This window comes from Bombina bombina, chromosome 4 (assembly GCF_027579735.1).
Source record: "Bombina bombina isolate aBomBom1 chromosome 4, aBomBom1.pri, whole genome shotgun sequence".
In the NCBI taxonomy this organism is placed as follows: domain Eukaryota; kingdom Metazoa; phylum Chordata; class Amphibia; order Anura; family Bombinatoridae; genus Bombina; species Bombina bombina.
The window spans coordinates 1,002,524,362-1,002,596,450 of NC_069502.1; the positions used below are offsets into that span (position 1 = coordinate 1,002,524,362).

The 72,089-nt window shown below is 38.3% G+C and overlaps 1 protein-coding gene across 1 annotated transcript; it reads right to left on the reverse strand.

The window, feature by feature from the left end:
* Positions 1-6,776: 6,776 nt before the first annotated feature.
* Positions 6,777-30,777, reverse strand: LOC128657679 (uncharacterized). Its single transcript, XM_053712078.1, has 9 exons — positions 30,597-30,777; positions 22,506-22,577; positions 20,191-20,304; positions 18,320-18,464; positions 17,337-17,450; positions 16,852-16,996; positions 15,488-15,636; positions 8,764-8,903; positions 6,777-7,845 (listed from the first exon to the last, which is right to left on the reverse strand). Exons 3-9 carry the CDS (start codon positions 20,294-20,296, stop codon positions 7,724-7,726), a joined length of 921 nt encoding a protein of 306 aa, XP_053568053.1. The 5' UTR covers positions 20,297-20,304; positions 22,506-22,577; positions 30,597-30,777; the 3' UTR covers positions 6,777-7,723.
* Between the last annotated feature and the right edge of the window lie 41,312 nt (positions 30,778-72,089).

Below are 72,089 nucleotides of genomic sequence, written 5' to 3' on the forward strand. Positions count from 1 at the left end.
AGCATTGAATATCGCTCTTAGTTCCAGAATGTTTATCGGAAGGAGGGCTTCCGCCTGAGTCCACGAACCCTGAGCCTTCAGGGAGTTCCAGACTGCGCCCCAGCCCAGAAGGCTGGCATCTGTCGTCACTATAGTCCATTCTGGCCTGCGGAAAGTCATTCCCCTGGACAGATGGACCCGAGATAGCCACCAGAGAAGAGAATCCCTGGTCTCTTGATGCAGATTTAGGAGAGGGGACAAATCTGTGTAATCCCCATTCCACTGATCGAGCATGCAAAGTTGCAGTGGTCTGAGATGTAGGCGGGCAAACGGAACTATGTCCATTGCCGCTACCATTAAGCCGATTACTTCCATACACTGAGCCACTGATGGCTGAGAAGTGGAATAAAGAGCACGGCAGGAAGTTAGAAGCTTTGACAACCTGACCTCTGTCAGAAAAATCTTCATTACTACTGAATCTATCAGAGTTCCTAGGAAGGAAACTCTTGTGAGAGGGGAGAGAGAACTCTTTTCTTCGTTCACCTTCCACCCATGAGACCTCAGGAATGCCAGAACATTTTTTGAAAATTTGACGCCTGTATCAGAATGTCGTCTAGGTAAGGAGCCACCGCTATGCCTCGTGGCCTTAGAACCGCCAGTAGGGACCCTAGAACCTTCGTAAAGATTCTTGGTGCCGTGGCTAACCCGAAGGGAAGAGCCACAAACTGGTAATGCCTGTCTAGGAAGGCAAACCTGAGAAACCGATGATGATCTCTGTGTATCGGAATGTGGAGATAAGCATCCTTTAAGTCCACGGTAGTCATATATTGACCCTCCTGGATCATAGGTAGGATGGTTCGAATAGTCTCCATCTTGAAGGATGGGACCCTGAGAAATTTGTTTAGGATCTTGAGATCCAAGATTGGTCTGAAAGTTCCCTCTTTTTTGGGAACTATAAACAGATTTGAATAGAATCCTTGCCCATGTTCCTCCCTTGGAACTGGATCACTCCCATAACCAGAAGGTTTTGAACGCAACGTAAGAATGCCTCTCTCTCTTTATCTGGTTTGCAGATAATTGTGAGAGATGAAATCTCCCTTTTGGAGATGAGGCTTTGAAATCCAGAAGATATCCCTGGGAAACAATCTCCAGAGCCCAGGGATCCTGGACGTCTCTTGCCCAAGCCTGGGCGAAGAGAGAAAGTCTGCCCCCAACTAGATCCGGTCCCGGATCGGGGGCTACTCCTTCATGCTGTCTTAGAGGCAGCAGCAGGTTTTTTGGTCTGCTTTCCCTTGTTCCAAGCCTGGTTAGGTCTCCAGACTGGCTTGGACTGGGCAAAATGTCCTTCTTGTTTTGCAGGAGAGGAGGTTGAAGCTGCGCCACTCTTGAAGTTTCGAAAGGAACGAAAATTAGTCTGTTTGGTCCTTAATTTGTTGGACCTATCCTGGGGAAGGGCATGGCCTTTTCCTCCAGTAATATCAGAAATTATCTCCTTCAGTCCAGGCCCGAATAGGGTCTGCCCTTTGAAGGGGATGTTGAGGAGCTTAGACTTTGAAGTAACGTCAGCAAAACCTGAATTCTTAGCCGTTAGCTTTGTTAAATGAAAAACGGCATCAGAAATAAATGAATTGGCTAACTTAAGAGCTTTAAGCCTGTCTAGGATATCATCCAAAGGGGTCTCCACCTGTAGAGCCTCTTCAAGAGACTCGAACCAGAAAGCCGCTGCAGCAGTGTCTGGGGCAATGCATGCAAGAGGCTGGAGAATAAAAGATTTTCTTAAGGAAACCCTCTAATTTTTTATCCATTGGATCTAGGAAAGCACAACTGTCCTCGACGGGGATAGTTGTACGCTTAGCTAGGGTAGAGACTGCTCCCTCCACCTTAGGGACCGTCTGCCACGAGTCCTGTGTAGCGGCATCTATGGGAAACATCTTTTTAAAAGCAGGAGGGGGAGAGAACGGTACACCTGGTCTATCCCATTCCTTCGTAATAATTTCTGAAAACCTCTTAGGGGTTGGAAAAACATCAGTGTAAACAGGCACTGCAAAGTATTTGTCCATTTTACACAATTTCTCTTGGACTACAATGGTGTCACAGTCATCCAGAGTCGCTAAAACCTCCCTGAGCAACAAGCGGAGGTGTTCAAGCTTAAATTTAAATGCTGTCATTTCAGAGTCAGACTGAAGTAACGCCTTCCCCGAATCAGAAATGTCACCCACAGATAGAAGCTCTCCTGCTTCGGCTTCTGTACATTGTGAGGGTATATCAGACATAGCTACTAAAGCGTCAGAAAGCTCTGTATTTGTTTTAGCCCCAGAGCTGTCTCGCTTTCCTTGTAACCCTGGCAGTTTGGACAATACCTCTGTGAGGGTATGATTCATAACTGCCGCCATGTCTTGTAAGGTAAACGCATTGGACGCGCCAGATGTACTTGGCGTCACTTGCGCGGGAGATATAGGTTCTGACACATTGGGAGAGCTAGGTGGTTTAACCTCCCTTTTGTCAGTCTGAGAAACCTCTGGTGATAAATCTTTAAAAGCCATAATATGGTCTTTATAACTTATAGAAAGGTCAGTGCATTTGGTACACATTCTAAGAGGGGGTTCCACAATGGCTTCTAAACATAATGAACAAGGAGTTTCCTCTATGTCAGACATGTTTAACAGACTAGTAATGAGACCAGCAAGCTTGGAAAACACTTTAATAAATGTGAAAAAGCAATTAAACAAAAACGGTACTGTGCCTTTAAGAGAAAAAAACTACCACATAAACTGCAAAACAGTGTTAAAAAGTAGTAAACTCTACGAAATTTTTACAGTGTGTATAAGAGACTAAAGCAGCATTGCACCCACTTGCAAATGGATGATTAACCCCTTAGGCCCCAAACCGGATTATAAAAACGTTAACGTTATAAAATCCTCTCACTTCCTCTCTATGGGTCATAACATCAGCCAGCTCAGATTCCAAATAATTGAACAGATTGAGAGACCAAGGAGGGGGGGTAATAGAGAACATATACTAAAAACAAGAGAGATGTTTTGGATATACAAATTGGAAAGCTTAATACCTAAGGGTATGAACAAAGAATTCGATTGGAGTTTGTTTTACTAAATATTTGTTTTTCCTAAAACATCTCTATGAATATGTAAATCTTCCCTTTCTAATGGGCTGAGTATCATGATACCTGCATTTCTTTAATCTAAAATAATTTTCTAACAACCCCTTTTAATAAGCTGAGTAAAATTGAAGGGAGATTTTTTTGGAAAAAAATTTTTTTTACAAAAATTATCTTTACACATAAAAAGACTAAAGAGAAAAGTAAAAGATTATTTTCAAAATAGGCCTACAGTGTTCAAATTGACAGTAATCCATATAATCTTTAGCAGCAATTTTTTGAAATCAACTCTAAAATGAAAGAGTCCAAATTAACATTTAAATAACAAGTAAACAGCAATGGCATATCTGCATATTGTGCGTAAGATTTCTTCTATTTTAATTTTGTACATATGATTTTATTTATTAACATTGTTTGATACTTAAACCTTTTCAATGTGACTATTCAGAATGCTTTTTTTTCAATAGGAATATATATGTTAGATGGCCACAAGATGGCAGTGATACAATAATGAGTAGTCACATGACAACAGGTGAACAATTGACCAGGTGTAAAGTATTTAAATGATGAATCAGTGTATGTTCAGTATACATGACTAAGGACCTATAGCAGGTCTGAAACGTTGTATGTTTGTCAAAAGACCCTATATGAAGAAATAAAGGTTTTTTAACTATTGGTGGCTGGAACAAATCTTTTTTGCTACTTATAAAAACGTTAAAAACAGGCTCCTACCTGCCCTTAAACACGATTTTTTTGCAGGAAAAAAACCTCTACAGGGAGTGCAGAATTATTAGGCAAGTTGTATTTTTGAGGATTAATTTTATTATTGAACAACAACCATGTTCTCAATGAACCCAAAAAACTCATTAATATCAAAGCTGAATAGTTTTGGAAGTAGTTTTTAGTTTGTTTTTAGTTATAGCTATTTTAGGGGGATATCTGTGTGTGCAGGTGACTATTACTGTGCATAATTATTAGGCAACTTAACAAAAAACAAATATATACCCATTTCAATTATTTATTTTTACCAGTGAAACCAATATAACATCTCAACATTCACAAATATACATTTCTGACATTCAAAAACAAAACAAAAACAAATCAGTGACCAATATAGCCAACTTTCTTTGCAAGGACACTCAAAAGCCTGCCATCCATGGATTCTGTCAGTGTTTTGATCTGTTCACCATCAGTATTGCGTGCAGCAGCAAACACAGCCTCCCAGACACTGTTCAGAGAGGTGTACTGTTTTCCCTCCTTGTAAATCTCACATTTGATGATGGACCACAGGTTCTCAATGGGGTTCAGATCAGGTGAACAAGGAGGCCATGTCATTAGATTTTCTTCTTTTATACCCTTTCTTGCCAGCCACGCTGTGGAGTACTTGGACGCGTGTGATGGAGCATTGTCCTGCATGAAAATCATGTTTTTCTTGAAGGATGCAGACTTCTTCCTGTACCACTGCTTGAAGGTGTCTTCCAGAAACTGGCAGTAGGACTGGGAGTTGAGCTTGACTCCATCCTCAACCCGAAAAGGCCCCACAAGCTCATCTTTGATGATACCAGCCCAAACCAGTACTCCACCTCCACCTTGCTGGCGTCTGAGTCGGACTGGAGCTCTCTGCCCTTTACCAATCCAGCCACGGGCCCATCAAGACTCACTCTCATTTCATCAGTCCATAAAACCTTAGAAAAATCAGTCTTGAGATATTTCTTGGCCCAGTCTTGACGTTTCAGCTTGTGTGTCTTGTTCAGTGGTGGTCGTCTTTCAGCCTTTCTTACCTTGGCCATGTCTCTGAGTATTGCACACCTTGTGCTTTTGGGCACTCCAGTGATGTTGCAGCTCTGAAATATGGCCAAACTGGTGGCAAGTGGCATCTTGGCAGCTGCACGCTTGACTTTTCTCAGTTCATGGGCAGTTATTTTGCACCTTGGTTTTTCCACACGCTTCTTGCGACCCTGTTGACTATTTTGAATGAAACGCTTGATTGTTCGATCACGCTTCAGAAGCTTTGCAATTTTAAGAGTGCTGCATTCCTCTGCAAGATATCTCGCTATTTTTGACTTTTCTGAGCCTGTCAAGTCCTTCTTTTGACCCATTTTGCCAAAGGAAAGGAAGTTGCCTAATAATTATGCACACCTGATATAGGGTGTTGATGTCATTAGACCACACCCCTTCTCATTATAGAGATGCACATCACCTAATATGCTTAATTGGTAGTAGGCTTTCGAGCCTATACAGCTTGGAGTAAGACAACATGCATAAAGAGGATGATGTGGTCAAAATACTCATTTGCCTAATAATTCTGCACTCCCTGTATAGTGGTCCTAGATGCCAGAGGACTCCTTTAGGGAAGCTGGATGTCTCAGTCTGAATATCAACTGCGCATAAAGTGCACGAAAATAGGCCCCTCCCACCATGCACTCAATGTCAGAGGGCCTTAAAAAAGTACTCCTAGGAGTAATCTAACAAGCCATGTGGAAAACTAATAAAGATTTATCACCCTCAGAGAAAAAACGTTTTTTCTGTAAGTTATGCAAACGTTTATACACTAAGTAAAATGAGAGTTAACATGAATATTACCCTTATCTTGTAAGCATGATCCCAGTCGTTGTTAAATCACTGTATCAGGCTTACCTCAATTATAACAGGCACTGTCAGCATTTTCTAGACCTTATCATCTCTCTAGAAAAAAATATACTGAACATACCTCAAAGCAGGTGATCTGCAAACCGTCCCCCCAACTGAAGTTTTCTTACCATACTCTTCAGTTATGTGTGAGAACAGCAATGGACCTTAGTTACAAACCGCTAAGATCATCAACCTCCAGGCATATTCTTCTTCCAATTTCTGCCTGAGAGTAAAACAGTACAACGCCGGTAACGTTTAAAAATAACAAACTCTTGATTGAAGGTAAAAACTACACTAAGTCACCACATATCTCTTGATACTTCCTTTCTTGTCGAGAGTTGCAAGAGAATGACTGGGGGTGGCAGTTAGGGGAGGAGCTATATAGACAGCTCTGCTGTGGGTGTCCTCTTGCAACTTCCTGTTGGGAAGGAGAATATCCCACAAGTAATGGATGAACCCGTGGACTGGATACACCTTTACAAGAGAAATTAAACTTTAATGATTCAGATAGGGCATGCAATTTTAAACAACTTTCCAGTTTACTTTTATCAGCAAATTTGATTAATTCAAACAGATTTAGAAACCGTTGAAGGCCGCCTCTTATTGCAGTGCATTTAAACAGTTTTTCACAGTTAGACAGTGCAAGTTCATGTGTGTCATATAGATAACATTGTGCTCCCGAGTCAGCACTGATTGGCTAAAATTCATGTCTGTCAAAAAAACTGAGATAAGGGGGCAGTCTGCAGAGGCTTAGATACAAAGTAATCACAGAGGTAAAAAGAATATTAATATAACAGTGCTGGTTATGCATAACTGGGGAATGGGTTATAAAGGAATTATCTAACTTTCTAAACCAAAACATTTTCAAGTAGACTGTCCCTTTAAGGATCTGCTACATAGAATCAACTAAAGTTACATTTCGGTATGGTATATGGACCTTGGGTTTTCTGATGAATATATACAGCACTGTAAATTTTGGTTTCATAGAAAGCATTTTAGCCCTGACAGTGTGTACAGTGTCATTGTCAGAAATGGAACACTAATAAGAACGTTTATTTATAGGGATACATTTTTATTATTATTCATGTTTAATCAAATACATACAAATAGAGAACATATTTTCTTCATTTAATAAGTTTCTACAAAAATAAAAAATAGTATTGTTTAGAAATTGTACATTAGGAATGGCTAGTGCTGCAGAATATTTTAGTGCTTTACAAATAATTGATAATAAATAATAATGACATGACAAAAATACAACTTAAAAAGGGACATGAAGCCAATTGTTTTTCATGATCGAGAGTACAATTTAAACCTTCCAATTTACTTTATTCTCTGTTGAAGAGAATACCCAGGTAGGTAGCGTGCACGTATCTGGAGAATTATTCGTCAGCGGTTGTGCAAGAATGCTTTTAAGTACTAGATGGCACCAGTGTTGGCACAATGAGCAATATTGTTGAAAGCATTGTTGCCATATAGTGCACACTGCTGAGCCAAATTACTACTTTTCAACAAAGGATACTATGAGAATTAACTAAATTGGATCCTAGAAGTAAACTGTACAATGTGCAACATAGATATGAGATATTTACACACTTAAAGCAAACTGGCCAGGCCAAGATCAGTCTATTGCATGGTAAAGGTAACAGACACTTTATTAAGGCTAAACAAAGTCTAATGTCAACCCATTATGTCCCTTTAAATTTTCCATGATGTAATTCTGAGGTCAGCAAATGGAATGGATGACCCTTCACATGGATAAATTGCATTTTATCTTCTTTGCTGCAGAGTGCGTGATTTTACATTCATATGAAAAACGCTTGTTTCCTTGCAATCAATTTGCAAAAATAAAGGAAGGAAGGAAGAAAGCAGAATAAATTCAAGTTTTTTTCTGTGTAGAAGGCAAATGCTCGTCAAAATTGATTACTATTATAGTCTATGTTTGTACACATAAAAGGAAGTCTGCAACATGATGTGTAACTCTGAAGTCCGTACTTCTCAAACAATCTGAGATGTCTTTTTTGACATAGAAGATTCATAAAGTGGCCTTCTAAAGTGTCTCCAAATGACCAAACCCAGACGTGCGACAAACAATGCGCAAGCCACGGCTAACAGCACAGCTAGAAAAAGAAAAAAAGTTTAAAATTTTGACAACTCAGAATAAATGACAAAATGAATAAATGACTGTCTCTAGTGAGGAACAGCTCTTACAAATACATTCACTAGAGTAATATATCAATCATATAAAGACTTTTTACCAACAGCAACATTGGCCCTTAAAATGAATTAACATTTCAATAAAGTGTTTAATTAGACATATATTAAATGAGATTCTAAGGTGTCTCATTAGGGTGTAAAATTTAATATGGACATACAAGTGCAAAGAGAAAATGCTCTAATAAGTTAGTGCCTTTTTATTATATCAGTATGGCTTTCATAAAACGTTTAACCCTGCAGAGCGGTTATACAGATTGTCAAAGTGAGCTACAAAAGCAGCAATGTGCTAACCAGGAGCTAGCTGAACACATCTGGTTAACAAATGACAAGAGGCATATTTCTGTAACCACCAATCACAAGCTAGCTACCAGTAGCGCATTGTTTTTTGACAAATGATACTAAAAGACAAAAGGAAATTTGGTAATAGAAGTAAAATGGGAAGTTGTTTAAAATTGATTGCTCTATAAATCTATTTGAATCATGAAATTTTGACCCTTATTTTCTGTAGATCAGTGTTTTCCCAACACAAGTCCTCAGGACACACTAACAGGCCATATTTTTATGAAATCTGAACTAGAGCACACATGAAATAATCAGCTGATGAGTAACCTGTGCTCAAATACATTGAAAATATGGCCTGTTGGTGTGCCGTGAGGACCTACTAGCTTGGCCCCTGGGCAGGTGCTTCCTACTAGCTTGGCCCCTGGGCACACGCTTCCTATTATCTTGGTCTCATCTCTTGGGTGAGGAGGAGTCCTCTAGCCCTTATCTTACATGTGAAAGATGAGGTAAACAATGCAATACTCTTGCATAATCCTTACCTATATAAATATCATTATAGGAGGCAGCATGAACGTTGTAGTTCTTGTTCAGAGCACCAGAGAGAGCCACAATAACAACAGGGTACACTGTTATTGTGTAGCGCACATACTTATCAAATACAAAGTTTTCCAAACCAAACCTGGAGAGGGATAAAGAAAAGCCAGGTTAGCAAGCACAATAAGTCACAAAAAAACATTATACATCAATCATCAGCAATATCTCATTGTATAGAATGTGTATTACAAATGGTCCAGCATATGCCAAATGCGGAAGCAATGCTAGAGCTCTACAAAAGGAAAAAACTAAAACTAAAACAAAAATATATTGCATATAGGTGACATGAAAATGCTATCATTTTTAATGTTTATCAATCCTAGAGGTTTATACACAGGTTTTGGACTGAAAATTAAGTAAGGGTAATTGTTATTGTCTTAAAAGGTGACTTTTGAAAGGAAATATGAATGCCTAAAATGAATATATTCATAGCCTTCAGAGAAAGATGTCAGGACACTTTATATCAAGGAAATTGAAGGTCACAAGCCGCAACATAAAAGGTTAAACTAATAGAGATTTCCCCTTCAACAAAAGTTTACTGTGACCAGTTAAGGAGTTACCTTTACATTGCTATAGTTAAAGCCTTTATTATCGTTTGTGCTTTCACGGTCTTAAAAAAATAAAATAAAGTGTAAGAGCAGTCAAGCTGCAGAATTCAATGTCCGAGAACATCTTAAGGGACAGTTTTCTCCCCTTTAATTTGTTCCCAGTGATCCATTTTACCTGCTAGAGTATTAAATTGTTTACAAGTATTTCCTTTACCCTTATATTGGCATTTGAAACTGTTGAATTAGCCTGTGGTATCCCCACCTATTCTGAAAGTTTCTGGCCTTAGGTCCAAGCTATATATAAGCTGTGTAAACAGCCAGCAGAAGATATTACACTCCCAGTGGGGTATAGAAGAGATAAGGTAATACAATTTTAAATTTTCCATTGTTCTCTCCAAGTATTGCTCTTTGGTTTATGGACAGATATAAGAAAGAAGCCCGTTTATGTACACAATGTGATAAAATAATGAGATATGATTATACCTAACAAGCTCAACATATTTTATTAGGTTGTGGCTTCAAAAGGAAAAAAATAAATAAAAATCAGCTATTTCATATACATAAATAAACCTTAAAAAGCAAATTCTCATACATTGTATAATCTGTGCCCGGTAAAAAAAACAAAACAAATTATGCTTACCTGATAATTTTCTTTTCTTCTGACGGGAAGAGTCCACAGCTGCATTCATTACTTTTGGGAATTCATAACCTGGCCACCAGGAAGAGGCAAAGCCACCCCATCCAAAGGCTTAAATACCTCCCTCACCTCCCTCATCCCCCAGTCATTCTGTTGAGGGAACAAGGAACAGTAGGAGAAATATCAGGATGAAAAAAGGTGCCAGAACAAAAAATACAGCCGCCCCTTATGAAAAACGCGGACGGGGAGCTGTGGACCCGTCAGAAGAAAAGGAAATTATAAGGTAAGCATAATTTAAGTTTTTCTTCTTAAACGGGAAGAGTCCATAGCTGCATTCATTACTTTTGGGAAAACAATACCGAAGCTATAGAGGACACTGAATGCAAAACAGGCGGGTACCAAAGGCGGCCCCTTCTGAGGGCACCACAGCCTGAAAACACCCAAAACTCCCGACAGAAAAAACTGCTTCACTAGAAGCCAAAGGACAAAAAAGGAAAAAGGCAGAGATAACCGCCCAACAGTTAGAACCAGCAAGGCCCATGCTAGAGACCGCTCAGGTTAGTAGACTCGACCGAGCCAAAGCCTCTGATGAGACGAAGTCCCGCAGGCACGCAGCCTGCAAAATTAAACTCACCCCCGATCAGAAGAAAGGGGAAACATCCACATTCCCCCAGCGGGGAAGAAAAGGGACTCAGATAAGAGTCCAAAAGGACCCTCAGAACCCAAAAGGGACTAGGGCCAAAGAAAGGTAACTCCAAGAGAGTAAACGAGGATGAAACAGGGCTTCTATGAAAAAACCCTGCCGACCCAGCAGAGTAAAGGGAGGACTTTTAAATCCCCATCTGCATAGAAACAAGGGACCAAAGTAATGTCCTGAGAACTTGAAAGGGGGAAGGAAGAACCCATCCCCCCCTATGCAGAGCGCCAGATATTCAGATATCTAAACAGCATTAGATATCTGAATATGCTCCTCCAATGCCATAAGTGTCCTGCTGCAAAGAAGGACTTAGCGAGCACAGGTCGCCACTCTAGCTATTAAACTGCACAGGACCGTCTTCAGAAAAGAAGAACTCCGAAGAGGGCAGGACAGCACCTTCCCAAAAAAGGGGCAGGAAAGAAGGAACAGAACTCAGAAAACGTTAGAGAAAACTACCTATTAAGGAGGGATCCACCGTGAAGTCTCTCACCTAAGGAAGGCTCACAATAACTAACTATAACACGCGGCCAAGATCAACAGATCCCTGACTCTCGCTCTGGCAACGAACCCAGCACCAAAGTGACTGATAATGTCCGAAAGACTTAGGAAATTAAAATTACCCCGAATCATCAAGACCTACAGGAAGGAAAAAAGGGAGGGAGCCAGCCCCCCCCAAAGGGCTTGGGTTCCATAACCCAGACACAGCTCCCTTCCCGAAGGATACTCCCAAAAGGAGACCCTCTACTGAAACTACAGTAAAGACATGGCACAAGAAATCCATTCCTTCACACTGACATCCAGCACGCAAGGCAGGGAGAACAACCCCACTAAACAGAGGAATAAAAAGTACCTCCAAGCACCAGGCGGATACTATGGAATGCCAAATTCACCCCAAAGGGAGGGAATGCAAAGCCAGAACTTAACAGCTAGCCAGCAAACGATCAAGATGCAAATAGCTGCAGCTGTTTTCAAACTGCAAACCCTCCGCTCACTAGACAGCGAAGCTAACCATCAGGCTACTTACAGTGGGCTGGAGTGTAAAGCTGTAGACTGACTCAAAAGGTCAAATAAAGAATGAAAAAAAAACATCCGGCCACTAAGGCTGGCCCAGTAAGAAGTCTAATGCTCCCGGAAAGAGAAAAATATGCCCTTAGGAACAGAAGATGTCCCCGAATCTGGGAAACTGGGCCGTCCCGAATCAGTTCTAAGGGATATGATACAGACCCCCAAAAATCCAATCAAAGACAGGACAAAAAACAAACAAAAAAAAACGGCAACCGGCACTCAGAGGCGGCTTTAATATTTAAAAACCCTGAGGGACCACTAGGTTACCCCATCCGGAGTAGACTTTGCACCACAGGCGATGCAATCACAGTCATATCCAAGACACCTTGGACACTGAACTCTCACATAAATGTCCCAGACACAGAGTGCTTAGGACACCCACAGCGGGATACAACTCCCAACATAAAGGGTGATGGGCAATGATGGGAGCCACACAACCACTCTGGAAGACCCTAAGGCTCTAGTGACAACTCCCACTAAGTCCAAAGAATGTATGAGGAAACAGAAAACTCAAACCTTAGAAACTGGATTAAGAAAATAACAAAGTCTGCAAGATCCTCAGGATCCTCTTCCCTGATACCCCTACAGCTCGAAGATTAAAGGAGGAATGTGTATCCTAACCCCTGGCGGGTGACAACCTAATCTGTAAATCTCCCAAAAATATGGGAGCAGATGAGATCCCAGAAGTAGAACAACCAAAAGGCTCTAACTTCCAGAAACAGATGTTAAGAAGCCAACCCCAAGGAAGGGGACAAAAACGGCCCAATCAACCTCAACCCAAAGGAAGAGATACCGTCTTTAAGGAAAACGTCTTCTATTTTGAGGTTTCTCCTCTTGGAATCTGAGGAAAAAAATCACCCAGAGTGCTTCCTAGTAGGATCAGCCCTGGACCCCGCCCACAAGGAACAGGACAGTGAGGACTGAGCACAATCCTCTGATGCCCCATCCAAAGGCAGAACAAGAACCAGCCTGACGTTTGGGAACGAGGGCTTCCTTTACCATATTTTAGCCCTGCATGGACAGAGCCTCAAAACATTTTTGAAAACTCATGGAAGGTTCACTTCACAAAAAATCTTAGCAAAAAGCAAAGCATTATTCAATCTGAAGAGACACCAGGAATAATAAACTCCTCATCCGAGTGAGCAACTTACCACCCAGCCAGGTTAGCCAGTTACACCGGCACCACGTGGATGATATAGACCTTAAGGAACAGAGATAGCGCCCTATCAGGACCAGCCTGCTACATAGGGCACTCAAAACTGACCCAGGCCACAGAAAATTCAAGACCCCAATAGGAATCGACAAAAAGGATATAAAGACATAACAATGTACTAACACCTTAACATGCGACTTCCGCGGAAGTGCCCAAGCGACCACAAAATCGCTAGTATCAAATTCTAGAGAAGAATATTTTCCAACGGAAAAATCATAACAGCCATGAGCTGAGCTTCTTAAAAATAAATAAAATATATCCTAACCGGATCAAATAAAAATAGGGCAGCACCCGCAGGTGAAAGCCCAAGAAGAATGGGTAGACCAACAGGACCGGCCAATAAGAGACCCCATTCTTTCAAAGTTAAGAACTGGAATAAGATACCCAAAAAAGAAAAGTAAATGGGAGACGACCAGAAGATTAACTTCATCACCACACGTCTAACCCAGCTTGCCGTCTGGAACAGCAGACGGAGGATCCTTCAACCTATTAGTACTGGGATCTTCCAGCACCACCAAAACATGCCATAGCAGGACACGAAGGCGCGCCAGTCTATAACGAAAAGCAAGACTTACCTCCGCTGGGGCAACTGACGACCCTGAGGGTTGGGCCCCTAAAGCTTCAGAGAAAACCGCTTCCCCAGATGGCAGATCTGACCCAGACGATCCCACGCCTGACGAGCCCTGGTTAGCATAACATGGACAGTTTCTCAGTAACACCTCCTCTGGAAGATGTAAATGAGCCAAAGCCATAGATATGGCCATGCGGAACCGTACCGTAACCTCTGGAGGAAACAAGCCGCCTTCCGGAGAAGGGGAAACAGCATTAGACACCTGCTTGCATAGCCAAAGAAGGTTCTAAGGGACGCACCGCGTGGGATATGGGATCCCCAAGGGCGGATGGCTCGGCAGACTCCAAGTTCCCTGTAGAGAAGAGAGCACTCTAAAGAGGCATTCGGAACATAACTGATGGGCACGGATTACCCGGGCCATTTCATACTCTTCACAAAAAGTAGAATCTGAATCAGGGACATCAGTCTCCAAAAAAAGAAAAAAATTCAGAATCCTCCATAACGTGGTGACAGAAATTATGGATAGAAAAAAAATAAAAAATGGCACCTTACACCCCAATGGCTGGAGCACTCACCACCTCCTGAGACCCAGACAGCTAGTTAAACAGACAGACTATCTCCCATCGCCACGCGGTCAGGAACACGGAAATGGAGCACAGAAACGTTGCCACGCCTCGTAACAAGGTGCACCGTGCAGGCCATAGAAAAAGCATGCAAAGGCCACAAGGGCTGCGCAGCCTGACAAGAAAAGGCCGTTATGTTCGAACTAGCCACGAGCCCAAGTGACACTACACATTAGCAGACAGAATCACATAACAAACATGATTAAATTCCCCCCTGTTCAATAACCCCCATCATGAGATATTAACCCTTGATTCCTTATAAAAGGAATGAGACCCTGACTTCTTTGTTTACATTACTTATTCACACATCGAAGTAAAATGAAATGATCTTACGCCGTGGAACAGGAACACGGCCCTTCAAGTGTGACAGATAGTAGCCTCGCTTCTGACATGGACTTGAGTGAAGAAAGCAGGCAGCGAAACTCGTCAACGCTGATTGCCAAGGAGCTGTTAACATGACTTGGGATGGTTTCGCAGAAAGACTCTCCCTGCATCTCCGGACTCTAACTTTCATCCATGCTCTCACTGAGAGGCTGACAGGATTACTTAAAACTCCAGTCCCATTTCGAAGAGTACTACCCTCTATAAGAGACTATATAAAATCTTCCGACACTTCTCTGCCAACCTCCTGTGACGAAAGGCAAAGAATGACTGGGGGATGAGGAAGGTGAGGGATATATTAAAGGCTTTGGCTGGGGTGTCTTTGCCTCCTCCTGGTGGCCAGGTTCTGAATTCCCAAAAGTAATTAATACAGCTGTGGACTCTTCCCGTTTAAGAAAAGGTAATTGGAAACACATTAAGGGAAAAACAATTTTACAGTATACGGTCCCTTTAACTAGAAGTTGTATCCATTTCACAGAAAGCTGGTTCACAAAGCAAGGCTCGACAGTCAGCAGGGATCCGGAGAAACTAGCTTTTTTTTTTTTTTAAAGTAGGCAGACAAGAGAGTTTATAAAACGGATGTATGCCGAATAATCCCAAAAGAAATCAGCAGCCATACGTAAACAATTTGTCAGTAGCAGCTCTCTAGCTCAGCCATTACTGTAAATTAGATTACTTTTTTGTTACAAATGTTAGGGACCACAGGAGATCAGTGAAGGATGATCTTGAAAGACCTTTATCCTTTTTTATCTGCACATCTTTTATATTACTAGGCTGTAAGTACTAATAAAATAGGCATAACCCTTTATAAGCCCAGTTCCAAAGTTACAACTTCCAAAGTAATAAGAGGTCACTTTAGATACAGATCTAGTAGAAACCAATGTGATACAAATGATTTATCGGAAAGAATGAAAATGTAGTGGTCTGTACATACCATAACAGAACCTCAAAGGCCAGTATGGACAGTGATACAGTAGTAGAGGTGCTGTTGGGAAAGTTGCCATTATAAGTCAGGACTACAGCAAAGTTTAATAAACTTGCTACTGTGGTCCAAGTAGCATACACAGCAATTCCATTCTGGGCCTGGAAAATAAGAATTAAAACTGTAATTTCATATATTAAAATAGTTATACAATACACAACAAGTTCATATGATTTTTTAAATGGACAAAAAAAGTGAAAAGTAAAATGCTGTAAAGTGTTAGTGAATTTTATTATTGCTTTGTTTGCATATAACTGTATTTAAAAGGGCTATTACAATCATGAAATAATTTGTTAGAACGTTTCATTTTATCACTAGTGATGCTGCAATGTTGTGTGTTTAACCATTGCAAACTTTAGAATATACATTCCTCATTTGTATTGCCCCCTTTTCTTGTAATCTATGTATGAAGAACTTGATTTTCCAGTTCTGAAAAAAGCATGAGAAGCTTCACAATATCTCTCCCCGAGGTATCTATCTTATATTTTCTGTTGATGTTAAACAATACAGATTCTAATAACAGAATGACATTTCATCTCCAGACTTAGTCCTTCAAAGAAGGAAAAGTAATGGGTGCAACATTGAAAATCAAGTGCAGCAAACAAGGTTGATTTGTTTTAAGATAGATTAACACATCAGCAGAACCTGAACTATTAGAAGAAAATGTGATTACAAGATGTTTACTGTCACTTTGATTTTTAAATGGGGAGTAAGATGCAAAGCTAAAGGCCTACTGTAACGGACTTCTAAGCAAATATAAAGTCATAATTTATCATCTGTGCTTTGTGTTTTTATGTTAAGATTGTTAAAGGGACACTGAGCCCAATTTTTTTTCTTTCGGGATTCAGATAGAGCATGACATTTTAAGCAACTTTCGAATTTACTCCTATTATCAAATTTTCTTCATTCTCTTGGTATAGAAACTAATTTTAGAATCCAGGTCTCTAGATTTTTAAATACAAAATTACTTTTTTCTTATACATTAAATAGTCAAATCCAATAAAAGAAAGAAAAAAAAAAAACAAAACACAAAACCGAAAAATGTAACTAATTAAAAAATTCTATACAATAATAGCACAAAGAATGCTGTTGGCCTTTGGGTCAGAGAGAAATACAAATATAGACGCGCAACAGGTTTATGAAAAACATATTTCCCCCTAAGGCAAATTCCATAGGTTGTCACTTATTGCTATAAATGTTGATTTTATAATCAATGCACTAATTATGTATTAATATTTTACTGATATCTTAACACAAGAAAGCACAATATTTCTTGAATGTGTCCATACATGTGTTATCTTTGTCAGTGAACTTACCAGAATTCGAATGAGCCACAAGTCCACTTTGTGTGTCTTTTGGAACCATTCACCATTAAGAAATAAAGAGCGATACGATATTATGAGGACTATGTAGTTGGTGCTGGCAATAGCACCTAGGAACACCAAAGCAGGAATTAAAAACCTAGGAAAAGTAATGCAATACAAAATTAGAAACCTCTTCATTGATACTTTGTAATTTGATGCAATTTACAAAATAATTTGCACTTGTAGAAATAAGGCCCTATTTTGTGTTGAGAAATACAAAGCAATTATTATCACACTAATAATAATAATAATAAGTGAATGTTACTTTATCAAGCATACAAACATCTGATTTGGTGCACCAACAGCAGCAAAGATATTCTACATTTGACTAAAGTTTTCCACATGCCATTACGCACAAGAAAAAAACATTTCCCACCCAACCTCGCCAAAAAATTTTAATGTGTGTACATCAATTATTTTAATTTATTTCAACTCACTCTCTGTCCCAAAGGAATAGCCATCCTATATTAAGAACATTATTCAGAATCCATACGATGTAGAAAGAAGCTGGAAAAACATTTGGTTTTAAATACAACCACCCAAGTTCACTCCTATTAAAAGAAGAAAATAAAAGAGAAAAATTGAGGTTAAATAGAGGTTTGCATAACCTGTTAACAGCAGCAACTATCTTCGTCTGATAATAAGTTATAAAGTATTTGCTGTGCTAGCGCCCATAACATTTACACATAGTTAAATGGCTGTTGTAGTTTTCTAAAATTGTTGTAATTATTCTGAATAGGAGCTGCCATGTTTTAACTTAGATTACCTTCTCTGCTGTGGCCAATTAGAAACAGTTATAAATAGGTCACAAGAGTGTTCAGCCAATGACTGTGTGAAATATAACAGTGTCCTGCACTTCCATTTCTAAAAAGAACTGAAAAGCTCACAATTTCAGAATGGAATTACAGGAAAAAGGTGACAAAATAAATAATGAAAGTATATTGGAATGTTTTTATCTATAAGAGTTATCATTTTATATTATCATCTCAAAGTGTTTAATGCCCCTTTAAGTGTTTTGAGGATAAAAGGAAAACTTGTTTGGTTAAATTTGGTTTCTAGAAAGCATGTTTATTTCATTTGTTTCCAAGAGGGATGCTGATAATTAAAATGAATAGGCAAGTGTGTATACTTTCTGGGAATGAGACAGCATGGTAACGCTTGTGTCATTTAAAGGGTGTATTAAAACAAAAATAAAAATAGTTCTTTGCAGTACCCCTGGCAATATAAGGTTGGCTGAGCACATAATTATTGTCAAGCTAGGGTGACCATATTGCTGCTTTAAAAAGGGACACATAAAAAATACATATGTCAGGGTTCTTATACAAAACATTTCTTTAAACATATGTATTTTTCATATTCGTCCCTTTTTAAAGGTCAAGCACAAGCAAACCTAAAATGAACAGATGAATTAAAAAATTACCTTCTACATATTCCAGAAAGAACATAACCAAACCAAAGAAACTGCCAAGCAAATATGACATTCCAGATCATAAATGTCCATCCAGCAGGTGTAAAATCTGTGTTGTATTTTGCCGAGAGATTTCCAACCGATTTTAGAAAAATGCCTAATATATGAAAAAAAGATTGTTATTTCCAATACTCTTACTTTTAGCTACATATCAATAGACAACAATGTGCTGTAGACTAAATCATTAGCAAACAAAAAAAATACAAATATTCTTCCTTTTCTTATTAAAAGGGACACTAAACCCATTTTCTTCTTTAATGATTCAGATAGAGCATGCAATTTTAAGCAACTTTCTAATTTACTCCTATTAACAATTTTTCTTTGTTCTCTTGCTATCTTTATTTAAAAAGCAGGTATGTAAAGCTTAAGAGCCGGCCCATTTTTGGTTGAGAACCTGGGTTATGCTTGCTTATTAGTTTGCTAAAATGTAGCCACTAATAAGCAAGTGATATTAAGGGCGCTGAACCTAAAATAGGCTGGATACTAAGCTTTAAATTCCTGCTTTTTAAATAAGGATAGCAAAAGAACAAATACAAATTGATAGGAGTAAATTAGGAAGTTGCTTAAAATTGTATGCTTTATCTGAATCATGAAAGAAAAAAAATTGGGTTTAGTATACCTAAGATTAGGCAACTGTTGCTCTGTCTTGCTTTCCCTCAGCTCCTCCCTGACCACATAACTACTTACCCTTAGTGTCCACCCCCACCATCACCTACTCAACTGGGCTGCATGGCTCCACCCCACCACCATTTTTTTAATTTTATGATTTTATTTATGCATTTATTTTAAATTAAATTGAAGGGACACTGAACCCAAAAATTTTCTTTCGTGATTCAGATAGAGCATTAAATTTTAAGCAACTTTCTAATTTACTCATATTATTAAATTTTCTTCATTCTCTTGGTATCTTAATTTGAAATGCAAGAATGTAAGTTTAGATGCCGGCCCATTTTTGGTGAACAACCTGGGTTGTCCTTGCCGATTGGTGGATAAATTCTTCCACCAATAAAAAAGTGCTGTCCAGACTTCTGAACGTAAAAAAAAAAAAAAAAGCTTAGATACCTTCTTTTTCAAATAAAGATAGCAAGAGAACGAAGAAAAAATAATAGGAGTAAATTGTAAACTGCTGATCACCCCTTAAAAAGGAGACATTGTACACTAGATTTTTCTTTACATAAATGTTGATGACCCATTTATATAGCTTGTACAGGTTTTTTTTGGGTTTTTTTTAAAGTATAGTTTTGCTTATTTTTAAATAACAGTGAGCTGTGATTTTAAGACTCCTAATACTGATGTTTACCTACTCCAGCTTGCTCCTGTTTGTGTAAAGAGTCTTTTCATATGTAGATGAAGGGAAGGGGGAGGAGTGTCTGCTTTTTTTTTATTGCACGCGGTTAAATTAAAATTAGTGTATACTGCCCCTTTAAGAATATACTGGTAGATTGTGATGCACCTTTTAAGCACACAGTCACTGGGAGTGGGGTCTTAAAGCAACAATGCAAAGTGGGTTGAAAAGAAAAAAACAAAAAACACAACCTGTTAACCTTTTCTTTAACATTGAATGCATGTCATGTGCAGTAGCGTGGTGCAAGTGCGCTGTTGCTGACTGGTAGCAAGGGATGCCCTGTGTACAGTTAGCAGACAGCACGCCTATATTACGGCAGAGAACAGCACTATGCGTGTGCATAGGATGCCGAACTCAGCATTAAAAAAAAAAATTATAAATGAAAGCATCAACTACTTATTGGTAGTATACTGGGGCATCAATTATTATGTTAGGGTCAGTTGTCTGTAAAAATATACTTAAAAATGACTACATTTACCTTTCATTAATCCAGACCCAGCTCCTGCATTAAATGCCACCATGAGTATATATACAGCAAGAGCGAAGAAAATGAGCAAAATCTTTGGTATGCTGTGCTCGTACATTTTCAAAGCTGTAAAAAAACAACAATGATACATATTTTAGGATTTAATAGGACAAAGTGACATGTGTGTAAACATTAAAGTCTCAGAGAAATCTGTTCTACTCCTATAATCTAGCAGGAAACAGCAGCGATGCCCACGCTACAGACTCACTGTGGAGACGTTGCAAGTGTGTTGGTTGACTCACTTTTATACCCTTACTAAAACAGTGTTACATCATACAGAAAACAGTAATCACATTTTATTTTCCCTCTCAAAAATACTCTTACGTTTTCCACTTTAAATGGATATTCTAAAGCAAAACACAGCGCTGCGGAATCTGTTGGCGCTCTACAAATACCTGATGATAATGACGACAACACCACGTTCTAATCTGTTATAGCACATATTTTTTGCGTTAAAGGGATATGAAACCCAATTTTTTTTTCTATGTTAAACAACTTTCCAATTTACTTCTATTATCATTTTTTTTTGTTCTCTTGATATCATTTGTTGATCAACAGGGGCATAAGTGCAGAAGCCTGCACGTGTCTGGAGCATTTTATGGCAGCAGTTTTGCAAGAATGTTATACAGCTGCAAGGGCACTAGATGGCAGCACTATTTCCTACTATGTAGTGTTCCAGACACCTAGCTAGGTATCTCTTAAAGGGCCAGTAACCCCACCAAATAAGGTTATATAATAAGGCACACAGTGCAGAATTATATAACATTAGCCTAGCGCCACGTTTCTAAAGCAGAGTATAGCAAAGATATTTACCTACGATAATCTATTTTTCTGAACGCCGCTCCTGGCTCTACTGAGTGGGTCTGTTTTTTACCTAAGCGCATCAGGCACGCTGTCTAGTCACAGCAACACCCGATCGCGCCATTAAACTGAATGTTGCTCGCTCTCGCTACCATACCCGAGCGGGAGCGAGTTACATTCAGTTTAATGGCGCGACCAGGCGTACTGCGACTAGACAGCGTGCCTGATGCGTTTAGGTAAAAAACAGACCCGCTCAGTAGAGCCAGGAGCGGCGTTCAGAAAAATAGATTATCGTAGGTAAATATCTTTGCTATATTCTGCTTTAGAAACGTGGCGCTAGGCTAATGTTATATAATTCTGCACTGTGTGCCTTATTATATAACCTTATTTGGTGGGGTTACTGGCCCTTTAAACAAGAAAAATGCCATGGGAACAAAACAAAAATTTGACAACAGAAGTAAAATTGAAAAGTTTTAAAATTTGTATGTTCTGTCCGAATCACAAAAGAGAAAAAAAAAAAAAAATGTATGGCGTTTTATATCCCTTTATATCCAAATAATCTAAAGTTTTCTGGTCGGGCTCATCAGTACTGTGAGGTCCTTCAAACTAGAATTTGCTTTTCTTAAAATCTTTGAAGGAGAGAACATAGGAAATCTTAGACATAACATTCTTAAAGTGATAGGAAAGTCAAAATTAAACTTGCATTATTCATATAGTGCATATAATTTAAAGGGACATGAAACCCCAAAAAATTATTTAATGATTCAGAAAGAGAATACAATTTTAAACAACTTTAATGCTATTATTTAATTTGCTTCCTTTTCTTGTTATCCTTTGCTGAAAGGTTTATCTAGACAAACTCAGGAGCAGCAGAGAATCCTAGCTGTTGATTGGTGGCTGCAGATATAAATTGATTGTGATTGGCTCACCCATGCGTTCAGTTAGAAACCAGTAGTGCATAGCTGCTCCTTCAACAATTGATACCAATAGAATGAAACAGATTAGATAATAGAAGTAAATTAGAAAGTTGTTTAAAATTGTATTCTCTATCTGAATCATGAGACATTTTTTGGGTTTCATGTCCCTTTAAGGCACTTTTAAATTCACTTCTATTTTCAAAATGTGCTTTGTTCTTTTAGTATCCCTTGTTGAAAAAGAATACGCACATATCCTACACTAGTGGGAGCTAGCTGCCGATTGGTGCCTGCACACATTTGTCTCTTGTGATTGGCTAACTAGATGTATTCAGCTAGCTGCCAATGTTCCTTCAGCAAAGGATAGCAAAAGAATGAAGCAAATTTGATAATAGAAGTAAAGTTGATTAAAATTGTATGTTCTATCTGAATCATGAAATAAACGTTTGGGAGTTGTTTAATGTAACTTTTAGATGGATGGACAGACAGAAAGACAGACTGATGCATACTGGTTAACACAGAGAGATGGGCATGATGCCATTTTATACTTACAGGAGCTAAGAGTCTCACAACCAAATCAGTAGGCGATAGTAAGTTTTGTGATATCTTGCTATTTGAGTTTATCTGTCAATAAAATAGAAAAAAGAAAATTACAATCCTAAAAAAAAAAACAATTGTATTTTAAATAATTTCATGCACATTAGAATTGCTGTGTATTTGGCCATAATGATAAATGCATGTTCACAAAGTGAAAACTACAACCCAGTGTGACTAAATAAAGTCACATAACCATGTAACGTGCATAAAGAACACAGACCAAGTAAAAATGCTGCAAAATACCTTCCTGGTTTAAACACATACTGTATACTACTGAGGTGAGAGCCAGACAAAATTCTGTTGAGTGCTGCATTGGTGTTCCAGATAATCAATAAGAGGTACAAAATATTCACAGCCCTTGTTTTTTTACTATAGACCTCTGCTTTAGATTAACATCTAATAAACTCTAAAAGCTACAATTTGTGTTTGGTTTACATGGGCTTGGGTAGGATATTTCTTCAGTAAAATCTTGATGACTTAGAATGTTATTGGAATTATTATACTTTTAAAACTTGCCAAATGCTGTAAAACAACATTATAGAAAAATATGAGTCTTTGGTAACATTCTGTTTTCCATATAATGAGTCCATAAAATATTTTTAGAGGAGTTATTTTGGGTGATGGTCAGATTTTAAATAGCAAGGCAGTAAAAGAATGAACTAACATGACAGGACTGTTTTTCTCCATCTCCATTAAAGGGACACTGTGCCCAAAATTTTTCTTTCATGATTCAGATTGAGCATGAAATTTTAAGCAACTTTCTAATTTACTCCTATTATCAAATTTTCTTCATTCTCTTGGTATCTTTATTTAAAATGCAAGAATGTAAGTTTAGATGCCGGCCCATTTTTGGTGAACAACCTGGCTTGTCCTTGCTGATTGGTGGATAAATTCATCCACCAATAAAAATTTGCTGTCCAGAGTACTGAACCCAAAAAAAGCATAGATGCCTTCTTTTTCAAATAAAGATAGCAAGAGAACAAAGAAAAATTGATAATAGGAGTAAATTAGAAAGTTGCTTAAAATTGCAAGCTCTTTCTGAATTACAAAACAAACGTTTTGGGTTCAGTGTCCCTTTAAGTATGATATATATAAAAACTTGGACAAGCTTTTTATATTGTTAAAGGGACAGTCAACACCAGAATTTTTGTTGTTTAAAAAGAAAGATAATCCCATTATTACCCATTCCCTGGTTTTGCCAACACAGTTATAATAATACACTTTTTAGCTCTGTAATTACCTTGTATCTAAGCTTCTGCGGACTGCCCCCTTATTTCAGTGCTTTTGACAGACTTGCATTTTAGCCAATCAGTGCTCACTCCCAGGTCACTTTACGTGCATGAGCTCAATGTTATCTATATGAAACACATGAACTAATGCCCTCTAGTTATCAAAATGCATTCACATTATAGGCAGCCTTCAAAGTCTAAGAAATTAGAATATGAACCCCCTAGGTTTAGCTTCCAACTAAGAATACCAAAAGAACAAAGCAAAATGGGTGATAAAAGTAAATTGGGAAGTTGTTTAAAATTACATGCCCTATTTAAATCATTAAAGTTTTTTTTGGATTTGACTGTCCCTTTAACTTGTTTTCCCAAATCTCTGTAACAAAATTTAGAATGTCTACACTATCTTTGCTAAATGTAGGCTAAAAAACAAAAACAGAATTCACATTTGTGATTTATCTCCTGCCAATCATTATTAATCTACTAATTAGCCATGGCCTTCTGAGTTTCTTGTGACTTGGTGAGGGTCTTGCAGCAAATTTTCAACACTTTTACAAGTTGTAGTTTTGTGGTTATTCATTTTAAATTTACATAGGTATCCCAACCAGACCGTAATACACCAACACATAAAGTTATACAAATAATGATCATTGTATGGTGAATTCTCCTGCAGTGGAATTTAAGTTTTAAAGAAATGACCTTTTAAAATCAGTTCTTAATAATGTTTGACCCCCAAATCCACATTATTGGAGAGAAACTGGCTAAATAATAGTTTCAAACAGAGTTAAAGGGATAGTCAAGTCAAAATTAAACTCTTGATTCAGATAGAACATGCAATTTTAAGTAACATTATAATTTACTCCTATTATCAACATTTTCTTTGATCTCTTAGTATATTTATTTGAAAAAGCAGGAATGTAAGCATATAAGCCAGTCTATTTTTGGTTCAGAACCTGGGTAGCACTTTCTGATTGGTGTCTAAATGTAGACACCAATCAGCAAGCGCTACCCAGGTGCTGAATAAAAAATGGGCCGGCTTCTACACTTACATTCAAATAAAGATACCAAGAGAACAAAGAAAAGAAAAAAACGTATAATAGGAGTAAAATAGAAAGTTGCTAAAAATTGCATGCTCTATCGGAATTATGAAAATGTAATTTTGACTAGACTATCCCTTTAAATGAAATTGGCTCCCTGCTAATTACACAGTGAGACGAACAAAGTGTCTATGTTTTGAAAAGCAGATAAAATAGGTTGGCTAGATGTACCAGCTACTTCTTTAAGGTGTGCCTAAGAGGTAGATCTGGATCTACCAGTAGGTCGCTAAGTACTGACAAGTAAATCATGGGATTACTACGGCATTTCTCAATTGCGTCACACCTTTACTGAAAATATCAATTTTAAGTTAAAATGAATGTGTTAATGTAATTGGTACAAGTATGTTTTAACCCACAACAGTTTTGCAAGTTGTGTGTTAGCACAACAATATATTAGAAACCCAATGGCCATACATTCAGTATGTATACAGGTAGATCACAAGTACATGCTATCTCACTATAGTCTGAAAACCCCTTGTCTAAACCTTGAAGCGATTGTAAATCCTAGCATTTGTGAAAAACTAGGATTTACCATTGGAACAAATAAAGGGGACTTTCAGTCATGAAGTGTAAAATATTTCATGCTGAAAGCTCCTTTATTTGTTGGAAGCATTCACCGAACTGAGCTGCTCAGGCATCCCACGGCAGAATGCTATTTTGCTGAGAGGTGACGTTTCCACCTCTTAGCAAATAGCTGTGTGTTCCTACTGGCGCCAACTGGCTATTGGCTAAGAGGTGGAAACGTCACCTCAGAGGAAATAGCGTTCTGCCAGGGGCTGCCTGAGCAGCTCAATGTGGTGAACGCTTCCAATAAATAAAGGAGCTTTCAGCATGAAGTATATTATACTTCATGAATGAAAGTCCCCTTTATTTGTTCCAATGGTAAATCCTAGCATTTGTGAAACTCTAGGATTCACTATCATTTTAAGGCCTGGAGCTGTTCAATGGCCACATCCAGCCCTCCAAGTGTGTGTGTGTGGCGCAGACATTGTTAATTTGTTATTGGAAAAGCATTCCCATACTTCTCTTTATTTAACCAAGCATGTGTAATTATGACAGGGCAAGTTGTTTAAAGTTATTATTTTGTTCTGAAATATGAAATATTTTTTGTTTCATGACCCTTTAAGAGTAAACTATTTGTTTTTTGCCATTTTAATTTTAGCTAAAACGTATTTATTTTAAGATTATAATTAGCATAAGAGTGAGTATAATTTAATATGACCCCCAGTGATATATAATTTAATATGACCCCCAAGGTCAGGGATAAAGTGGATGTAATTTTTATTATGCTAAATAAAGAGGCTGCTGAATTATAAGTGATCTGAGAATGACGCTTTTAATCCATACTATAATATAATCAAGTTAGTACTTGATTACAATTTTTTTAAAAGAATAAATAAATAAATTTAAAAAAAAGAGATTCTTAATTTTTTATTTTTTAAACCCATCAATGTAGATTCAAATATTATACAGCCACCAGGGGGAGCCCAGATCAAACCAGTGAAATACATAGACCAACTTACGCAATATGAAAAACCAGAGCTTTTCCAACAGAGTAGGTGGGGATTGTTTGCAAAATAACAAAAGCTTTACAATAAAGTGACTGATGTACAGTACAAGGCACCTTTTAAAAGTAATATTATCGTAATAATACCATAAACACAGAATAATAAAAGGATTGCAAACGGAAAAGCACAAAAAAAAAGACATGGGTTATAGTTTTTCCCCCCAAGGTGGGGCTACTGATATCGTCACGAACCAATGCAAACTCCATCTTGATTTTATAACTAAACAAATGTGACCTTAAAGGGCCACTGTAAGTAAATATTTTCTATGCCTGTTACTAACTACCCCAAATACGCTTTTTATCAATAGCATTTCATTAACATATCTCTACCGTATATCAGAAATCTTGTTTGCAAATTTAATTGTTTTCCAAACCCACTCCGTGGGTATCCTTTGCTCTGTACCAATCCGTTTACAATACCTAGTTTTGGCCCTTTAAACACAAAGTTATTGGTTTAAGTATTTTGAACACTCAGTGCTGAAAATAGTGGGCAGGATAACGTGACATCATCGGCGAATAAAAGATATAACTTTTAGACATTATGAAACTTCGTTTTGGAGAAAATATAGGTCAGTAGGTTTTAATTAATGTTTATTAACTTTAATATGTTAGTTGTTTAGCTTAAAAATTATAACAGAAAGTAATCCTTTAAGATAATTCTCCAACTAGAAAACAAATGTCAAAGGGCCACTCTGGTCAAAATTTAAATGCCCATAGATGAATTACATATTTGAATAGAAACATATTTGCAATTAAAAAAAAAAAAAAAAAAGTTATTGCTGTTTTAGTGGTAACATTTTTCTATGCATGTGAAGCATAGATAGATATTCTCAATCCACCAGCATTTTATATACTGCAGCTGATCAGAGCGTCAGTGGGGCTAGTATCATGTCAGCAATTACCAGATGGTACAAGCACCTTAGGCCATACCTCCCAACATTTAAAAATTCAAAAGAGGGACACTCCCCCCCCCTGGCAAAAAATTGAAATGTGGTGGGCAGAAGCAGGGGCAGGGCTTAAAAAAAAATCATAATACCAAAGTAATATAAATAAAATTCTAAATAAAGTCATATCTTTTAATAATCTTGGGCAGCAAATCAAACACAAGCTCAAACCACTGGTATAGCTATGTGAGCTCTGTACACACTACATAGCATGCACTTAAACATGCAGACACACACACTTATACATACAGATACACACACACACACTAGATAGCATACACTTATACATGAAGATACACACACTACATAGCATACACTTATTCATACAGATATACACACACTACATAGCTTACACTTACATATACAGATACACACACACACACACTACATAGCATACACTTATACATGGAGATACACACACTACATAGCATACACTTATTCATACAGATATACACACACTACATAGCTTACACATACAGATACACACTAAACAGCATACACTTATACATGCAGATACACACACACTTATAGATACAGATAGACACACACTACATCATATATGGGTATCTGTAACTCATATGAGGTCCTGGGGTTGGCAAGCACATTAGCTGGCAGTCCGAGGCTGCCACTGTTCGTTACCCTGGTGTTGCACTGCTCATCATAAAACTGAAGGCATGCTAGTATTATCACCAGGGGTTAGACGTCATCACTACCAGGGGTTAGAGTTCACCATTACCTGAGGTCAGAGGGTATGCAGCCTTCTTACTCCTACCTAACCCACACAACATTCATTTTCCACAAGGAATCTAACAGGTATATAACCCTGGGAGAGAAAAGCCAGCTGCTTCTGAGTATGGGCCCAATAGAATTTTTTTTTTTTTTTAAATGCATGGGGCAATGCGGGACAGATGGCTAGCAACCCGGGACTGTCCCGCGAAAATCGGGACAGTTGGGAGGTATGCCTTAGGCTCTCTCAGCAAGTGCCGTGTTTAAATACTGGTGCACGTTGCATACTTAAATACACTTTTGAAACAGCTATGTCTTATATTAGAAGCATTTTTGCTAATACAAGTAGCCCTCAGTTTACGCCAGGGTTAGGTTCTAGAAGGAATGGTTGTAAATCGAAACCGTTGTAAATTGAAACCCAGTTTATAATATAAGTCAATGTGAAGTGAGGGAGTTAGGTTCCAGGCCCCTCTCAAATTGTCATAAGTAACACCTAATACATTATTTTTAAAGCTTTGAATTGAAGACTTTAAATGCTAAACAGCATTATAAACCTAATTAAATATTCACACAACACAGAATATATAATTAAACTAAGTTAAATGAACAAAAACATTTGCTAAAACAGCATTATAAACTTAATTAAAAAACACACAACACAGACTTTACTTGAATTTTTTTGCAAACAGTTCTTTCTATGCATTCCAATCTGGACTTATTTATAGACAGGAAGATCTTGTTCCTTTGAAAGCAGCTTGATAGCTCAGGTCTAGCTATCTACACTGATTAATTTCAGCCTGCTTGTGTGCTTGGCTTGCATATCTTTTCTGCAACACAAGTGGACTGCTCCACCTACTGGCTATTTTAATCAATGCACTGTTTCTCAATGCTTTTTAATAGCAGTCACATGACTGAAAAAAAAGGTTGTTATTCTGAAACGGTGCAAATTGAACCGTTGTAAACCGAGGGCCACCTGTACATGTATATTACAAAAATGCTTCTATTCAAAACTGAAATGCATCCATGTGGAGTTCAATTTTGGCTAGAATGTCCTTTTAAATTACTGTTATTTTATGGTGCCTCATTATTAGAAATCTGATAAATATGTCTCACTGGAAAATTTGTTGAATTTTTAATAAATTTATACTTTCATTTAATGAATGATTTATATAATAAAATATTGTCTGATATAATATTGTTGCCTTCAATAAGTTACCACCTACGATATATTATCAAGTCTCTCTAACACGTGTAAGTAAAATTTGAATATTCTTATAGTTGTGGCTAACTGGTTAATACTTCCACTTGTGGCTATTTCCCTTGCATTGCATTTGGCAATCCGTTAGATAATTAATTTATTCCGGAACGAATCAGATACGAATCGGTTTCCATTATGGCGCTTGCTAAGTTAAAGGGACAGTCTACACAAACGTCATTGCTTAAAAAGATAGAGAATCCCTTTACTACCCATTCCCCAGCTTTGCACAAACAACATTGTTAGATTAATATACTTTATAACATTTAAACCTCTAAATGTCTGCCTGTTTCAAAGGCTCTATTGACAGCCTCTTAATCAAATGCTTTTGTATTTGCTTTTTAAAACAGGAGACGGATAGTTAATGTGGGCCATATAGATAACATTGTGCTCACGCCTGGAAAGTTATTTAAGAGTTAGCACAACACAGTACTAAATGCAACTCAATAGATAATAAATATAGTCATGTGATCAGGGGGCTGTCAGAAGATGCATAGATACAAGGCAATCACAGAGGTAAAAAGTATATTATTATAACTGTGTTGGTTATGCAAAACTGGGGAATGGGTAATAAAGGGATTATCTATCTTTTAAAACAATAACAATTATATTGTAGACTGTCCCTTTAAATCTGTTGTCTGCAATGAGCCTTTTCTTCCAGCATGACTTGTGCCCCAGCCAAAAGCATCCGTGCACGAGCTAATCACTCAGCAAGCATCACTTGTTTTATGTGTGCTCCAGTCAATATCCTCCGTGCACGAGCTAATCATTTAGCATCACTCTAGCATGACTTGTGTTATGTATGTGCACCAGCATCCTCCATGCACGAGCCAATCGCTTCGCATTACTCTAGTATGCCTTGTTTGTGCACCAGCATCCTCCATGCACGAGCTAATCACTTAGCCAATAGCCGTTACTCCAGTATGCCTTGCTGAATTTGTGTGCACCAGCCAACATCCCCCGTTCACGAGCTAACCATTTAGCCAATAATTACATTACACAGTGAGAGTGGGACGTTAAAACTTTTGGAAATATAACGCGCTAATGGTTTATTTGTATTTGCAAATGCTGCTTGTTTAATGTCAACAAGTATATCGCTTACTAGCATCAGACAAACCTAATAGAAATAGTTAATAAATTCCAAAACTGGAAAACAAAAACTTAAAATAGTTCAAAACATGAATATTCTGACACCAGGGATAACGAATAGCTGAGGAAAATCACTACTTACCGGCACGGTGTGTGCTGTTCCTTTTCTCTCAACAAGTTGCCTATTCAGTTTATCTACACACAAAGCCTAACAAATCTCAGCAATTTAAACAAAACACTATGTTCAGGACCTGGTCTGGCTCCCGGGGACCAATGAAGAGGCACAGCTGTGTGCGTGCATCACGTTTAGGGACTGTGATTGGCTAAAATTCACTGAATTGGAACTTTATGTAACTGTGACTGTGCGATCTTATTATACAACACAACTATATGGGCTGTACTTCTAGGCTGCAGGGCTGGAAAATCCGGGTTCCAATTTCCAAGCCCACAATTGAAAACTCATCATTCTTAGTAAAGGAGTGCTACACAGTCACGCAACTACACACACACATATATATATATATATATATATATATATATATATATATATATATATATATATATATATATATATATATATATATATATATATATATATATATATATATATATAAAATGTGCATATTTCCTATAATTTAAAGGGACATTATACACTCATTTTCTTTGCATAAATGTTTTGTAGATGATCTATTTATATAGCCCATAAAGGTTTTTAAAAAAATAAATGTATAGTTTTGCTTTTTTTTAAATAACATTGCTCTGATTTTCAGACTCCTAACCAAGCCCCAAAGTTTTATGTGAATACTGTCAGCTACCTTCTCCAGCTTGCTTTTGTTTGTGTAAAGGGTCTTTTCATATGCAAAAGAAGGGGGAGGGGGGGAGTGTCTTATTTGTCACTTGCAGTGGGCTTTCCAGCTACCTTTTCAACAGAGCCAAAGTGACAGCTTCTAAGTAAGTTTTTAAACAGTTTTATACTGGATTTTTATATCAGTATCTGTGCATCTTATTCTTTATAGTAGTGTCTATTACATGCAGTTATATGAAAATGAGTGTATACTGTCCCTTTAACAATGAAAAGTTAAAAGTGTGCTCCAATCAAAGATAGTGCGTCCAGCAACATTTAGAATAGTGAGACCCTGCTACATGCTACCTAGTGATTGATCAGTGTCTGCACCTAATTGGCCACTGCAAAAGGGAGACTATAAATCTACGGCAACGTTTTCAATGTATATGAATATGAGCTGCTCAGATAACACAACAATGCAAGATACATTATAAAAAAATAAATCTTAAAGGGATAGTCTAGACAAAATTTCATGATTTAGACTTCTCACTGGTTTTCAAACCTGTCATCAGGCACATTTTGAGGATATCTGAACTAAAGCACAGGCAAAACAATCAGCTGATTAGTAAACCTGGTTATTTTACCTGCTCTCATTCAAGGTTATCTACAAAACCAGTACTGTTGGGGAGTCATGATTCTTTAGTGATTCTGATGCTTAGAGTAAGTAGAAATATTTATTTATTGAACTGACAATGCACATTCGACCATAGATCTTTAATAGATGTCTCTCTTCTTTAGAGAGCAATACCAAGTAACCAGGCACCTGGGTACTTGTTACCTTGGGAGAGAGACACTGCACATGGTTACCCTGATGTAACAAGCACATGGGTGCTCTACTGTGGCACTGCAGCCCCTATGTAATCTTGTCTGTGTAGGGCTGGATAGAATTTGCAGGAATAAGGTGTTTCATTTAAAATATGCATACCCGACATATGGATGTTTTAAATTTATAATTAGGATGAGAAGGGCCCCTGCTTTTTGCGGGGGCCCAACAGTATTAGGTGTGAGGTTATGAAAAGGCGCAATGTACATCCAGTATTTAGTTTATGAAGAAGTGTTTATGGTATCAGGAGGTGTAATATGTAGTATTTTTCTTTATATAAGTAACACTGAATGTTGGGACAGGGATGGGCTATACCGGGGGCAGAACATACAGGGAGAGGAAAATAAAGGTGCTGGGCTGAGGGGTCCCACAGATTTGACTTGCCCAGGGTCCCACAAATGCTAAGGGTGACCCTATACAGAATACAGCCCTTTTTGAAATTTAAAAGTGACACATTAAGCTTTATACGATCCTTCCAATTTTACTTTAAAGCGCCAACGAAGTAAACTTATTATTTAAACAGTTCCACTCTTTACCATTATTAGCAAACCACACTCACAATTCTATACATTTATTAAGTGGTTGTAACATTTCAGGAGGAACTCCCCCTTCAACCTGCCGAATCTTCATATCCATTCTAAAAATAAAGGAAAGAGAGACCTGTGAGTGTGGATTGCTTTATTTAAAGGGACAGTAAACATTGGGCAACGTTACATTATGTAACATAAGGATAGACTTTTGTTTGAAAATATTTCAACAAATATGTAATTTGGCAGCTAATGTTAAACTTACATCTTGTGCAAAGCCATCCTCTTCTGTGCAGCAGTTTTTTTCCAACTAGCACATCATGGGCTTACTGTCTAAGGTAAGACGGGGCCCTGGGCCTGATCTCGCCATTCAACTACACGTAGCGCGCACCTTCGTTAGGTAAACATAGTGCAGAATTATATAACATGTTACTCAAGGTTTACTGTCAGTTTAAAGCCTGTAAGCTATGTAACTTGTGCCACAGCATCCAGGCAGATATCTAGAAAAAATATTCTCTTTTCTCAACACATTTTGCTAGTCTACTTTTCAAATGTGATGTCATTATACAATGGAAAACTGGGAATTATTAAGTGGCCACCTTGCCACTTAATAATAGAAGATTGAGTACCTTTCACCAGGACTAAACATCTCAGTTTCAGGTTATGTATTAGAGTACAGACTGGAATGTCCTAGAGGTGCAAAGTGATTCAGTGCTTTTTGTTGTGCATAGAAATGTACAGAAACAAATGTGCCGTATAGATTGTTTGCATATTTGCTTTTGAACTCCGTTGACCTAACCGCTCTGTATGAACTTATTATAAAACTGAAAAATGCAAAAGAAACGTCCAAGTGAATAGATGATATAGGGCAAAGAACATAATACTGATGAACCAAACTGAACTTTACAGGTTCAAGACTGACTGCAACCTCAATCCATATGATTTTGTTCCATGTACTTATGGATCTATCAGATGATTGCATTTGCCATATTAGTTGCCTGATATCAGCCTTGGTGTGTGACACCTCAGTTGAAAGAGGGAACATTTGTTTCTTCCCAAAAGAGTCACTTGCCCTATTTTGGTGCTTTTATGTCAGTGCTAGTGCTTCATGTAGAGCCACAAACACCACAAAAGCCATCTGGTAGACAGGTAATTGCCATTTCTATCTATTAGCTGTTACCTAGAGAGATATTTAACATTTCATTTAATAGGGGGCATCCACTGTTTTAATGTAATGTATGTGTATGCTTTCTTTAAAGGGACAGTCAAGTATAAATTAAACTTTCATTATTCAGATAGGACTTTTAATTTTAATTGACTTTCCAATTTACTTTTATCATCAAATTTGCTTTTTTTCTCTTGGTATTCTTAGTTTAAACTAAACATAAGTAGGCTCATATGCTAATTTCTAAGCCTTTGAGGGCTGCCTCTTATCACATGCTTTTTAAATCTCTTTTCAACACAAAGAGACAGAAAGTACACGTGGGCTATATAGATAACACTGTGTTCAGGCACAGAAAGTTATTTAAGATCTAGCACAATACAATGCTAAATTTAAGACAATAGATAATAAACAGTTACAGTCATGTGATCAGGGGGCTGGAAGAAGGTTCCTAGATACAAGATAATCACAAAGGTAAAAAGTACATTAATATAACTGTGTTGGTTATGCAAAACTGGGGAATGAGTAATAAAGGGATTATCTATCTTTTAAAACAATAACAATTCTATGGTTGACTGTCCCTTTAAGAGAAAGTTTCTCCTATGGATAGGCTTACCATAATTTTTAAAGGCACAACTGGGATCACCTGGCGTTGTGCCAGTGGGGGTGTAGTCAGGGGCATGGTCAAGGGGGGCGTGACGATTACTGGTCCTTTTAAAGTAGTAGCTTTTATGTGCATAATGTTTTGTGGATATTCCTCAGTCAAACAACAAGTAAATTAAACAGTTTAAATAGACCATAACACCACCCCTTAGTGAAAAAGGCATCATTACGTTGTCATGGCAACCCATACACAACATGAGCAAACAAATCATTCATCTAAATCTCAGATTCTAAATCATGCCAAACATCAAGCATCATTAACAATTTCATAAAACAGTGAAAAGCATATACATCACACAATTTAATTTCTGCAGTGTAATATGTGTTTTATGTGTCTAATTAAAGAACATAACTGGATAAGGCATAAATACAACATTGAATGAAATAAGTAAAAAAGAAACACATATCTGCTAAAACTGTTTAAGAGGCCAAAATGCTATCCTGCATGAAGTAAAGCAAGATTCACACCAAAAATCCTGCCTGTCTGCACTTCCTGGTCATACCCACATGATTCCCCTAAACGTGTATCACCGGTGATGTCACCAGTGATTGGTAGGGGGGGAAGAGAGCCACAGACTCAGTCAGGTAATTTTGAATAATGTGTCCAGTTTCAGGGGGTCTAAAACCCGGATACATGATTCGAAACCCGGAGGTGGCAACCCAACTGGGACAGAAGGAACAACTGGGTGGGACACTGGGACAGCGCCTCCAAACAGGGACAATCCCTATGGAGTATCTACACTCCCTACAATCGATACAAAAGATATATCCTTACATAGTTATGCCAGGCACTTGAGACCTCTTACTGGCAAAAAGAAGACTCCCATCTATAAAAAATATGTCATCTGTGTTATACATGGGTTATCATAGGGCCATTAATATAGCCCCATCCTCTTATATAAATGTTCATTGCTGAGCTGTGGTGTAGGTTATGCTCACCATTATAACATTGGTTACGTACATGTTAGAGGTGCATGTGACCTCTTATTCAGTATAGGTTACTCTGCTATTTCAAATTTGAAATCATACAAACTATACATACACATCACAAAAACACTACAAACACACCACACTTAAAGCTACGCAAACTGTACAAGCACTGAACTAAAACCACACAAACAGTTCACTAAACACACTACACAAATAATACACACACACAGTTACAACATACAATTCTCTAATACTTTAAGCACTACATTACATACAAACATTCTACACAGACACTACACTGCACCCACACACACTTTTTAAAATAAAACTAGACGTGGAAAAAATGTTTTCGGATAAACTGTACATAAGATTTTATTTTTCTTAGTAACACTACATATTAGATAACCCCTTCATTTAGTTCAGCCTAATTTAGTTAATGCATGGACATAATTTATTCTCTATTATTTCCTATGGAAATGGCTTTGCAGCATCATTGGAGAAGCTACACAGAAGCATAAACAGGCAGACGGCCACCCAGGCAATGTAACTTTAAAATCCACTACTTATTTTGTATTACAAACCTGGCTGTCAAGTTGAACGTATAAAAAGATACACTTCTTTAGTAGAGTAAAAGAATCCACTTATGTGGTTTATTTGATCAATTGCTCATGTGGGGTACAATATGTGGGGCATACGTGCCACAAAATCAAAAAACGTTGGAGTGAACACACTTATTTCATCAAAAGAAAGTTCCTGAAACATAGTTTGTCTAGATATTGTACTTATGCCCACAAGGGCAGTAAGAAAACTATGTCCATTATTCACATTGAGTAATAAGAAACAGTCACAAGTCAACCCTATGCTCAGTCTTCGCCGCAGAGAAACCTATTGGATTCACAAATTGCATACCTTGGCACCTGATGGTTTAACGAATGTGTAGATCTTGCAGCATTTGATCTATGATTTGTTTTAGTGTGGTCTCCGGGATCATATTTCTCCTTTTTGGTACTCTGTCTGATCTTATGGTCAGATAGAGTGCCAAGAGTCTGAAGATCATACCACATCTGATCATTTAATTAAGAGTATTAGACTCATTCACACCGCTTTCTTTTCCAGTCTCTCTAATTCAGACATACCCCGAGCTCGCAACTCATCCTTATTCATCAACTTTTCTCAATGTATACCCTGAGGTCCTTTTCCTGATCCTCTCACACAACTATTATAAAGTAACATTGAGTTGCAATATTGGTCTTATTCTTATTTGTTTCCCTACATTGTACACACTTGTACACTAGCACCTAGTCCTTACTCTTCACTGTATCATCTTCCACTTATTTAGTAATTACATCACCACTTCTTGGCCAAATATCCCCAGCTGGCACACCATTATCAATTACAAATAGGGTTATAACCCATATACACAATGTTTTATTTATTCCCTCTTATCCTTTGTCTATTTCCCAGTATACCATTTACACTTCCCTTATGATCGGATCAACATATGGGTTCACCTGATACCATGCGACCCCCCCCCCACACCACAACACTGATTGAGATACACAGCCCCATAGATAGCATTGTTAATACTCCTCTCTGTTTGTTACATTAGTTATCTGGTAAGGTGCACCTCACTTTTTGTGCCCACCTAGCTAACCAGATAATGTAACACTATACTCCAGATGAGTATATTCACATGTGCACATACTTACTAATATATAGACCACTCATATACTTTCACTTGATATTATTTTATAATTATTCATTATTATTTACTATTTTTCAGTTTTTATATTTACATTTATTTATCCCATATCATCTACATACATATTACACCACACTTTAGAATGGTATATAGAAAGCTATCCAGTCCAGCAGGTTGACACATCCATAGTGATATTAGGGACATACTGTATCACTTAGCACTCTGTCTCTGTGTCATTAATTGAAACGGACTGCAATCTGCTAGGTACTAGGACCTACGCTATGACTAATCAACACCATATTATATTCTGGTGCTGCCAGTGTTATTGGCTTTGGACTATTCGTACCTGGGACACTACATGTTATTTTGATAGATTAGTCAATCTCCTACGAATGAGGTGACAAACTTTCTTATTGGCATGACAGGTTTACAATTTGGGACTCACCTCTGTATAATATAAACACTAGGCTCAACACAGATTTTAGGATCTGATATAGTCCCTTCTTCCACTATGGCGACTTGACCCCTGAGCCAATCATTTAACGTCATTGTAACTTTATTAACACTAGTACGCCTCTGTAACGATGTTACACACACATTTTTCACTTACATTAACTCTAGTTATTTCATTGCATCTAATCATATTCACTAATTTTATTAAGATGTCGTACACTTACACGCTAAGATAATTAATAGTAAGTCTAACAAAACCAGCTACGCTGATATTATACTCACACACCTCTCTCTATTAACACTAGTTACTTTGTCATGACATCTCTTTCACACACTATACTCAGTTGCCGTACACCCCCCCCCTTAGAGAGCTATGACATGACATAAAGCCATTACACTTACACACTTCACTCTATTAACACTAGTTACTTTGTCACGGCATCTCTCTCACACACACACTATACTCAGTTGCCGTACACCCCCCCTTAGGGGGCTATGACATGACATAAAGCCATTACACTTACACACTTCACTCTATTAACACTAGTTACTTTGTCACGGCATCTCTCTCCTCACACACTATACTCAGTTGCCGTACAACCCCCCCCCCCTTAGAGGGCTATGACATGACATAAAGCCATTACACTTACACACTTCACTCTATTAACACTAGTTACTTTGTCACGGCATCTCTCTCACACACACACTATACTCAGTTGCCGTACACCCCCCCTTAGGGGGCTATGACATGACATAAAGCCATTACACTTACACACGTCACTCTATTAACACTAGTTACTTTGTCACGGCATCTCTCTCACACACTATACTCAGTTGCCGTACACCCCCCCCCTTAGGGGGCTATGACATGACATAAAGCCATTACACTTACACACTTAACTCTATTAACACTAGTTAAGGTGATTAATATTGCAAATATTACAGGCTTCCTGCCTAAATTACTTATACTCAATGTTTATATTATATTCATATTGACTAGTGTACTGAATATAAGTGTATCATCGGAATAAACTATTTGTACCCGGTCCGATTAAACCCCGCCCATTTTCATGACGCTTTGGCTATTAGGCCAATCTTGTAACATATCTCTGATCCTATCAACATCAGCTACGTATTTACTATGTCACAATACCCACCTATTCCATTTAGGAACCGAGTCTTATCTTAGTTTGATACTTGTTATAACTCAATATATGACATATAATCTGATGGTCTCACTCACAATATGCACCATCAGTGATTCAAATGGGTACGTTACACCTACGATCACCATTGAAGTTGCCCTCCTCAGACACTCATGTTTACTGCGCTTACAAGAGAGTGTGATATATATATATATATATATATAAATTCGTTGGATACTGCTGGCGGTTCAGGCTTGTGTGACCGGGTCGGACTCTTTTAACCCTTTGAGTGCTAAGCACTTTCCCACCTGGGTGCTAAGGTTTTCTTAAAGGGTTTTTTATTTAATATTTTTAAAAATATTTTTTTTTAACTTTTTTTTATTTATTACAGATCCCCAAGACTTAAACCGTTGAAAAGGTTAGGCGATTACCTTTCCAACGGTGGGTCTTGGGGGTCTGTAGCTGCTTAGATGCCTGAGATACAGGCTTCTAAGCAGCATGCCCCCTGCTCCTATATTTAACATTGTTAATGTTAAATAAAGTTGCGCGGTGACGTCATCGCGTTTATTGCGCGTGACGTCACCACGCAAAACGGAAGCCCCGGCGATGCCTTTCATTATGCAGCACCGATCGCCAGGGTAGGAGCGGGTGGGAGCCCCAAGATCTCCCTCAAGTTGGGAGAGAAGGGGTTAAACGGTTATTGCACTCCATTCACTTTGCAACAAAGTTTCAAAGTTCCAGCGTCAAGGTGCTACTCCCCACATCAGACCTCCAGTGGGTGTAGCTGTTACGTTTACGCTACGTACGTTTCACCTGCCATTGGCCTCAGGCTTTCTCAAGCTTCATAATTACCTAAGGCTCAGTTACTGCCTTTTATTCACAATGAGCAGTATAGTAACAAACGGTGAAATGGGTAAAAGCAGGCTGTCAAATGTATCCATATTCATCAATTTAATTATATTACAAGTGTATCACAAGGAGTGGGAATTACGATCAAAATTTGCCACTATAAGAAACATATATTCTGTGGCTAATATTAATTTCTAAACTTACTTAATTTATTACTAATTCAAAAACAAGAAAACATGCCAGCATGCAGAAAAATTACTTTATCTTTTCCCTTTCTAGTCTGCGAGGAACAGTGCATAGTTAATCTCCTCATTAAGGCCCTGTGGCTGTAAAGAATTCATGTTATAGATCCACTTACATTCGGCCTGCAATAGATGTTTATCAATGTCACCTCCTCCTGGATTTTAAGTTTATCAATTCTAAACCCATCCATCTAAAATCTATATCACTGCTGCCATGACATTCAAAGAAGTGTCTTGCCACTCCACTAGTTTTAACCCTTTCTTTTAGGATGTCCCTGCGATGTTCTCTCATGCGGTTCTCTGTAAGTTTTTCCGATGTAAAATTTCGGACATGAACAGGAAACAAGGTAAACAACCCCCTCACTTTTGCATGTAATGTGTCCCTTAATGTAGAAAGTTTTGTCATCCACATTCGAGACTTTATTTCCTCTCATCATAAATTTACATATAATGCATTTCCCACAAATGAACAAGCCACTTTTGTTTTTTCTTTTACTCAACCAGTTTTGTTTTTCACATTTTAAGTGATTGACAAAATGGTTATGGACTAATTTATCCTTTAAAGAAGGCGCCCTACAAGCAGTTAAGGATGGTTTATCACCTACAATCTTCCCGACCTCACTGTCAATAGTTAACACTTTCCAGTGCTTACTTAAAATAGATCTAATTTCCAACCATTTATTATTGTAAGTTGAAATAAATCTTACAATATTTTCTTTCTGTTTAGTGTTACCATACAATAACTCTTCCCTTGGTGTTTGATAAGCACGTTGATAGCCTTTATTTATACTATTTCTAGAGTAGCCAAATTTTTGAAATCTCACTTTTTGATCACATGCATGTTCTTTAAATTTGGCCTTGGTAGAGCAGTTTCTCCGATGCCTTAGAAACTGTCCTATTGGAATTGAACTAATTTGAGATGGTGGATGGTGGTTACTAGCCTGTAATAGGGTATTTGCTGCTGTGGGCTTCCTATAGGATTCTGTTATTAATTGTTCATTTACTTTAGTGATTTTCAAATCCAAAAAGGTTAATTCAGTTTCACTAAATGAATACGTAAATTTAAGGTTACATTCATTCTGGTTTAATTTGGCCATGAATTCATGCAGTTCATGCTCTGTGCCTTTCCATAATAGTAAGGCATCATCAATATATCTTATCCAAAGATCAATTTTTTTTCTTCAATCTCAGGAGAGGTATCCAAAATGTTCTCCATTTCCCAAGGTACAAGCAGGCATAAGTGGGGGCACAACAAGCCCCTATTGCAGTTCCCAAAATTTGTCTATAATATTTCCCATCAAATACAAAATAATTATGATCCAACAAAAATTTAAGTAAAGTAATAATGACATTGGTATGATTCTCATATCTAGTTCCATGCTGTGTTAGAAAATACCTTATTGCCTGAAGACCAAGTTTGTGGGGAATGGATGAATATAAAGATTCAACATCAATCGAAACCAGTAATGTATTAGAGGAGATAACTAAATTATCTATTTTTTTAAGGACATCTCTAGTGTCTTGAACGTACGAGGGGAGATTTGATAGGAAGGGTATAAGGCACCAATCAATATATTTCCCTATATTTTCAGTCCTTGTTGACCGGACACTATCGGTCTACCAGGGGGTGGGGTGATATTTTTGTGAAGTTTGGGTATTGTGTAGAATGTTGGTATTACTGGGAATTCAGTGGTCATGAATTTTAATTCATTTTTATTGATACAGCCCTCACCATGAGCTAGTCTTAATAGTGAATCAAGGGTGTCTTTATATGTAGTGGTTGGATCGTTTTGTAGTTTCTCATATTGGGTGACTACTTCTTGCTGTCTTTTACCCTCCTTTACATAGTCTTGCTAGTCTAACACTACTACATTGCCACCCTTGTCCGATGGCTTAATTACTATTGTTGTCATTCATCAAATCACTAAGTGCTCACCTTTCAGTGGTATCCAAGTTGTCTTTACCATCTCTATTTTCTACCAAATTTTTAATATCTATTTCAACTAATTTGACAAAGTTGGCTACATTGGAGACCATTGAAAGGGAGGGCATATAGGCTGATTTGGGTTTCAAATTGCTATACCCAATGCTAGTTGGCTCAGTGACTTCCCCCTCTTCACATTCCGTCAGAAGTTTTTCTAATTTGTGTAATGTTTTCTGATCATGCATATCCAATTTAGTTGTATCACCTTTGTTAGCATCGATTCTTTTTAATATATATATATATATATATATATATATATATATATATATAATTTAGTCCACATAGGACGTTGAATAATTTTTCTAGGGCGATCTCTATATCATGACTTAGCTAGGTGTTTAATGTGAATTATAACAAGGCTAAACCCCTTTCCCATCCTGGGATGAGGTCTATATTTGTATTTTTATGTTTATTTTTTATATTCTATTATTAATATACCTGCTTTATTACTAATGAATCTGTTTTTTGATACTGTATTTATGTATTCATATATTAACTGATCTGTGATGTCATGAAACACTGTTCTATTTTGATTGGCTTTAATTTATCCTGCATGTTCACCCGGCGACACCCACTTCAGGTGTGGCTCATCATATCAATTATCTAGTTTTGTTTGTATGGAATATATAGCAAGTGTTTTGTATCATACTTTATATTCTTTTGACTAAGCCTGATGAAACAGCCACTGGTTGGCTGAGAAATTCGTTGCTAACAATTTTAACCTTTTAACTAAAGTAAGTTTTATAACTTACCACTTGCTGCCAGTTTTTTACCCACTATTTACATCTTCAATCCGTTATTGGACCACTGAGAGTTCCTGATTGCTTGAGACCAAGTCTACTGGGTGACCATATTGATCCCAGTTTATCTCTGCAGCACCAAGGGAGGTGCTCCTCCAAATGTGAGTGAATTTCATAATTTTAATTACTCATTTGCACCAGCAATACTAGGCCATATAGGCACCCTTTTGTGCTTTATTGTTCCCTACAGATTGCAGCACATCCACCGGAGGTCAGTCTTCTGGGTGACTGCTATTGATCCCAGATTGCTCCATCTACACCACTAGGGGTGTTCTATCATATGTGAGTGAAATTATTACATACACTCTACTGATTGTTTCAACAATATTGGGCCATGTGGTGCTTCTGTCCTTTTCTATTTACTTCTTTAGTAGAGATTCTATATGTTGTTGTTGTTGTTGTTATTATCATTCATTTGTATAGCGCCGCCAAATTCCGTAGCGCTGGGTACAGTGATAGGGGTATACAATGATAAGGATTTGTGATAAAATACAAAACTAAACAAATCTAGTACAGGAGAAAGAGGGGCCTGCTCCGGAGAGCTCACAGTCTACAGGTTTAGGGCGCAGAGACATAAGGTTGGGGATAGCTTGTCACATCGGTTGTAGTTGCAGCAGTGAGTCAGGCAGTTCATGTATTAGTTTGGTTAGGATGAAAGATGGAGGAGCGATGGTAAGCCTCTCTGAATAGGTATGTTTTCAAGGAGGGTCTGAAGCTATACAAGGTTGGAGACAGTCTTATGGAGCAGGGTAGAGAGTTCCAGAGGACAGGAGCAGCACATGTGAAGTCTTGGAGACGGGAGTGGGACGTAGTGATAACAGGAGTGGAGAGATGTAGGTCAGAGGTTGATCAAAGAGGACGGGATGGGGAATATTTCACGAAGAGAGAGGAAATATAGTTGGGAGTTAGACTGTTGAGTGCTTTGTAAGTTAGGGTTAATACTTTAAATTGCATTCTGGAGTGTATGGGGAGCCAGTGTAGAGACTGGCAAAGTGGAGCAGCTGATGTAGATCGGCGACTTAGGTTGATGAGTCTAGCAGAAGCATTCATAATAGATTGGAGGGAGGAGAGGCAGTGTTTTGGAAGGCCATTTAGAAGTAGATTGCAATAAACAATGCGTGACAAAATGAGGGAATGAATAAGTAATTTTTGAGTAAGGAAGGGACGAATTCTAGAAATGTTGCGTAGGTGTGAACGGCAGGATTTGGTAAGCACTTGTATATGTGGGTTGAATGTGAGTTCTAAGTCAAGTGTAACCCCAAGACATTGGACCTGGGGTGAGGTGTTGACAATAGATTCTCCAAGCTCAGTTTTGGACAGATTAAGTTGGAGGTAAAGAGGGAGAGATATCAGGAGAGGAAAGAGAGATTTGGGTATCATCGGCATATGTGGTACTGGAATCCAAAGGGAGGATGTATAGAGAGAGAAAAGCAAGGGACCCAAGACAGAGCCTTGGGGTACTCCAACTGAGAGAGTCATAGGATCACAAGATATGTTGTTAAAGGAAACTAAAAACAAGCGTTTTGAGAGATATGAGGCAGCAGACAGTGTCAAAGGTAGCAGACAGGTCAAGAAGAATTAGTAAGGAGTTGTGGCCTTTTGCTTTAGCTGATAAAAGGTAATTTGTTACTTTAGTAAGAGCGGTTTCTGTTGAGTGTTTAGGGCGGAAACCAGATTGTAGTGGATCAAGTAAGGAGTTAGTTGTGAGAAATTGAGTTAGCCGATTATAGACCAGTCGTTCCAATAATTTTGAAGCAAAGGGAAGTAAGGAGACCGGTTGATAGTTAGAAGGGGTAGAGGGTATGATTGATGCATGCTTGAAGGTATCAGGAAATGTGCCAGCGGTGAGAGACTGGTTAAAGAGATTAGTTAGGGTAGGGGTTAGTGAAGCAAAGAGAGAGAGGGAAGAAGTTGTGAAGGAATAGGGTCAAGTGGGCAGGTTGTGAGATGAGCCAAGGATAGGAGTACAGCGACTTCTTTCTCTGTTACAGGAGGGAAGTAGCATAGTTTTGTTAATAGAAGGGGTGGGTAGGATTGCTGGGTTTGAGGGGTGGGAGGTATAGATATCTTTTCTAATGGTGTCAATCAGCAATAATCTGAGCAGTGAGGTTGGTAGTGGGCAGGGGTGAAGGCGGACTTAGAAGGGAGTTAAAAGTTGAGAACAGCTTTCTGGGGTTGGATGTGTGAAATGATACAAGGGAGGAGAAATAGACTTGTTTGGCCAGGCTGAGCGCAGAGTTGTAGGACTTAAGGATGAATTTATAATGCTGGAAATCAGCACAGGTGCGTGATTTCCTCCACTGCCGTTCAGCAGCCCGTGAACATCACTGAAGATATCTGGTCTGTTTGATGTGCCACGGTTGCTGTCGAGTGATTGATGTACGAAGAAAAGTGGAGGGTGTAGCTTTGTCAAGTGTTGATTTTAGTGCCGAATTATACTGTAAAGCCACAAGGTTTGGGCAAGAGAGGGATGAAATGTTGGAGAGCAGAGGATTCAGTTGAATGGAAAAGTCTGTGAGATCCAAGTCATTTAAATTCCTGCAAGGTAGCAGTTTTTTTGGGGGTAGCAAAGATGAAGTAGAGAGAGAAAGTTAGTAGATGGTGGTTAGAGAGAGGAAAGGGGAAGTTAAGGAAGTTGGAAATGGCACAGAGATTAGTGAAGACTAGGTCTATGGAGTTGCCTTCACAGTGGGTTGGAGATGTTGTCCACTGGGACAGGCCAAAAGAGGTGGTAAGGGATAGAAGTTTAGAGGCAGCAGGCATGTTTGGATTATCAACGGGTATGTTGAAGTCCCCTAAGATGAGAGAAGGGACATTACAAGAGAGAAAATGTGGAAACCAGGCTTCAAAGTGGTCCAGAAATTGTGATGCTGGGCCAGGGGGCCGATAGATAACTGCAACACAAAGAGCTACAGGGAAGAAGAGGCAGATAGCATTAACTTCAAAAGATGAGAAGGAAAGAGAGGGGGCTGAAGGAATGCAGTGAAAGGTACTGTGTGGAGAATTCCTACTCCCCCCCCTCTCCTTGTTTGTCTTCTGGTCTGGGAGTGTGACTGAAGTGCAGGCCGCCATAGGACAGAGAGGCTACGGCAGTTGTGTTAGATGAGGAAAGCCAAGTTTCAGTGAGGGCTAACAGGTTAAGTGAACGTGAAATAAAAAGGTTGTGAATAGATGTAAGCTTATTGCATACAGAGCGGGAATTCTATGGGACACAAGAGAATTGGGGTGTACTAACAGAGGTGCAGTTTATGAGGTTTAGAGGGTTACGTGGGCAAGGTGTATGAGGTGTCATTTAGGGTAGTGAATTGAGGGAAGCAGAGGATGGACCTGGGTTAGGTGAGACATCCCCAGCTGCAAGAATAAGAAATATGGTGAGCGAAAGTAGATGAGAATGTGTCTTATACAAGTGTTTAAGTTTAGAATCAGTGAAGCATGGCTGGCTGAGGGATGTGAGATAGGAATAGAGTTCATGTGTGTTGTAGAAGAGAAGGAGAAATATGAATTGTCTGAGTGCTGTTCGTGAAAGGAAGAGCTGTGACTTTAAGGAGAAGGGATGGAAAGGTTAATGCAGACATTAGAAAGTGTAGCATGTTTGCAGTTAATTTAGGGAGATTTAAATGCACTTGTTTCTGTGTTGTCCACTCCTTTTGTCTAACTCCCTTGTTATAACTCCCTATACATTAATGAACTAACACACTTGAGAACTCCACATGCTGCATTAATCTCACAAGCAAGCTTGATGTAACAAGCTAAGGGTATACAATTTAAAGGAAATAACAGTGCTAATTAGCAAAGGTCAGAAATTACAGCAGGATCAAACAAGGCCTGATCAAACAATGCAGATGACACCTTTCTTATCAAAATGGAAGACAGAGAAAACAAAGTTTTTAAGGTAATTCACACATACCAAAGATTTAAGATTTGCAGGGGCAAAAGGCAGCTATATTGTGTTATGCAGGGTTAAAATGGATTCTGTCCTTTCACATATACCTAGGGAGAGAGGAGAGAGTGTTGTAAGCAGGGTTTCAAATATGTTCCAGATAGGTTCCAATTTATATACCAGTCGCTGTTCTGTATATTTTGTTTACCATATATAATAACTCCCTTGTTATAACTCCCTACACTTATGAACTAACACACTTAGAGAACTACACATGCTCCCATTGGGCACAAGTGAGGAGAAAAGATTTTGGGAAGCCAGAACATTTGCCTATTGAGACTGAACTGCACAAATGTGCATTTACAAGATTGGTGGAGTAGGTAATTGGCATGGTGCATAAAATTAGCCCCTGAGCTGCCTTATGGGGCTCGATTTATGAAGCGTCGGTGGACAGGGGCTTACATATGCGCCCCTGTCTGCCACAGCTCGCCTCTGGTGGACAGAAATCGGTTGGAGGAATTCAGCATTGCACAAGAGTACCAGAGGCGGAACTACAGGGGGTGCAGAGGACACAACTGAGACTGGGCCCCCGAGGGTGAGGGGCCAAGCTTAAAAAAAAATTAAAAAAATGTTGACCTGCCACTGCCTGCACTGATATCGTGTGATGTGATGTTTCTGACTACAGGGGTTCGTTTTTCTGTTTTACCCATTGTTGTTTATATATGTGTGTGTGTGTATATGTATGTGACTGTGTGTGTATTTATGCATGTGTGTGTATGTTTGTGGAACCTGCAAATTACAGACCTTGTTACTACAGTATGGGGGGGGGGCGGGGTTAAACCGTGTCACTATACATTACCGCTATATACAGACTGCTGTGGTCACTTTATAAAGTACTGGGGTGGGTAGGGTTAGGCCAGCCATCTTACCAGCAGATTACAGACTGTGTCACTAACTCACTATATACAGTACCGGTGGGTTAAACAGTGTCACTATATACAGTAATAGGGGGTCAGACCATCTCACAGACTGTGGGCACAGGGTACCTCTTTTCGCAGACATGTAATCTGATTTACATTTTTTTTTTCTGTGTTAAATGTAAAAAAAAAATTTGATGTATTTTTGGGGTGGTTGGGGGGGCCTTCTTAGAGTCTTGCACATGGGCCCTGTGGTTTCTAGTTACGCCTCTGAAGAGTACTATATTGCGCTCTTGTGCAACGTCGCCTCCTGCCCGCTCACAGCCAATCACGCACGGGCAGGAGCTATCAATATTTACAATCGGACAAGACCGGGGAGATTGAAATTCTCCACATAAGAGTTGTAGAAGAGTTAGGGAACCATGACCGCTGCTTGATAAATACTGACTGCAGGTTCTCTTGTGAAAACCTGCAGTCATAGACACGCAAAACCTTTGATAAATTGAGAACATAGTACTGTAATATACATACAAGCATGATACATTAATTACAAGTGAAGCTACAAATTATCACTACCGTAAATACTGTATGTGGTCTAACAATGGGCACACAAGTTTACTAATATTTTAATAAATATGTAATTTGGCAGCTAATAAATATTATGCTTGCCTCTTTTGCAAAGCCAGCATCTTCTGTACAGCAGTTTTTTTCTACTAGCACGTCATGGGCTTACTGTCTAATTACAGTGAGCCTGATCTCGCCATTCAACAACACTATTGTGTGCCCTTGTTAGGTAAAATTAGTGTAGAATTATGTAACATGTTTACTGTCAGTTTAAAGCCTGTAAGCTATGTCACTTGTGCCACAGCATCCAAGCAGATATCTATCTTTTTTTTCTTTTCTTTTGTCAACACATTTTACTAGTCTACTTTTCAAATGTGATGTCATTATACAATGGAAAACTGGGAATTAAGTGGACACCTTGCATAGAAGATTGCATACCTTACAGCTGGACTAAACATCTCAGTTTCAGGTTATGTATTAGAGTACAGACTGGAATGTCCTAGAGGTGCAAAGTGATTCACTGCTTTTTATTGTGCATAGAAATGTACAGAAACAAATGTGCCGTGTAGATAGTTTGCATAGTTTGCATTTGAACTCCGTTAACCTGACTCTGTATGAACTTATTATAAAACTGAACAATACAAAAGAAATGTCCAAGTGAATAGATGACATAGGGCATAGAACACAATGCTGATGAACCAAAAAGAACTTTACAGATTCAAGACTGAGTACAACTACACAACATTCTAATTTCAGAGTTAGGTGGTATAATGTATGTATTCTCTTATCTGTACACAAAAAAAACATTAGCATAGCAATCTATACAACATAAAAGTACTGCTAAATTATCCGATTTAAATCTCCCTTAAAGTTTCACCTATTTTTATAGTCATTTACTACTCTGGTTTATTAGTATACCCTCATATCACTTGGCAGTCTAACATATGCTGCCATTTATTTGAAAGAGGATGATCGCCTGTTTCAAATAAGGGTCTATATATTTTGGGGGATGAGAGATGGACCATATGATTTTGTTCCATATACTTATGGATCTATCAGATTATTGCATTTGCCATATTGGTTGTCTATCAGCCTTGGTGTGTGACACCTCAGTTGAAAGAGGGGACATGTTTTTTTTCCCCAAAAGAGTTACTTGCCCTCTTTTGGTGCTTGTATGTCAGTGCTAGTGCTTCATGTAGACACAAGAACACCACAAAAGCCACCTGGTAGATAGGTAATTGCCATTTCTATCTATTACCTGCTTCCTAGAGAGATATTTGACATTTCATTTAATAGGGGGCATATGCTGTTTAATGTAAGCAGTGTATGTGTATACTTTCTTTATAAGAGTTTCTCCTATGGAGCACCTACACTCCACACAAGCAATACAATAGATAAGTGCTTACATAGTAACGACTTGAGACCTCTCACTGGCAAAAAAAAGACTCCCAGTTTATAAAAATGGGTCATATGTCATCTGTGTTATTCATGGGGTATCATATGGCTATTTAAAAGTTTACTGCTGAGCAGTGGTGTAGGTGATGCCCACCATAATTACTGATTACGTACATGTTAGAGGGGCATGTGACCTCTTATTCAGTTAAGGTTGCTCCCACTCCCAGTATAGGTTACTCTATTTCAAATTTGAAATCATACAAATGATATACACATCACAAAAACACTACAAGCACACCACACTTAAAGCTACGCAAACTGTACAAACACTGAACTAAACCCACACAAACATTGAACTAAACACACTACACAAAAAATACATACACATGAACAGTACACACCTCCTTACAATGTACAATTCTCCAACACTTTAAGCACTACACACATCACATACAAACATTCTACACAGACACTACACTGCACCCACAAACACTTTTTAAAATTAAAAACTAGACATGGGGAAAAAAATGTTTTCAGATAAGTCGTTCATAAGATTTTATTTTATACATATGAGATCACCCTTACATTTAGTTCAGCCTAATTTAGTTAATGCATGGACAAAATGTATTCCCCATTACTTCCTATGGGAAATGGCTTTGCAGCATCATTGGAGCAGCTACACAGAAGCACAAATAGGCAGACAGGAACCCAGGCAATGCAACTTTAAAATCCACTACTTATTTTGCATTACAAACCTGGCTGTCAAGTTGAACTAATAAAAAGATACACTTCTTTAGTACAGATACTATATCCCATTGGGCATAAGTGAGGAGAAAAAGCTTTGGGGCAGCTAGACGATTAATATAGACTATACTGCACAAATGTGCATTTACAAGATTGCTGGAGTAGGTAGTTGGCATGGTGCGTAAAATTAGCCAATGAGCTGCCTTATGGGGCTCGATTCATCAAGCGTCGGCGGACAGGGGCAGACATATCTGCCCCTGTCCACCACAGTGCTCGGACAAAATGCAGATGGACAGAATGCTGAAGCACATTTGTCCTTCAGACCGAGAGACTGTGTTCTGACGTCAGCCGAGGGCAAATACGCTCCAGAGGGCTCTGTTCTAATCAGAGTCTCTGGCGCTGCAACCACCTTTGGGAACCTAACCATAGGTCCAACCCCCCACCACATGCTTTTAACTATCTTTCTGTCTATCTTTTGATCTGTATCTATCCTTATCTATCTATCTCGTGGCCGGATTGTTATCCAATGGCCATTTGTCTGTCAGAATATTATTAGCCACACAAATGTCAGTTGGAACAAATGTCCGTCGGATAACAGTCTGGCCACAGTCAGCCACAGCTCACCTCTGCCGGGCACAATTCTGTTGGCGGAATTCTGCATTGCACAAGAGTGCTCTTGTGCAACACTGTCCCCTGCCCGCGCACAGCTGTCAATCTTTATGATCGGAGAAGACCGGGGAGATTGAAATTCTCCACCTAAGAGGTGCAGAAGAGTTAGGAAAGCAGCAGTCTGTTGACTGCTGCTTGATAAATACTGACTGCAGGTTCTCTTGTGAGGCGAAGCCATTGATACATCGAGCCCATGGTACTGTAGTCTACATACAAGCATGATACATTAATTACAGGGTGAAGCTACAAATTATCACTACCGTAAATACTGTATGTGGTCTAACAATGGGCACACAAGTTTACTATTATTTGCTTTATGGATAAATTGAATGTTTTTGAATAAATAATTGAATGAGGTATAATTTAAATTTAATAGGAGCAGAGTGAAATATAAATTAGGTTTTCTAGTAATTTCTTATAAATTCATTTAACCCTAACTTTGTAACAAAGAAGCTAGATTTTATAAAAGACAAAGAGACAAGTAGTTTGCATTAACTAACTTTTGACAAACATTGTAACATAGTAAATGAGGCCGAAAGAACAGACTTAAAAACTTTTGATCCTTGTTTTTTTTTTTTTGTTGAAATTGCTTTTATTGTCATATGTTATAACATACATCTTAAATTATAAATGGCTTTTCATCAGTAAAACTGTTTTTGGTATACAAGAAATTCTAGTGATTACTTGTCATTTATATTTCACAGTCATGTCTATAACAATTGAAACTATATTATATTATACAGAGAAAATCTAAAACCATAAACAAAAATAAACAATTTTTATATATAACTGCTATTTCACTCAATGTTTGTTCAAAGTTAGTTACCTTGTGCTTTAATGAGCTCCTTAGTTATAAGTGTAAATTCTATTTCTCTCACGGCTAAGCCTGTCTATTACTTGCTTCTATGAGTATAATCCAAGGTTCCCACATATTGAGGAATTGGTTCTTTGTCTCTAGTAGGTCAGCTGCAAGACTAGACATCTGATAGAAATGACCTATTTTTCGTTCTTTTAGGAAAAATCCTGGAGGTACTGTATTCCAGTATTTAGCGAGACACATTCTGGTGGCTGTGCAGATAATAGCAATTAATTTGTTTTGATTAGAGGTATAACCCTCCACTGAAAAATGTAGTAATGCGTTTTCAGGTAGTAATTATATCTCTTTATCAAAAATTTTACTTAATAAATTGTTGGTATCTTTCCAGAATGGCTGTATTCTATTGCAGTGCCACCATGTATGCAAATATGTCCCCTCCTCCCCACACCCTCTAAAACAAAAATTATTATCTGTGCCTCCCATCTTGATTAATCGGGAGGGGTGTAGGTACCATCTAAACGCCGTCTTTATGTCGTTTTCTTGCAATGAGGAGCTTATAGTGAATGAGGTCCCTTTTCTCAGTGTCTCGACCCACTCTAGCGCTGACCATTCTTTACCTAATATTTTTTCCCATTTAAGCATGTGTGGTTTTTTTTACAATGGGGTCTGATTTATTAAATGTGGGGTATAGTCTTGCTATTGATCTCTTTGGTCTCTGTTTTGACAGACAGAGAGTTTCAAATGATGTGGGTCTGTACGTAATTGATTTTCCCATTAGCTCTGTGACTCTAGATCTCAGTTGGAAATAGTGGAACCATGTGTTGTGGTCAGAAGGGTCAAGCTCATTATATTGCTGTATTGAAAGGAACTTATTATTAACGATTGTGTCTGCTATTCTATATAGACTTCTGTTTATCCATTTAACCTTCACTATTTTGTCTAAAGTGAAGTTTAGATCTATCAGTGGCGCAACTGTTGAATTACTATTTAATAGTGGGAAAAGTTTAGTAGTTCTATCCCATATGTATAAGGTGTGTGCAATAGCTATATAATTTCTCCCTGTCTGCGGTCTATTTGTCTTGGTCGCCCATAGTAGTTTGGCTATATCATCTGTTCCCATAATGTCCGCTTCTAGCTGTATCCATTGGATATCCCCTGATCTATTATGCCACAGTGCAGTTTGTGCCATTCTGGCCACATGATAGTAGGAGACCAAATGTGGCAGACTTAGTCCACCCCCTGATCTGTGTCTAGTTAGTATTTGTTTATTGATCCTTGCTCTTTTATTGTTCCAGATAAAGGCCTGTATATCTCTTTGTAGGTTATTGAGGTCTGAGATTGGAACTGAGATGGGTAATGATCTAAAGAGATAAAGAAGTCTCGGTAGGGTCGTCATTTTAGTTACTACAATTCTGCCTAGTAATGAAATTTTGTATCTGGTCCATTTAGTCATAAGTTGTTTTATCTGAGTCATTAGTGGTTTATAGTTGTGTTGATACAGATTATTGACGTTAGCTGTGATATTTATGCCTAGATATTTAATGTACTTATTTGCCCATTTAAAAGAGAAGTTGATTTCAAGTAGTTTTTTGGTGGTGTTTGGTATATGAATACCTATTGCCTCGCATTTATCATCATTTATTTTGTAACCTGATAGGATACTAAATCGCTGTAACATAGAGTATAGGGGGGGTAATGATAATAATGGCTTTGTCAGAGTCAATATCACGTCATCCGCGAATAGAGCCATTTTATATTGATTGGTCCCTATCGTTATGCCAGTTACATCTACGCAGTCTCTAATTTTGATCGCTAGCGGTTCAACGCAGAGGGCAAAAAGCAGCGGTGACAGAGGACACCCCTGTCTGGTTCCGTTACGAATTGCTATAGTCCGAGATTGATATCCTGCTAGTCTAATGTACGCTGCAGGGGTTGAGTATAAGGAAGCAATCGCTACCTGAAACTCTCCTTTAATTCTGACCTTTTCCAGAAGAGCCCTCATATAATTCCAATTTACTCTGTCAAATGCCTTCTAATGATAGGAGCAGAGAAGGCATTCTATTGATTGAAGCATAATTAACTAAGTCTATAACCTTACGGACATTATCTGGGGCCTCTCGCGCTTTGACAAAACCGACTTGATTAGTGGGGATTAGATTAGTTAGAGGCTCATTCAGTCTATTAGCCAAAATTTTCGTAAACAGTTTAATGTCATTGTTAATTAGAGAAATGGGTCTGTAATTCTTGCAATACTGTTTATTCTTCCCAGGCTTAGGTATCACCAAAATTCTAGCAAGAAGCATTTCACTTGGGATCCTTGTGTTTTTTTTTTTTTAATGTAAAGCACTAGACATGTGCAGCAACATTTAAATATTTGCGGCCAGATTACGAGTTTTGCGTTACAGGCTATGTGGTGCTAACAAGCAGTTTTCTCTCACCGTTCACTTACCTGCAGCGCTGGTATTGCGGGTTTTTACAAACCCGGCGTTATTAGGCAAGAAGTGAGCTTTGAGCAAAATTTTGCTCCTTACCACACTCCAATACCAGCACTACGTCAGTCAGCGGTGAGCTGGTCCCCATAGGAATCAACGGGGAGAGCCGGCTGAGAAAAAGTCTAACACCTGCAATAAAGCAGCGTAAAACTCATTAAGGTAGCCCCATTGATTCCTATGGGGAAATAAAATTTATGTTTACACCTAACACCCTAACATGAACCCCGAGTCTAAACACCCCTAATCTTAAATTTATTAACCCCTAATCTGCCACCCCTGACATCGCCGACATCTGCATTATATCTTTTTTTAACCCGTAATCTGCTGCTCCGGACACCGCCGCCACCTACATTATAGTTATGAACCCCTAATCTGCTGCCCCCAACATCGCCGACACCTACATTATATTTATTAACCCCTAATCTGCCGCCCCAATGTCGCCGCAACCTACCTACACTTATTAACCCCTAATCTGCTGCCCCCAACGTCGCCGCCGCCACTATAATAAACATATTAATCCCTAAACTGCCGCACTCCCGCCTCGCAAACATTAGTTAAATATTAACCCCTAATCTGCCCCCAATTCCACCGCTACTATACTAAATCTATTAACCCCTAAACCTTAGTCTAAGCCTAACACCCACTAACTTAAATATAATTTAAATAAATCTAACTAAAAATTCCTATTTTATAGGTAAATGCTTACCTATAAAATAAACCCTAAACTAGCTACAATATAACTAATAATTACATTGTATCTAGCTTAGGGTTTATTTTTATTTTACAGGCAAGTTTGTATTTATTTTAACTAGGTAGAATAGTTATTAAATAGTTATTAACTATTTAATAACTACCTAGCTAAAATAAATACAAAAGTACCTGTAAAATAAAACCTTACCTAAGTTACAATAACACTACACTATAATTAAATAAATTAACTAAATTAACAACAATTAAATAAATTAAATTAAATAAGCTAAAGTACAACCCCCCCCACTAAATTACAGACAATAATAAACAAATTGCAAGATATTTAAACTAAATACACATAATCGAATAGCCCTATCAAAATAAAAAAAGCCCCCCAAAATAAAAAAAACCCCCTAGCCTAAACTAAACTACCAATAGCCCTTAAAAGGGCCTTTTGAGGGGCATTGCCCCAAAGTAATCAGCTCTTTTACCTGTAAAAAAAATACAAACAACCCCCCAACAGTAAAACCCACCACCCACACAACCAACCCCCCAAATAAAATGCTATCTAAAAAAAAACTAAGCTCCCCATTGAACCTGAAAAGGGCATTTGGATGGGCATTGCCCTTAAAAGGGCAGTTAGCTCTTTTGCGGCCCAAAGTCCCTAACCTAAAAATAAAACCCACCTAATACACCCTTAAAATAACCTAACACTAACCCCCTGAAGATCGACTTACAGTTCTGAAGACCGGACATCCATCCTCAAGAAAGCGGCAGAAGTCTTCATCCAACCGGGCCGAAGTCCTCAACGAAGTCGGGAGAAGTCTTCATCCAAGCCGGGTAGAAGTCTTCATCCAGACGGCATCTTCTATCTTCATCCATCCGACGTGGAGTGACTCCATCTTCAAGACATCCGACGCGGAGCATCCTCTTCTTCCAATGACTACAGGGAGTGCAGAATTATTAGGCAAGTTGTATTTTTGAGGATTAATTTTATTATTGAACAACAACCATGTTCTCAATGAACCCAAAAAACTCATTAATATCAAAGCTGAATAGTTTTGGAAGTAGTTTTTAGTTTGTTTTTAGTTATAGCTATTTTAGGGGGATATCTGTGTGTGCAGGTGACTATTACTGTGCATAATTATTAGGCAACTTAACAAAAAACAAATATATACCCATTTCAATTATTTATTTTTACCAGTGAAACCAATATAACATCTCAACATTCACAAATATACATTTCTGACATTCAAAAACAAAACAAAAACAAATCAGTGACCAATATAGCCACCTTTCTTTGCAAGGACACTCAAAAGCCTGCCATCCATGGATTCTGTCAGTGTTTTGATCTGTTTACCATCAACATTGCGTGCAGCAGCAACCACAGCCTCCCAGACACTGTTCAGAGAGGTGTACTGTTTTCCCTCCTTGTAAATCTCACATTTGATGATGGACCACAGGTTCTCAATGGGGTTCAGATCAGGTGAACAAGGAGGCCATGTCATTAGATTTTCTTCTTTTATACCCTTTCTTGCCAGCCACGCTGTGGAGTACTTGGACGCGTGTGATGGAGCATTGTCCTGCATGAAAATCATGTTTTTCTTGAAGGATGCAGACTTCTTCCTGTACCACTGCTTGAAGAAGGTGTCTTCCAGAAACTGGCAGTAGGACTGGGAGTTGAGCTTGACTCCATCCTCAACCTGAAAAGGCCCCACAAGCTCATCTTTGATGATACCAGCCCAAACCAGTACTCCACCTCCACCTTGCTGGCGTCTGAGTCGGACTGGAGCTCTCTGCCCTTTACCAATCCAGCCACGGGCCCATCCATCTGGCCCATCAAGACTCACTCTCATTTCATCAGTCCATAAAACCTTAGAAAAATCAGTCTTGAGATATTTCTTGGCCCAGTCTTGACGTTTCAGCTTGTGTGTCTTGTTCAGTGGTGGTCGTCTTTCAGCCTTTCTTACCTTGGCCATGTCTCTGAGTATTGCACACCTTGTGCTTTTGGGCACTCCAGTGATGTTGCAGCTCTGAAATATGGCCAAACTGGTGGCAAGTGGCATCTTGGCAGCTGCACGCTTGACTTTTCTCAGTTCATGGGCAGTTATTTTGCGCCTTGGTTTTTCCACACGCTTCTTGCGACCCTGTTGACTATTTTGAATGAAACGCTTGATTGTTCGATGATCACGCTTCAGAAGCTTTGCAATTTTAAGAGTGCTGCATCCCTCTGCAAGATATCTCACTATTTTTTACTTTTCTGAGCCTGTCAAGTCCTTCTTTTGACCCATTTTGCCAAAGGAAAGGAAGTTGCCTAATAATTATGCACACCTGATATAGGGTGTTGATGTCATTAGACCACACCCCTTCTCATTACAGAGATGCACATCACCTAATATGCTTAATTGGTAGTAGGCTTTCGAGCCTATACAGCTTGGAGTAAGACAACATGCATAAAGAGGATGATGTGATCAAAATACTCATTTGCCTAATAATTCTGCACTCACTGTAAAGACGAATGAAGGTTCCTTTAAGTCACGTCATCCAAGATGGCGTCCCTTAGATTCCTATTGGCTGATAGAATTCTAACAGCCAATCGGAATTAAGGTAGAAAAAATCCTATTGGCTGATACAATCAGCCAATAGGATTGAGCTTGCATTCTATTGGCTGATTGGAACAGCCAAATATGTAAGGGTACAGGAGGATACTAGCTAATTAGAGAAGTACCCCTCTGTCAACTGCACCCTTTCAAAATCGCCTCGGTTTACCCACAGCCTTGTCGAAACTTCAAAACGCCTTCAGGACCTCTCTCCAAACATTTGTTTTCCTCTGTTGTGAGCGATCATCAAGCTTCAATTGGCATCCAAATAGTGTCTGCTTGGCCTCAGCAGCGTGCTCACAAGCTCTCCAAAGGTACGTTGAGATTCCGCATAGTCGTCCACTCCAAATCACTGTACCACGACCACACTTAAAAGCAGGCTCCACCAAACAGCATGGGTATCACGTGGGACATCAGGGCATGTCTTTTGCACGTCATCCGTGCTTTTTATAGAGATAATTAAGTAACGCCCATAATAGGAGGTGAAAGAGTACTAAATACATACAACAAAGTAACGTAATTAAAAGATTATTGATATACAAGTTATACATATATACAATTATACAATTATTTATTCTGCATTTTGTTATAAACCAAATGTGTTGGAAGTTAGGTTTTTTAAGAAACCATTTTCAGAACGATCTGATGAAAGGGATAAAAAATATATAATAGTAGAAAAGTGGTCTCACGGAAGTTACAAAAAGCTTCCCATATCAAGTTTCTCATTTAGACCACCATTACCAATGGTAGAGAGATTAAAAATCCACCTGCATTCTTTTTGCAGGAGGATTTTATCATTGTTCCCCCCTCTACCATTGGTAATTCCCTTGTCAATGCCTGTCACCCTCATACAGTCAGGTAAACTGTTATGATGAGTTTCGAAATGTCTAGCTACACTGCTAGTTTGTATTTTGTTTTTAATGTCGTCCCTGTGTTCCAGGATTCTGTCTTTTAGGATTCGTTTTGTTTTCCCAACATAAAAACAGGGGCAATTACAGGAAAGAAGATAGATTACACCTTCTGTGTTACAGGTAAAAAAGTGTTTTAACCTATAAGTTTTGTCCCCATGCACTGAGAAGACCTTAGTCTGCAACATAAACCTACAGGCCACACACCTTTTACAAGGAAAATTGCCTATCAACTTTTGCCTAGACAGCCAGTAATTTGCTTTTAACTAATTTGTCTTTTAGATTAGGAGCTCTCCTAGCTGTTAGAAGAGGTGCTTCACCTATTTCTTTTGCGATATTCTCATCATTCAAGAGGATACTCCAGTTTTTCTTGAGTATATCTCTTAGATGATCCCAGTGGCAATTATACTCTGTAATCAGTCTGATTCTGTTGTCATTAGCTCTTATTTTGGGAATTAGTAGTGCGCTTCTTTCTGTTTTTTGTGCAGAATTTCTAGCGTATGCTATATTCCTTTTTGAGTACCCCCTAGCTCTGAAACGTTGCTCCATAGGTATGGCATGTTCGTTATATTTTGAAACTGAGGAGCAATTCCTGCGTAAACGCAGGAATTGACCTTTTGGGATGCCATTCTTTAAGTGCTCTGGATGATGGCTGGATGCCTCCAGAACACTATTGGTTGCTGTTTCCTTTCTGTAATTTTCAGTTACAAGAATATCTCTTTCAATTTTAATGTGTACATCCAAAAAGGACAGGTCCGTCTTGCTGAAATTGAGGGTCAGAGCAATATTTCTATTGTTAATATTCAGTTCAGAAATGAAACTTTTTAATTCATGTTCTGTACCCTCCCAAATCAGCAAGACGTCCTCCACATAGCGTAACCAAATTTGTGCATGTTCATTGAAAGCTTGTTTCTGGAATACTTCTTCCATTTCCCACAGACCTAGGTGTAGACAAGCATATGTTGGGGCACAAGTAGCCCCCATTGGTGTCCCCCTACTTTGTTTATACAGCTTGTTATCAAAAGAGAAAACGTTATTCTCAAGCACAAAAAAAAAAAACAGAATCCTGGAACGACATCGAAAACAAAATACAAACTAGCAGTGTAGCTAGACATTTTGAAACTCATCATAACAGTTTACCTGACTGTATGAGGGTGACAGGCATTGACAAGGGAATTACCAATGGTAGAGGGGGGAACAATGATAAAATCCTCCTGCAAAAAGAATGCAGGTGGATTTTTAATCTCTCTACCATTGGTAATGGTGGTCTAAATGAGAAACTTGATATGGGAAGCTTTTTGTAACTTCCGTGAGACCCCTTTTCTACTATTATATATTTTTTATCCCTTTCATCAGATCGTTCTGAAAATGGTTTCTTAAAAAAACCTAACTTCCAACACATTTGGTTTATAACAAAATGCAGAATAAATAATTGTATAATTGTATATATGTATAACTTGTATATCAATAATCTTTTAATTACGTTACTTTGTTGTATGTATTTAGTACTCTTTCACCTCCTATTATGGGCGTTACTTAATTATCTCTATAAAAAGCACGGATGACGTGCAAAAGACATGCCCTGATGAAGCCCCGTCTCTTCTGATGACGTAGGGGTGAAACACGTGTCGGTATCTTGCCAGCTGTCCCACGTGATACCCATGCTGTTTGGTGGAGCCTGCTTTTAAGTGTGGTCGTGGTACAGTGATTTGGAGTGGACGACTATGCGGAATCTCAACGTACCTTTGGAGAGCTTGTGAGCACGCTGCTGAGGCCAAGCAGACACTATTTGGATGCCAATTGAAGCTTGATGATCGCTCACAACAGAGGAAAACAAATGTTTGGAGAGAGGTCCTGAAGGCGTTTTGAAGTTTCGACAAGGCTGTGGGTAAACCGAGGCGATTTTGAAAGGGTGCAGTTGACAGAGGGGTACTTCTCTAATTAGCTAGTATCCTCCTGTACCCTTACATATTTCCAGCTTGCTATATTTGCCTTTGCTTTGCCTGCTCACTAACGCTATACTAATCTAACCTCCTGCTACATGCTCCAATACTTGTTTGAGTGACTTGGCTTATGTGCATCTGCTTTATTTTGAAATCAGCCTACAACCGCATACCGTTTGTATTTGCTGTTACTACAACGACCTGCTCCAATTTCTGTTACTGGGCGCTTGACTGAATAGTGCTATAATTATCCTGGGGACTTTTGTACTTATTACATTGGTTCAAGTCTGGAGGACTGTATAACTTATATGGTCTCTACAAGGAAAACACTATTTAATACATTTATTTGTCCAATTGACCAGTACTATATGTCATATGCTTTATGTTGTGCTGTCTTACGCTGCTTTGTCATGCTTAAAGTCTGTTATGCATATTATTGCCATTTCTTGTGTGACAAGTACTGCACTTTGGAATAAGAGTTGCTTACTTCATGGCTGCCTCAGTTTTCACTACAACCTCTATTTGGTCTGATGCATACCATTAAGCTCTTTCTCCATTTACAGCACTACGTCCAGCTGTTTACTAATTGCTCCACATATGAAACTCACTTATTATAGTTACTTCATGCATGGGTAACATTTGGGCCGGCCCTTTGGTGAAACTTTTTGCTTAGATTGAAAGTTAAATCATTTGATATTATATTTTTGTTATGGTTTATACCATTTATGCCACTGCCTAAGTGGATCTGGACTGGTCCGGAACTGCTGGCTGCACAATAAAAACCTGTTTTGATTAATAAATTCCAAGTGTTTTTTGTCTGTTCTTTATAAAAGAGTGCTGTATTCCCAGTCTTTGTTGAATGTCACTATTATGTGCCATTTTTTCTCTCTCTATTATTGTTGTTTTTAATAAATATAATGTAGGTGTCTGCAATGTTGGGGGAAGCAGATTAGGGGTTCATAAATATAATGTAGGTTGCGGCGGTGTCCGGAGCGGCAGATTAGGGGTTAAAATTTTTATTTTACTGTTTGAGATGCGGGAGGGCCTCGGTTTAGGGGTTAATAGGTAGTTTATGGGTGTTAGTGTACTTTTTAGTACTTTAGTTATGAGTTTTATGCTACGGCGTTGTATCATAAAACTCTTAACTACTGACTTTTAAATGCGTTAGGAATCTTGATGGGGTAGGGTGTACCACTCACTTTTTGACCTCCCAGGACAGACTCGTAATACCGGCGCTATGGAAGTCCCATAGAAAAAAGACTTTATGAAGGTTACGTAAGTCGTTTTGCGGTAAGGCCAAAGAAGTGTGCTGTGACCCTAAACCTTCATTACTTGTAATAACAGCGGGCGTAAAAAAAGCAGTGTTAACAGGTCCTAACGCACAACTCGTAATCTAGCCGTTGGTTTGTCCGAATCTTTCAGGATGAATATTCATCTTCTGCACTACTCGTTATTAGTTTAATTTTAAACAAATTAATACTGAATATTTGTGGAACCTTTACATTTAAATTCATTTTCGTTAAACAAATGTAAATATTCCTTTGCTACAGGTGAAAAGTTCACCTGTAGCCTTATACTTACCTCTAGCTCACTGGAGAGCCTCACTAATTCCGACCCTTCTTCAAAAACCCCCGGGAGACCTACCACGGCAGATCACAGAGCTAAGCATCCAAATAGCGTGGCCAGGGGGCTCTGTGAAGAAGCGGTCAGGATTAGCACAGCTCTCCAGCAGTATTTTAACCCCTAAAGGTAATTTAAAGAAAATGAATGAATACCGACGAGTTTCCTCATAATTTCTTATTTTCCTTTAAAAAAATTTGGTGCATTCATTCGGATATTAATTTCTTGAAAACCAAACGAATATCCATTTTTCGTTACAAATTTGCACATGCCTAATAAGCAATTCAATTTTTTTTATTCTGTTTTTAATCAATAATATATCTAAACTATTTTAAAGTTATCTACTGTATTGGCAGTTACTAGTTCTGCAGCAAAAAGTCAGTTTGATTGCTCTCAGAGAAAAAAACAACACACACTTTTTTGTTGTCAGAGATTAAAGAAACGCTTAAGTCTAGTAGTTTTTCTTAGGATTTCCCATGTAATTTTTTGGGCACCTTTCTGGGTCTAGTACAGACAGCGGCGGACCTAATGAACGGAGGGCCCTGGTGCAAAACAAAATTTTGGGCCCCCCATCCAAAGACATTCTGTATATAGGGTTGCCACCTTTGCACAAAAAATACTGCCCATTTTTATAGCAGCACCTAACTTTCTTTCTCTACACATACACATACACAGACACGCACATATATTCTTTCTAACATCCATATACAGATTACATACAATTCCAATTCTTTTATATTATTAAAAGGAATGAGAGCTCAGGGCTGGTGCAAAGTTTTTTGGGACACTTAGGGGGATATTTATCAAAGCTATGTTGCATTCGCGGGCGTCAATATGCTCGCCAAAAATTGCGGCCGCGGATCTGAATACGATCTCCATATTTATGAGAAAAGCCTTTAAAAACACGTGCACCAAGTACGGGGCGATGAGTATCGGACTGTTAACTAATTATTCAGGTTTTTCCCAACTTTATTTATACCATTTCACTAAACTCATAACTAAACTGCTACAAAGTGCATTAACACACATAAACTACCTATTAACCCTTAAACTGCCGCCCTCCCGCATCGCCGCCACTATAATAAACCTATTAACCTCTAATCTGCCGCTCCTGACATCGCCACCACTAATATAAATATTAATCCCCTGTCCGCCGCTTCCTAACATCGCCGCCACTACATAAACTTATTAACCCCTAAACCTCTGGCCTCCCACATCACTATCACTAACTAAACCTATTAACCTTTAAACTGTCAGCCCCCCACATCGGCAGAAACTAAATTAAGCTAGTAACCCCTAAACCTAACAACTCCTTAACCATAAATTAAAATGACAAGATCCCTATCTTAATATAAATTAAAACTTACCTGTAGAATTAAAATAAACAAATTTTAAACTATAACTTAACCTACCCTAACTATTATACTAAAATTAAATTAAACTACCATTTAAATAAACTAAATTGCATATTAAAAAAAAATAACACTACTAAAATTACTTAAATATACAATTAAACATTATTACAAAGTACTAAATTACAAAAAATAAACGAAATTATCCAAAATATTTTTTTTACACCTAATCTAATAGCCCTATCAAAATAATAAAGCCCCCCCAAATTAAAAAAAACCCTAGCCTACAATAAACTAGCAATAGCCCTTAAACAGTAAACACCCCCCAACAGTAAAACCCACCACCCAACCAACCTCCCCAAATAAAAACCCTTACTCTAAAAAAAAAAAAATAAGCTACCCATTGCCCTCAAAAGGACATTTGGATGGCATTGCCCTTAAAAGGGCATTCAGCTATTTTACATTGCCCAAACCCTAAACTATTTAAAAAAAAACAAAAAAACAACCAAAACATTTAAAAAAAAAATCCTAACACTAACCCCCAAAGATCCACTTACAGTTCTGAAGTCCCGACATTCAGGCGGAGAAGTCTTCATCCAGGCGGAGAAGTCTTCATCCATCCAGACGGCAGAAGTCTTCATCCAGGCGGCGATGTCTTCATCCATCCAAGCAGCGAAGTCTTCATCCAAGCGGCATCTTCTATCTTCATCCCTGCGGCGCGGAGCGGGTCCATCCTGAAGCCATCTGACGCGGAGCTTCTCTTCTTATGGTCGCCTGTGTAAACTGTAGCTTCAATGCAAGGGACGCGATTCAAGATGCATCCCTTGCATTCCTATTGGCTGATTTGTGTGTTAAATTCAAATCAGCCAATAGGATGAGAGCTACTGAAATCCTATTGACTGTTCAAATCAGCCAATAGGACGAGAGCTACTGAAATTCTATTGGCTGTTCAAATCAGCCAATAGAATTTCAATAGCTCTCATCCTTTTGGCTGATTTGAACAGCCAATAGGATTTCAGAAGCTCGCCTCCTATTTGCTGATTTGAATTTAACACACAAATCAGCCAATAGGAATGCAAGGGGTGCATCTTGAATCGCGTCCCTTGCATTGAAGCTTCAGTTTACGGCGGCGCCCGTAAGAAGAGGAGCTCCGCGTCGGATGGCTTCAGGATGGACCCGCTCCGTGCCGCAGGGATGAAGATAGAAGATTCAGCTTGGATTAAGACTACACTGCTTGGATGGATGAAGACATCGCCGCCTGGATGAAGACTTCTCCGTCTGGATGTCGGGACTTCAGAACTGTAAGTGGATCTTCGGCGGTTAATGTTAGGAGTTTTTAAAAAAATTTGTTTTTTTTTTTGTTTTTTTTTATACTTTAGGGTTTGGGCAGTGTAAAAGAGCTTTCCCATCGAAATGCCCTTTTCAGGGCAATGGGTAGCTTAGTTTTTTTTTTTTTAGAGTTAGGGTTTCTATTTGGGGGGGGGGTTGGTTGGATGGTGGGTTTTACTGTTGGGGGTGTTTGTAATTTTTTTTTTAGCGGTAAAAGAGCTTATATCTTTGGGGCAATGGTAGTTTATTGTAGGCTAGGTTTTTTTATTTTGGGGGGGCTTTTTTATTTTGATAGGGCTCTTAGTTTAGGTGTAAACTTTTTTATTTTGGATTATTTTGTTTGTTATTTTTCGTAATTTAGTGTTTGTTATTTATTTTTTTGTAACTTAGTGTTTGTTTTTGTAATTTAGTACTTTGTAATAATGTTTAATTGTATATTTAAATAATTTTAGTAGTGTTAGGTTTTTTAATATGTAATTTTAGTTTTTTTAATTGGTAGTTTAATTTAATTTTAGTATAATAGTTAGGGTAGGTTAATTTATAGTTTAAAATTTGTTTATTTTAATTCTACAGGTAAGTTTTAATTTATATTAATTTATATTAAGATAGGGATCTTGTAATTTTAATTTAAAGTTAAGGGGTTGGTTTAGGGGTTAATAGGTTAATTTAGTTTTTGGCGATGTGGGGGGCTGATGTTTTAGGGGTTAATAGGTTTAGTTAGTGGTGGTGATGTGGGAGGCCAGAGGTTATTAAGTTTATTTAGTGGTGGCGGTGTCGGGGAATAGGGGTTAATACATTTTATTTGTGCCGGCGATGTCGGGGGCGGCAGATTGGCAGTGTTTGTGTTAGGGTGTTAGGTGTAAACATAACTTTTTTTTTTTTCAACCATAGAAATCAATGTAAAATGCTTAATTCTCTTGCAGCATCGAACATAAGCTTTTGGTGCTTTCAGACTCCCATTGATTTCTAAGGCATCCGCGGCCTCAAGGGTGGCGGTTTGAAAACTAGGTACGCTGTGTCGGAATAGCCACGAGCGTACCTGTTAAATGTTTGTTAAATTGGGAAAAGTGTCAAATACAGTCAAATGTGTATTCAGAGCATCTGTAATGACGTAAGCATTGATCTGCGTCGGATTGAGATTGCAGGATCGTATGTTACGTCACTAATTTCAACATTTGCCGAACTTGACGCTTAAATAACTACGTCGGATCAATCTCGCGACAATTACGACGTGGAATTCCAGCGTATTTTCGGTTGACGCTTTCATAAATATACCCCTTAGAGGAAGTACAATGTTGCTGTTCTTCGGCAAAACACACCCTTTTAATAATAGTTAACTACTAAAAGTTAATAACTGGCATTGATGTGGTTAAAGGCAGACGAGGAAACAGGAGAGTTAAGAGATGGGTTTAGTCTTCATGGCTGTGAGAGCTCTGGCCCCTTTAATCATCTAGAAGGGAGAAGCTATAGTAATGGGGTCAGAGTTGCAGGGAGATAAAACAGCAGTATACTAAACGTACCATATATATATATATATATATATATATATATATATTATTTTTTTTTTAATTTTGCTGCCCTCCTGTCTAAGGCTTATGATACCTTGCGAGGGTAAAGTAAAGTGAGGGGAGGGAGGAGATTGCTAGACCAGCACTGTTAGCAATCAATATCTAGTTCTGCCTTTCAACAAGACTTGTGCTGCCTGTTTTCTTTAATCATAAACATTGAAGCTGCAGCTCTGCCATCGTGCAGAACCTGTAACAGCTCCGTTCCCCACCCCCTCTCTGTTGGAGCGGAACAGTTTGGCTCAGTGCGGGTCCTCCTCACCTGCTCACTGCTGTGCTGTCTCACTCAGATGCCAATCCGGTCCTGCCTGACATGCACAGAAGACTGCTACTGTGCTTCTTGATGAGCCCTCCTCAGTCTCTGGCCCCGGTGCCACTGCACCTGCTGCACCTCTAGTAGTTCCGCCCCTGAGACTAGACAGTGTTTTTGTTAACTCTTGCACCCACCTAACAAAGTCACAGACTTGCCTGAAGGGGCTTGGCTGTGTCAATCTGATATATTTGGAAAGGGTTGGTCAAACCCTTAACATCACAAACTGGTGACAGTTTCAGGGTTGGTTAAACCCTTTCTGTGACAATTAGATATATATACACAGAGAGAGAAGTTGTTCATGCTTTACACTAGCCAATAACAGTGTTGCTTTTTTGGTCATCTGGCAGCATTCTTACCAATCCTGTGTCCAGTATATAAACCACCTCTACTTTGTTTGTGTGTCAAATGCTGGTTTGCTTTTTCGCTGTTTGGGCCTGATATTCGAAACTTTGCCACATGGAGAGAAATCGCACAAAATCTTTGGGATTTTTTTTTTTTTTTTAGACCTAGTAATGTAATATCAGTCTCTGTTTCACATAAAGAAAACTACATAGCAACATAAACACGTCTCAAGTTAAAATTTGTGTTTGTGAATTTTTTAAAGGCCTTGTCAATGAGACTTCTTAGACTACCACACCCGAGGTTTTGAATATCAGGCCCTTTGTGAGAAGAGCATTAGTTTTTTTTCTGTCTTAAAGAAAGAATATCCTTTATTTAATTAATATTTCACCAGTCTAGCTAGCTGGTGGTTTATTAGAAGAATAGATTAGTGACTGTGTGTGTTTAGCAGGGAAATTTGACTTTTTCCTATCTTTAACATGGAGAGGACTATCAACTTTTCACCTTTTTATGCATATTGTCCAACGCCAAGCTGTATAAACTTGAATGCTTACTGGATTTAAGCATATCAGGTGATGTGTAATGAGGGAGGGTGTGGCCTTAGGAGATCAATACCCTATATCAAGGTGTGCATAATTATTAGGCAGCTTCTTTTCCTCAGGCAAAATGGGCCAAAAAAGAGATTTAACTGACTCTAAAAAAAGCAAAAATTGTAAAAAGTCTTTCAGAGGGATGGAGCACTCTTGAAATTGCTAAGATATTGGGGCGTGATCACAGAACCATCAAACATTTTGTTGCAAATAGTCAACAGGGTTGCAAGAAACGTGCTCAGAAAGAAAGACTCAAATTAACTGCCAAAGATTTGAGAAGAATCAAACGTGAAGCTACCAGGAACCCATTATCCTCTAGTGCTGTCATATTCCAGAACTGCAACCTACCAGGAGTGCCCAGAAGTACACGTTGTTCAGTGCTCAGAGACATGGCCAAGGTTAGGAAAGCTGAAACCCGACCACCACCAAACAAGACACATAATTTGAAACGTCAAAACTGGGCCAAGAAATATCTTAAGACAGATTTTCAAAGGTTTATGGACTTATGAGATGAGAGTGACTCTTGACAGGTGGAGGTGGGGTACTGGTATGGGCTTGTATTATGAAAGATGAGCTAGTTGAACCTTTCAGGTTGAAGATGGTCTGAAAATCAATTACCAAACCTACAGCCAGTTTTTAGAAGACATTTTCTTCAAGCAGTGGTACAGGAGAAAGTCTGCATCTTTCAAGAAGACTATGATATTTATGCAGGACAATACTCCATCGCATGCATCAAAGTACTCCACTGTGTGGCTAACTAGTAAAGGCCTTAAAAATGAAAGAATAATGACATGGCCCCCTTCCTCACCTGACCTAAACCCTATTGAGAACTTGTGGGCCCTTCTTAAATTGGAGATTTACTGTGAAGGAAAATAGTACACCTCTCTGAACACTGTCTGGGAGGCTGTGGTTGCTGCTGCACAAAAAGTTGATCATCAATAGTTCAAGAAACTGACTAAATATATGGAATGCTTATGACTGTTATTTAAAAGAAGGGTGGTTATATTGATCACTGATTTTTTTTTTTTGTGGAAATGTCAGAAATGTTTATTTGTAAATTTTGAGTTGTTTGTTTATTATTCTCACTTTAACAGATGAAAATAAACAAAGGAGATGGGATTCATTTAGTTGTATAATAATTCTGCACACTAATAGGGGCCCAATAATTGTGCACACATAGATATTCTCCTAAGAAACCTCACATTTACTTTCTTAAATATTCAGGTTTGAGGTTTATTATATTTTAAATTGGCCGAGAGCACTGTTCAATAATGAAATTAATCCTTAAAAATACAACTTGCCTAATAATTCTGCACACAGTGTATAGTGATCTCTCTCTCTCTGTCTCTCTGTCTCTCTCTCTCTCTCTCTCTCTCTCTATCTATATATATATATATATAATCTATCTATCTATCTATCTATCTATCTATCTATCTATCTATCTATCAAGGATAAGTTAATTTATATTAAATCAAAGGAAATGCCAAGGTCTCTTCCTTCTTGGGTCCGTAACCTACAGCTACACAATGCATGCCTTCAACTAAACACACTGGCGTACAAACAAGGGTTACTTCCCTAAACAGAGACAAAACACGGAGTCAGGGAGGAAGAGAGCTTGACGTGGCCAAATACTGTAACTAACTCTTCTATTTTGCTTTTAATCTAGCTGTGTGCTTGCAAGCGGGTGCCGTACTCTCTCTCTTATTTATATAGATATATAGATATATAGATTTTTTGTGAGTACTGCCACCCCAGACATCACATAATAGCTAATATTTGTAAATCTCATGTAAATACTACAAGAAAATTATGCAAAATATACCAAGCAATCGGCTAGATTACAAGTTTTGCCTTATACTGAAAAAGCAGCGTTATCAGGTTATATTTTAAAGTCAGTAGTTATGAGTTTTACACTACAAAGCTGTAGCATAAAACTCATAACTAAAGTGCTAAAAAGTATACTAACACCCATAAACTACCTATTAACCCCTAAACCGCCGCACTCCCGCCTCGCAAACACTATTTAAATATTATTAACCCCTAATCTGCTATCCCTAACATCGCTGCCACCTACCTACATTTATTAACCCCTAATTTGCCGCCCCCAACGTCACTGCCACTATATTAAATTTATTAACCCCTAAATCTAACCCTAACACCCCCTAACTTAAATATAATTAAAATAAATCTAATAAAACTTACTATCATTACATAAATAATTCCTATTTAAAACTAAATACTTACCTATAAAATAAACCCTAAACTAGCTACACTATAACTAATAGTTACATTGTAGCTAGCTTAGGGTTTATTTTACAGGCAAGTTTTTATTTATTTTAACTAGGTAGAATAGTTACTAAATAGTTATTAACTATTTAATAACTACCTAGCTAAAATAAATACAAATTTACCTGTAAAATAAAACCTAACCTAAGTTACACTAACACCTAACCTAACCCTACAATTAAATTCCCTAAATTAAATACAATTAACTAAATTCAATAAAATTCGCTAAATTACAAAAAAACATCACTAAATTACAGAAATGAAAAAACAAATTACATATCTTTAAACTAATTACACCTAATCTCATAGCCCTATCAAAATAAAAAAGCCCCCCCAAAATAAAAAAACCCTAGCCTAAACTACCAATAGCTCCAACAGTAAAACCCACCACCCACACAACCAACCCCCCAAATAAAACCCTAACTAAAAAAACCTAAGCTCCCCATTGTACTGAAAGGGGCATTTGGATGGGCATTGCCCTTAAAAGGGCATTTAGCTCTATTGCTGCCCAAAGCCCTAACCTAAAAGTAAAACCCACCCAATACACCCTTAAAAAATCCTAACACTAACCACCGAAGATCCACTTACCGGGAGAAGTCTTCAAGCTGCAAGTTGTCCTCAACAAAGCAGGCAGAAGTGGTCCTCCAGATGGGCAGAAGTCTTCACCCAGACGGCATCTTCTATCTTCATCCTTCTGGCGCGGAGCGGCTCCATCTTCAAGACATCCGGCGCTGAGCATCCTCTTCAATCGACGTCTTCTTGCTGAATGAAGGTACCTTTAAATGACGTCATCCAAGATGGCGTCCCTTAGATTCCGATTTCCTGATAGAATTCTATCAGCCAATCAGAATTAAGGTTGAAAAAAAATCCTATTGGCTGATGCAATCAGCCAATAGGATTGAACTTCAATCCTATTGGCTGATCCAATCAACCAATAGGATTGAGCTCGCATTCTATTGGCTGATTGGAACAATTAGGGCTTTGGGCAGTAATAGAGCTAAATGCCCTTTTAAAGGCAATGCCCATCCAAATGCCCTTTTCAGGGCAATGAGGAGCTTAGTTTTTTTTAGTTAGGGTTTTATTTGGTGGGTTGGTTGTGTGGGTGGTGGGTTTTACTGTTGGGAGGGTTGTTTGTATTTTTTTTTTTTTACAGGTAAGAGCTGATTTCTTTGGGGCAATGCCCCGCAAAAGGCCCTTTTTATGGGCTATTGGTAGTTTAGTTTAGTTTAGGCTAGGAGCTTTTTTATTTTTTTTGGGGGGGGGGGCTTTTTTATTTTGATAGGGCTATTAGATTAGGTGTAATTAGTTTAAAGATCTTGTAATTTGTTTTTTATTTTCTGCAATTTAGTGGGGTTTTTTTGTAATTTAGCTAATTTATTGAATTTAGTTAATTGTATTTAATTTAGGGAATTTATTTACTTGTAGGGATAGGTTAGGTGTTAATGTAGCTTAGGTTAGGTTTTATTTTACAGGTAAATTTTTATTTATTTTAGCTAGGTAGCTAGTAAATAGTTAATAACTATTTAGTAACTATTCTATCTAGTTAAAATAAATGCAAACTTGTCTGTAAAATAAAAATAAACCCTAAGCTAGCTACAATGTAACTATTAGTTATATTGTAGCTAGTTTAGGGTTTATTTTATAGGTAAGTATTTAGTTTTAAATAGGAATTATTTATGTAATGATAGTAAGTTTTTTTATTTAGATTTATTTTAATCATATTTAAGTTAGGGGGTGTTAGGGTTAGGGTTAGACTTAGGTTTAGGGGTTAATAAATATAATATAGTGGCGGCGACGTTGGGGCGGAGGTTTAGGGGTTAAATGTAGGTATTTGGCGGTGATGTTAGAGGCAGCAGATTAGGGGTTAATAATATTTAACTAGTGTTTGCGATGCGGGAGTATGGCAGTTTAGGGGTTAATATGTTTATTATAGTGGTGGCGACGTTGGGGGTGGCAGATTAGGGGTTAATAACATTATGTAGGTGTCGGCGATGTGGGCAGCAGATTAGGGGTTAATAAATATAATGTAAGTGTCGGCGATGTTGGGGGCAGCAGATTAGGGGTTCATAAGTATAATGTAGGTGGCGGCGATGTCCGGAGAGGCAGATCAGGGGTTAATAAGTGTAAGATTAGGGGTGTTTAGACTCGGGTTCATGTTAGGGTGTTAGGTGTAAACATAAAATGTGTTTCCCCATAGGAATCAATGGGGCTGCGTTACTGAGCTTTACGCTGCTTTTTTGCAGGTGTTAGACTTTTTCTCAGCTGGCTTTCCCATTGATGTCTATGGGGAAATCGTGCACGAGCACGTACAACCAGCTCACCGCTGACTTATGCAGCGCTGGTAGTATTGGAGTGCGGTATGGAGCACAATTTTGCTCTACGCTCACTTCTTGTCTTTTAACGCCGGGTTTGTAAAAACCTGTAATACCAGCGCTGTAGGAAAGTCAGCGGTGAGAATAAAGTGCAAATTAGTACCGCACCCCAATTACCGCAAAACT

Bases quoted from the DNA above. Each gene is read 5' to 3' on its own strand.
- LOC128657679 (XM_053712078.1), bottom strand. From the start codon at position 20,296: ATGTACGAGCACAGCATACCAAAGATTTTGCTCATTTTCTTCGCTCTT. The intron at 18,465-20,190 runs GTAAATGTAGTC...TTCATATATTAG, and splicing joins TGGGTCTGGATTAATGAAAG to GCATTTTTCTAAAATCGGTT. The intron at 8,904-15,487 runs GTATGTACAGAC...ATCCCTCTCCAG, and splicing joins GCCTTTGAGGTTCTGTTATG to GTTTGGTTTGGAAAACTTTG.